Source organism: Chiloscyllium plagiosum, unplaced genomic scaffold (assembly GCF_037043375.1).
Source record: "Chiloscyllium plagiosum isolate Xiang-an unplaced genomic scaffold, Cpla_swu_hap1 HiC_scaffold_51, whole genome shotgun sequence".
Classification (NCBI taxonomy): Eukaryota; Metazoa; Chordata; class Chondrichthyes; order Orectolobiformes; family Hemiscylliidae; genus Chiloscyllium; species Chiloscyllium plagiosum.
This window is the reverse complement of record NW_028270189.1, coordinates 4426738-4498826: the sequence shown is the minus strand read 5'-3', so window position 1 is coordinate 4498826 and position 72089 is coordinate 4426738. Positions and strand designations below refer to the sequence as shown.

Genomic DNA, 72089 nt, shown 5'->3' with positions numbered 1-72089 from the left:
TGTTGGAGTAAACGATTCAGGCACAACAACTGCCATATCAGTGGACCCAATAGCACAGCCAAGAGTGGACACACCACAACTAAGACTACCCATTCCACGCACCACCACCACTGCCACAGCCACTGCCCCAGTCAAACATTGCTGGCCTGTCAGCAACGTCAAGAAAAGGAGGAAAAGGGAAAATGAAAGAAAATAAAAGATGACGAAAAGGAAAGAGAGAGAGAGAGATAGGAGAATGCATCTGGCATGGAACTGATGGGTTCAGGAGCCCGAACATGACCTACTGTGCTGGCTCTGCCATCTTGCAAAGTGGTCCTATCACCTCATACCCAATTCCGAAAGTCATAATGTATCCTTTCTTCTTACATCAATCGTAACTCAAACCATTTCATTTCCTTCTCATATTCATACAATTTCATTTGCAATTGACTTCTTGCCATTTCTAATCATTCCAATTGCATTTCCAGCCATTGCAAATGCTAAGCTGTTGATGCAGTTATCTCATATTTCCTCACAGACAAAGGCCAACTCAGCTCTAAATTGACTGTCAATTCCAAAATTGTTGCCGTACTCACCTTCTGTTTAACACCCCAGGAACACATTCCACCCAGAAAATTCTTGGTCACTGAAACAACCATTATTCCACAAGGCAGTCTCCAAGTAAACCAACGAAGTGCAACATCCACCAACGATCACAACTTACTGATTTTGAATCTAACAATCCTGAACCCAACCTGGAATTATAGATTTGGATTCGGACGAGTCTCCAATTTCTTGTGGGCCAGAGCACATCTGATTGAATTGAATTGAATTGAATTTATTGTCACGTGTACCGAGGCACAGTGAAAAGCGGATACAGGCAGATCACACAGTTAAATAGCACAGATAAGTAGATAACAGGTAAACGGCGGCAAAAAAACAAAAACACAGGTCCAGGCGAATGGTAAGAGTTTGTGAGTCCATTCGGTCGTCTAACAACAGTAGAGTTGAAACTGTTTCAAAACCGGCTGATGCGTGTTCAGGCTTCTGTACCTTCTCCCCGATGGTAGAGGTTGTAGAGAAACATTGCCAGGGTGGGATGGATCTTTGAGAATGCTGGCGGCCTTTCCTTGACAGCGGGCCTGGGAGATGGATTCTATAGATGGAAGGTTGGCCTTTGTGATTGTCTGGGCCGAGTTCACCACCTTCTGTAACTGTCCCCGAGCTTGAACGGTACAGTTGTCGTACCAGGTGGTGATGCACCCAGACAGAATGCTCTCGACGACGCACCTAAAAAAGTTGGCAAGGGTGTTCACAGTCACAGTTGCCTGAGCAAGAAGAGATGTTGTTGGGCCTTTGTAACCAGTGCATCCACATGAAGAGTCCAATAAAGCTTGTTGTTGATGACCGCTCCCAGAAGCTTGGCACTCTCCACTCGTTCCACCTTTGTGTAGTTAATATGATCAATGCACATCAAAGAGATATGCTTGGACCGTAAATTCTATCTTATTTCAGGGCAAGTATAAGGTGTGTCATTCCAGATGTAATTCAACTGATCAAACTAACCAATCAACGAGGTTGGAAGTCAAACATGCTTTCTTCTTCCACATAGTTAAAACACACACAGAAACACACGCGCGCACACACACACACACACACACACACTAAACTGGCACAACTTTACACAAAATATTTTATAAAATAATGTCCTTTTTTTCAAGCTTCTACTCATCAACGTGCAGCATCCCTTAAACACACCCTTGACAAAGGCAAATTCAGCAAAGCAGAGTTCGCTCAATCCTATCTCCATCAGTCCATGAGAACAACAACGGAAGGGATCTCGAAACAGAGAAAGAATTCAATCTTCTGCAACTGGGAGAAGACTACTGTGTGTAGCAATTTCAACTCCAAAACTCGAACATCAGCAACTGAAAGCAAAACTAAAATGTTGAGTCTGTGTGCATATGATTCCACACACTCATGTTTCTTCTGTCTAATTTTCTTATAGAAAAGCTATTTACTGTTTTCCTGGAGCAGTTGCTTCAAGACCATATTTGGAACATGTGCCTTCAAGAAAAATAAAACAGAACAAAGGCACACTTCATCACAATCTCCCACTTCTTCCTCTCTCCCACTCTCTCTGTCACTCTCTATCTTATACAAACAAACATGCACGTGCAATCACACATGCACACGCACACACACACACACACAAACACACACACACAGTCTGTACCACAAACTCTATCTATGTTTCGTTAACGAAGCCCTGCACAGGAGAAGATTGAGTAAAATTGAAAACCATGGGACTAGGTTAATATAGAGATGGATAGAAAATTGATCAGCAGAGAGGATACAGAGTTGAAATAAATTGGTCTTCTTTCCAAGAAAATACAGTGTCTTTTGGAAGCTCAAAGGGATCAGTCACAAGGTTTATAATATAATTTAATTATTTATTGAGGGAACCCAATGTAATATTACAAAATTTGTAGATATCACAAACCTGCGTTGGATGGACCTTCTATGAGGAGGAAGCAGTGCAATTTCTAAAGACTGAGTGGGTGGGCAAAAGCATGCAAGATGCAGATTAACATGGGTAAGTGATAGGTTATCATTTCTGTAGCAAAATAGGGAGACAGAGCATTATTTGATGAGCAGTACTTTGCTGGAGTGAAGGTGTCATGGTGGCTCAGTGGTTAGCACTGCAGTCCCACAGCGCCAGAGACCCGGGTTCAATTCCCGCCTCAGGCGACTGTCTGTGTGAAGATTGCACGTTCTCCCCGTGTCTGCATGGGTTTCCTCCGGGTGCTCCGGTTTCCTCCCACAGTCCAAAGATGTGCAGTTAGTTGAATTGGCCATGCCAAATTGTCCCATAAGTGGTAGGTGCATTAGTCAGGGATAACTGTAGGGGAATGGGTCTGAGTCACCTGCTCTTCCGCGGGTCAGTGTGGACTTGTTGGGCCGAAGGGCTTGTTTCCACATTAGAGGGAATCTAATCTAACGACCTTTCCTTTTGACTCAAATAGAGAAAACAGCTTGCAAGGTCTTGGGTCTTTTCTTTCACGTGGGAACAATGGATAAAAACTAAATGGGTGGGTCAAACTGATCAAGAGCCAGGTTGTCAGTTTTACCTTTTCACTCACAGTTGCTGGTCTCTTGAAGGTGGGTTTGGAAGCTGCCATATATCTTCCGCTGCTAGTATTCCTCGCGCTCTCAGAGTTTGCCCTTGATATTTCTCCTCTTGGACTTGAGAATTGTATGTGAGACGATCTATTTTACTGAATGTAGCTTGACCAAGGGTGTACTTGCAGAAAAATTATTGTTTAGTAGGTAAACAATTTATTGTTCTGTTTAGGTTTCCATCGAGCTAAGTTATTCTGATTTCGTGGGGTTTTTTTGTTTTATATTTTAACCACAGTCTAAGCATAAAGTGTGTTTTACTTGACGACTGGTACTTTGACCAGTCTAACTGCATCTGGAAAGCAACGCTTGGCACATGCCTTAAAATAAGAACATAACATAATCCAAACTAACCTCCAACTATATTCTGAAGGTGTTTGGTTTGGTCCGAAACACCTTGTCATTATCAGAACCTTTAATTCTGCATTGGGTTAAGGGTTGCTAAAGTTATAGGCAATGACTAGTGAGTTTTATTTATTTTAACTTTCGAGTTTAAACAGTGTGTGCCTTGGATAATAATCACTCTTTCAGTCATAGAGTCATAGAGATGTACAGCATGGAAACAGACCCATTGTTCCAACCCATCCATGCCGACCAGATATCCCAACCCAATCTAGTCCCACCTGCCAGCACCCAACCCATATCCCTCCAAACCCTTCCTATTCATATACCCATCCAAATGCCTCTTAAATGTTGCAATTGTAACTGCCTCCACCACTTTCTCTGGCAGCTCATTCCATACACATACCACCCCCTGCGCGAAAAAGTTGCCCTTAGGTCTCTTTTACATCATTTCCATCTTACCTTAAACCTATGCCCTCTAGTTCTGGCTCCCCCACCCCATGGAAAAGACTTTGTCTATTTATCCTATCCATGCCACGCATAATTTTGTAAACCGCTATAAGGTCATCCCTCAGTCTCTGACGCTCCAGGGAAAACAGCCCCAGCCTGTTCAGCTTCTCCCTATAGCTCACATCCTCCATCTTGGTAAATCTTTTCTGAACCCTTTCAAGTTTTACAATATTTTTGTGATAGGAAGGAAACCCGAATGAAGTGTTTCCCAAGGGTGGAAGTAGTTATGAAGGTTTAAAGTTTTACTGAACCTTTAAGAAAGTAGAAAGGCTAGCAGAACTACCTGACACAGCACAAAGTGCTCTGAACAAGGTAAAAATGTAACATTTGGTCGTACAACTAGCAGTAGCTGGGTTGATATGAGACAAAGACAGATTTCCAATTCGGCCAATCAGTTTAAATTATGTCCCAAGAGACAAAACTCCAATCAATTTAGTATTTTAGTAATATTAAAACCAATGAAACGATCCGATGTTTTGTGACATAAATATCAGACATTTTGAACAGTTAGGCAGAGCAGTAAAGAGCACTGACAAAAGCCCAACAGACGTATGTTGCTGGCAAGAGCGCTCTGAAAGGCACCTATCTGGAGAAGGAGCTTGCACAGAAAAAAAAACATTGAAACCGACCTGGAGAGAGAATCTACAGATAAAAGTCTGCAGAGGACACTCAGCAAAGCTGACTGGTTTTGAAAAGTGATCTTTTTTTTCTGTAAATCATACTCAGGATATTTATTGTACCAGTACTGTAGAGGGGAAGGTAAAGTATAGATTTAAGGGAAATGAGTTTTAAATAGCTGTTAGGTAATATTCTCTGTTAGACATAGAAAAAATAAAGTTGTTGATTTTTACTTAAATAGCAACTTGTGGGATAGTTCTTGGCCCCTCAAATTTGGAAAGATTACAGTTCGGGGTGAATTTTTTCTGTGTAGCTAGTTTAAGCTAGCAGAGAGGTTTATCCCGTGTCATAACAAAGTCGTCAGGTCGAATGTTTTGCATATGTGAGCAAAGTAAAGATTTTGGAATTGACAAGCAAGCTGCAGTTGGGGATGCCCTGTGTCTGTTCAGAAAGGGAGGCATCAGAATCTATGGAAATGGCGAATGTTGAATTGCAAATGAAGCGGCTTGAAATCGATGCAATGGCAAGGGATAAAGCAAAGGAAAGAATAACGCCGGGAGGAAATAAAGTGAAAAAAGGAGACGAATTATGATTGAAGGCTGAGGGAAAAATGAAAAGGATCAGGAAGAAGAAGGAGAAAGTGCGTAAAGAGAGGTAGAAGGATAGAGAAGAAAGGGAGAAGGACTGAGTTTTTGAACTTCCGAGGTTATGAAAACTCAAGTCCACTTAAAATTGCGGAGGAAAGGTGAAAATAGGAGTAGAGATGAAGACCGTGATGGGCAGCAATCCCATCGCAGCCAAAGGCCCTGCTTTGGATCAGTTTAAAAATGTCCAAGCATTGCCTAATTTGGACATGAAGAATGAAAATGCCTTTTTCATCTTATTTGAGAAAGTGGCTGAGCAAATGAATTGGTTGCTGAAAATCTGGGTATGGATGTCCAAACAGAGTTGGTAGGAGAGCCAGGAAGTCATTCGTGTCACGATTAGTTGAGGTGTCTGGGATCATTATGAGATGAAAAATGCTACTGTACATGCATATGGGTTCGTACGAAAAGCGCACTGATGTCTCAGCAATCTAACAAGGGAACCTGATCAAGCGTACATAGAGTTTGAAAGGATCAAACAAGGTAATTTTGACCAGTGGATAAGCGTATTGAAAATAGATCAAACATGCGACTTGCTGAGCGAGGCGATTATTTTGGAGGAGTTTGAAAATTCACTTCCTGAAATAGTGAGATGTGTGAAAGAGCAGAATGTTAAGACTGCAAGATTGGGATGGAAATGGCAGACGACAATGCGTTGATTCATAAATCAAAGTTTGGCTTCCAACATCAGTTTCAATCTGTGACGGATAAGCACTGGGAAAATAGAAATGCTCATGTGCTAAGTTTAAACAATTTCTCATTGACCACAATAAAGATAATTACCACAGGGTGAAAGGAAAATCGTGAGAGGGAAAGAGAAGCAGAAACGTTCAAGCGTGTACACTGTAATGAAGTAGGCCATATGAACTTGTAGTGCTGGTGGGTTAGAAAATGCTCTGAGTAGACAAATGTGAGAAAACAAAATTAGCCAGTGAGGTTTGTTGAAGTAGGAAAGGAAATACACTTAATGGTAAGGTCCTGGGGAGTGTTGCTGAACAAAGAGACCTCGGAGTGCAGGTTCGTAGCTCCTTGAAAGTGGAGTCGCAGGTAAATAGGATAGTGAAGGAGGCGTTTGGTATGCTTTCCTTTATTGGTCAGAGTATTGAGTACAGGAGTTGGGAGGTCATGTTGCGGCTGTACAGGACATTGGTTAGGCCACTGTTGGAATATTGCGTGCAATTCTGGTCTCCTTCCTATCGGGGAAAGATGTTGTGAAACTTGAAAGGGTTCAGAAAAGATTTACAAGGATGTTGCCAGGGTTGGAGGATCTGAGCTACAGGGAGAGGCTGAACAGGCTGGGGCTGTTTTCCCTGGAGCGTCAGAGGCTGAGGGGTGACCTTATAGAGGTTTACAAAATTATGAGGGGGGCATGGATAGGATAAATAGGCAAAGTCTTTTCCCTGGGGTCGGGGAGTCCAGAACTAGACGACATAGGTTTAGGATGAGAGGGGACAGATGTGGTAGAGGCTGGTACAATTGCAACATTTAAGAGGCATTTGGATGGGTATATGAATAGGAAGGTTTTGGAGGGATATGGGCCGGGTGCTGGCAGGTGGGACTAGATTGGGTTGGGATATCTGGTCGGAATGGACGGGTTGGACCGAAGGGTCTGTTTCCATGCTGGACATCTCTATGACTCTACGACTCTATGAAAGCACTGTGGGCAACAAAACGCTGCAAAATACTGTGCAACCAAATCAGAGGTTGATTGAGACAAAGTGCCAGATACTTTTAACCAATTTACTTGCATGACTAATATTTACTTTTGTATGCCTGGAGGAGCAGGCCAGTAAAGAAAAAAATATAAAAGTCTCAGAGATACCGGACAAGTCAGTCTTTGAAGGTGAGAGATGATGACGTACATAATTCAAAGGAAGCATTGCCAGAACAGAAGAAACGCTGACTGTCCTGTTCTATCAGCAATAATATGTCTGAGACAATTATATATCCTGATCAAAACCCCTTCAGGTTTCCGGACAAATTAAAGGATAAAACTTGCAGACTGCTTAGATGAGGCTTATTATGAAAATGATACACATGGAAGGACGAGAAAATGTAATTGACAGAGTATTGTAACAACTTTGATGAAGGAAGATGGAGGTGGAAAATCCAAACAAACTGAAATGACTGTAACAGTGAATGAGGTAAAAACAATGACTGCAGATGCTGGAAACCAGATTCTGGATCAGTGGTGCTGGAAGAGCACAGCAATTCAGGCAGCATCCGAGGACAGGCAAAATCGACGTTTCGGGCAAAAGCCCTTCATCAGGACAAGTGAATGCTCGAATTCTTAGATTCAACATAATGTATTGGTACTGTATCATACTAATAGCCTCAGGCAAAAGGGTTTTTTTTCCCCAAAGGAAGCCATTTTTAATGTTTTTTTAAGGGGTAAGTGTAATGATACTGTAGCTTTAAGAGATGCATTTAGTCATTTGTTTTTGAAGAAAGATTTTAAGACAGAGGTGAAAATCTGTCTGTTTGAATCCATTGTAGTAAACAGCTTGTGGGGCTTGGTTTATTTATCGAATTTGGAGCAATAGAAGCAAACTGATAGTTGGAAGCCTGTTCCCCTAAGACCAGGATTTTGGTTTTAGGTTTGCAGCGACAGTTGTTTTTTTTTATTAAAGCTGTGCTTGTAAGCTGCCGTACATCTCTCACTGCTTCTCTCTCCCCCTCATAGTTTTCCCTTGATGTTTTCCCTTTTTCCTGCTGGATTGGAGAATTGCCTGTGGGACTATCTATTTTACTGAGTTTGCCTTTGTCAAGCCTGTGTACTTGTGTTTGGAAGAGTTACTTGTCAGTCATTAAATAATCTACTATTCTGTCACGTTTTCCAATAAAGTTGAATTATCTCAATTCTTCCTTTCTTTCGTTTGCATTTTTTAATTCAACGTTGCAACGCAGCACAGGCCTTTGAACACTCGACTTTGCACTGACGATAGTATGCTTTAACTATGGTGCATGAAAATGGTGTGTTTTGCTTTAAAAACAGTAGTTTGACCAATTGCATCCAGAAAGCAATCCTGGCACTTGCCTTTAATGTAAGAAAAATTTAAGGGATAGGCTATCCTCTCGATATATTTAGAGGGGATATGGTCTGGTTCCTAATAGCGGGTATGGTGGTGATATGTTCGCTCTTGCTGGCACTCCAGACATTGACCCAGCAGTGGGACTATGTCTGCATCCAGCCCTGGCCACCAGGCTTAACGTCCCACAAGCCTCTTGATTTTAGCGACCCCGGGATGACTCTGCTCAGGTTCAGCTATTAACTGTATTTCCTCTGGATAATCACTTCTTCTTCTCTTTGTAATATGCCATCCTTCGTTGAGATCTGGTCTCTCTGTGTCCGAAGAGGTTTCAGTTCCTTGGCATGTTGTCCTTTCGTATTCCCCAGCTGTCTTAATTTTATGAGTACCGGCCCTTTCTGAATCAAAAGTGTCATATTAGATTAGATTAGATTACTTACAGTGTGGAAACAGGCCCTTCGGCCCAACAAGTCCACACCGACCCGCCGAAGCGCAACCCACCCATACCCCTACATTTACCCCAACACTACGGGCAATTTAGCACGGGCAATTTAGCACGGCCAATTCGCCTGACCCGCACATCTTTGTGACTGTGGGAGGAAACCGGAGCACCCGGAGGAAACCCACGCAGACACGGGGAGAATGTGCAAACTCCACACAGGCAGTCGCCTGAGTCGGGAATTGAACCCGGGTCTCTAGCGCTGTGAGGCAGCAGTGCTAACCACTGCGCCACCGTGCCGCCCACTAATTCTCAGCTGTGACCGGAAGAAAATTTAAAACCATGACGGACTCTTTCATTCCTTCATTCCTGACAAAGGGTTTTTGCCCGAAACGTCGATTGTTCTGTTCCCCGGATGCGGCCTGATCTGCTGTGCTTTTCCAGCACCACACTCTCGACTCTTTCAGTGGTGGCATGTCGGTGGTGCACCTGCCTAGAAGAGGTAGTTCAATCCATCTGCATTTGTTAGTTGACATGCCAGATGGTGCTCTATCTTGTGATGTTGTGCACTTAGAATTACTCTTCTCCACTTATTTCAGCTTGAAACCATGGGTAGCATTGCCGCATCTGCTGTACATTGTGGCCTGTTAAATTCTCATATGACGCTATTAGGGGCGGTGCGGTGGCTTAGTGGTTAGCATTGCTGCCTCATAGCACCGGGGGAACCTAGATTCGATGCTGGCCTCAGGCAGCTGTCTGTGTAGAATTTGCACATTCTCCCCGTGTCTGCGTGGGTTTCCTCTGAATGCTTTGGTTTCTTCCCGCAATCCAAAGATGTGCAGATCAGGTGAATTGGCCGGGCATAGTGTTAGGTGCATTAGACAGAGTGAAATGGGTCTGGGTGGGTTACTCTTGGGAGAGTCGGTGTGGGTTTGTTGGGCCGAAGAAAATCAAATTATGTGTGATAGAGTGAAGTTTGCAGAGGGATATTGATTGGTTCAGTGAGTGGGTAAGAGTTTGGCAGATGGTGTCTAATCTCAGTAAATGCAGTAGGTTGATTCCAAAATTGAGACGGTTGTCGTATAAGGAGAGATTGAGTAGACTGTGACTACATTCATTGCAATTCAGAAGAATGGGTTGGTGTCTTATAGAAACATATAAAATTATGATGGGAATAGGTAAGATTGAAGCGTGGAGGTTGTTTTCACTAGTGGGTGAAAGTAGAACTGGGGCATAGCCTCAAAATAAGGTGGAACAAATTTACGACTGAGTTGAGAAGGAACGTCTTCACCCAAAGGGTTGTGAATCTGTGGAATTCCATGCCCAATCAAGCAATTGAGGTTACCACGTTGAAAGCTTTATTTTTAAGATGAAGACAGACTTTTGAAATGGAAAGGAACTAAGAATTATGGTGAGCGGGGGTATGGGGGGAGGGGAGGTGAGTGGAGCTAAGTCCACGAACAGACTAGCTCTGGTCTTAATGAAAGGCGGATCAGGCTTGAAGGGTCTACCCCTAATCCTATTTCTTCTTTTATTATTCAGGAGCCGTTGTTGGACTGGGGTGGACAAAGTTAGAAAGAACAGAGAGGAAGGTATGGAATGGGGAAGTGTGGCATTGTTAGTCAAGGACAGTATTACCGTGGCAGAAAGGACATTTGAGGACTCGTCGAACGAAGGTAGTATGGGCTGAAGTTAGAAATAGGAAAGCAGAGGTCACCCCATTAAGAGATTTCGAGAGGCCTGCGAATACTTCCAGAGATGTAGAGGAAAGGATAGCAAAGACAATTCTGGATATGATGGAAAGTACCAGGTGAGCTGTGATGGGGGAGCTTTACCTTTCCAAATCTTGACTAGAAAATACTACAGTTCGAATTCTGTAGATGAGTCAGTTTTTGTGTAGGAGGTTTCCTGACACTTTATGTCGACAAGCCAACAAAGGGCGAGCCAAAATTGATTTGGTAGGGGGTAATGAACCTGGCCAGGTGTTAGACTTGGAGGTAGTTGAGCACTTTAGTGAGAGTGACCACAATTCGGTTATGTTTACTTTGGCGATGGAAAGGGATAGGTCCATACCACAGGGCAAGAATTATTGCGGGGGGAAAGACAAATATGATGCGATTAGGCAAGGTTTAGGATTCATAGGATGGGAAGGAAACGGCAGGAGATTGGTATAATTGGAATGTGGACCTTGTTCAAGGAGCAGCTACTGAATATCCTTGATAAGTGAAGTGGTCGAGCGAGGGAGCCATGGTTTCCAAAAGACGTTGAATTTCTTGTCAAGAGGAAGAAGAAGGCTTGTGTTAGGATGAGACATGAAGGCTCAGTGATGGCGCTTGAGAATTCCAGTTAATCAGGAAGGAGCTGAGGAGCGAGCTAAGAAGAGCCAGGAGAGGACATGAGAAGTCATTGGCAGATAGGATACAGGAAACCCCTAAGGTTTTCTTTACGTATATCAGGAATAAAAGAATGACTAGAGAAAGATTAGTCCAATCAAGGATAGTAGTTGGAAGTTGCACATGTAGTCTGAGGAAATAGGGGAATATAAATGAATATTTTCCTCAGTATTCGCACTGTACAGGCTACAAGACTAGACGAGATTGAGGTTCACAAAGAGGAGGTGTTAGCAATTCTGGGAAGTGTGAAAATAGATAAGCCCCCAGGCCAGCTGGGATTTATCCTAGGATTCTCCACGAAGCCAGGGAGGAGATTGCAGAGACTTTGGCTTTGATCGTCATTGTCTCCAGAATAGTGCCAGAAAATTGGAGGATAACAAATGCTGTTCCCATGTACAAGAAGGGGAGCAGAGACAACCCTGGTAATTATAGACAAGTGAGCCTTACTACAGGTCTGGGTAATGGTATGAAGGTAAGGGACACTGTACCTTTAAGAGAGTTGAAGGACCCAGCAAGCATACAGAATGCTGCAGAATTTAAAATGTTACATTTGGTCCAGCAGTGAGGGGTACCTGGTTGGTTATGAGACTAAAAACAAATTCAAATTCGGTCAGTCATTTTAAATTATGCCACAAAATGTCAAACTCCAATCAAGATTGAACTGAGTATTTTGACAATATTGAAACCAATGAAACAATCCGATACTTACAATCCAATGCTTTGCGGTATAAGACTGGGACAAATTGAGCAGTTGGAGGGAACTGCTAAGCCACCAACACATGTGGACTGCCTTCGAAATAACTCTCTTAAAGGTACCTTTATCTATCAACGACCTGTAAAAGAGAAACCATAGGAAGAAAAGAAGACAGAGGAAGATACAAGGAGAAGAGTCGACAGCTGGTTGGTTTAAAACTTGAATTTTTTGGTAAATATTATTCGAAAGTGTTATCAGACCAGTATTGTAGAGGGGAATATAAAAGATAGGTTAGAGAAAGGAATTGTAAATAGATATTAATTAATTATTCTCTGTTAGACTTTAAAAAGATGAAGTTGTCAATTTCTACTTTAAATCGTGACTTTTCAGATAGTTCTTGGCCAACTGGATTTTCACAGATTACTGTACGAGTTAAATCTTTTCTGTGTTGTGGGTTTAAATGAGCCAGTTGTTTTACCTCATTGGAATAGGTTGGAAAGGATAGGATTTATAATCGGCTTGAGAGGAATAAGTTGATTAGTGGTAGTCAACACGGTTTTCTTAAGGATCGGTCGTGCCTGACACACCTTATTGAGTTCAGATGGATGAGGGTAAAGCTGTAAAAGTGGTGCACATGGATTTCAGTAAGACGTTTAATAAGGTTTCCCACGGTAGACTATTGCACATAATAAGGAGGCATGGGATTGAGGGTGATTTAGCGTTTTGGGTCAGAGGTTTGCTAGCTGAAAGAACAGCTGAAATCTCTTAAAGTCTTCCTTAATATTACTGGCTACCTTACGCTCATATTTAGTCTTCTCCCTCCTTATTTCTTTTTTTGTTGCCTTCTGTTCGTCTTTGTAAGTTACCCAATCCTCTGGTTTCCCACTAACATTCGCCATGTTATATGGTTGCTCGATTCACTCAACCTATCCTGTCTATTCCTGGCATATGCTTCCTTCTTTTTCTTAATCACACCCTCAATTCTTTTAGTCCTCCAGCATTCCCTACACCTACCAGCCTTTCCTTTCACCCTAAAAGGAATATACTGTTCCTGGACTCTCGTTACCTCACTTCTGAAGGTATCCCGTTTTCAAACCGTCCCTTTACCTACAAACATCTGCCCCAACCAGCTTTGGAAAGTTTTTGCCTAATGCCATCAAAATTAGCCTTCCTCCAATTTAGAACTTCAATGTTTAGATCTCGGCTTTCCTTTTCCATCACTATTTTAAAACTAATATAATTATGGTCACTTGTCCCAAAGTGCACCTCCATTGGCACCTCAGTAATCTGCCCTCTCATATTTCCCATGAGTAGGTCAAGTTTTACACCTTCTATCTTAGGGACATCCACATACTGAATAATAAGATTTTCCTGTACACACTTAACTCATAACTTGTGCATTTTTTTCCAAATTAAATAACCAACAACTGCTCTTCCTTGAAACTGTCTCCACCACACATCCACTACCTGATGACAAGTTAAAGAAGCGAGTTCGAGTTTGCATAGTTTTAAAAGGCGGTGTGGCTTCTCTGTCACTGCAGAGAGAAGACTGGTGATGGCGTAAGCTGAGGATTCCCACATGGCAGGTCAGGCTGAGTAGGAGAAAATGTCATGGTCACCTCGGTCAGTTCGGCAAATGAACCCAAACTGGTGTCATCACTCCTCGCTGCAACCCAACTGCCAGCCAACTGAGCTAAACACTGTTCTACCGAGTGAAAATGTTGTTTGTCACAGAATCCTGGTTGAATTTACACATCACTTTCTGTTAACGCCCTCGTGAATCTTTCAATTGAACTCCCCCAACCCCACTTCCAGGCCGAGAATTCCAAACATGAACAATTAGCTGCAGTAATATTCACATCACATTTCCTTCATTATCAAATCATTTTAAAATGTGACATTTTATTATCTATTATTTTAAATGTGTGAGCACTCTCGCTATATATACCAGTCATGGTTTTCAAAGTTTCTATCTAATCTCCCATTTTCTTCTGCTCTCCAACCGAAACGGTTCTACTTCTTCCAATTCAATGATTTGGACGAATTTCACATCCCTTTTAAGCCATCCTAATCACACAATCGAATGTGTTCACATCCATTCAATGATGAGCCACACAGGACTAGAAAGAGTACTCCAGCTAAGTTATGAAACGTGTCTTATACACGCTGAGCATCACTTTCTTGCTCTTGCATTCTATAACCGGATTGACAACGCCCAGAATATTCCATGTGATCTATGTAACTTTGTCACTTTGCTCCTGAACACTTTGGCTCTTAATTCATATTTTCTGTTTGTGGTCTTCCCAAGATAATGAACACCTTTCACTTCATTGAGTAGAACTTCATCTGGTACCAGTCCACCACCTACTCAACTGACAGGGCCAATAAAGAATTCATTCTTTATGACATCTTTAAAACCACAACTACACAGAAGTTGTTAAACAAAAAACACAAACAACTGAGTGCATTTCACAACTCCTGGGGCTTGCCACAATGGTAGCTTGCAACAAAAACGTTAACTTGGGACATCAGAAAATAAGATGATGTCTGCAGACTGAAGGTGTCTTCACTGTAAATATCACCATCTGGAAGACACTAACACATATAATAATGAATGTTAAAAGATAAGTCATCATTGTTGAAAACGCATTTGATTTGAATGGGAGTGAGAGGTAAATTCTTCAGGGATGAGTGAGCTGGTATAGGTAAGATGGAAATTTTCGGAAATGCATTGTTTCTAATGGATAAGAATGATTCCCTTAAAGCTGAATAATAGGTTCTCCATTTGCCACATGGGCAGATTTAGCACTGGAGGGCAAAGAAATGAATCCTCTGCGTGAGATTCCATTCGGGCCAATATCTGCAAATACTTTCGTTGTACTGATGTACAATTGCTAGTGAATTCTTCACAAAAGGGTCCTTTAGAATTCCTACACCGTGGAAACAGGCCCTTCGGCCCAACCAGTCCACACTGACCCTCCGAAGAGTAACCCACCCAGCTCCATTCCCCTACATTTACCCCGAACTAAGATTCCTGAAGAAGGGCTAATGCCCGAAACGTCGATTCTCCTGTTCCCTAGATGCTGCCTGACCTGCTGCGCTTTTCCAGCAACACATTTCCATCCCCGAACTAATAGCCTACACTATGGGTAATTTACAATGGCCAACCCACTTAACCTAAACATCTTTGGATTGTGGGAGGAAATCAGAGCAATCCCACACAGACACGGGAAGAATGTGCCAACTCCACATGGACAGCCGCCTAAGACTGGAATCAAACACGGGTTCCTGCTGCTGTGAGACAGTAGCGCCAACCACTGAGCCACCCCTTTGCATGCACCGATCATGCTGAGGATCCTGTGGGATCTTCCATAGCAACTCTGAATGCGATTCACAAGAAGTGACCTCTCAAATTTGTTCAATAGTACCAGGATGTGCACGTCATAACATTCAAGGTTATGGGTGAAGTGCATGAAAACGGGTTTTTTTTTCAATAAGTTTCTGTCGACACGAGGGGCTGAAGGTCCACTTCAGTGTGATAAGATTAAATGACCAAGCAGTCTGCAGTTAATAAATGGAATTTAATCTGACTCATTTATTCTTGCGCAATTGTCAAATTAAGGACTCTATTATATTGCTGCATGCAAATGTGTTGGATTGAATGAAAGGTATGATACAACGTGGCAGTCTCTGTAGGCCAAACGTGTCACTGGAGAATTATCCTTCTTTCTAAATAAGGATGGCAAGGGTGTTGTCGTGGCAACTGCAACATCATCTCCGGCACCAACAGCGAGAGGAGAGAGGGAGACGAGAAACTGCAACCTGCAGACTGGAGATGGTAACATAGACCGCAGTTCGAGGATAGTCTACAGAAATAATTCAACAATGCTTCAGAATCTGACGACAATAGATTGGTCCGTTGCAAAACTGCACAGAGGTTTATCCTATTGGTTTCAGCTCATTTCTGTAGATTACTCGTGGATAACATTAATTGATCGAATTAAATATGCAATTTATATTATTCAGTACTTTTACTATCCTATTTTGGCTGCATTTGGGGTCTTAGGTAAGTATTGCTTTTCACTTTATTATTTGATCGACCATGGTGTATACTGTTCAGAGGAAGAGTAATCAGACTCGAAATGTTAACTTCATTTTCTTGCCACAGAGGCTTTCAGATCTGTTGTGATTCGCCAACAATTTCGTTTTTTTTTCCTTCTTCGTCTTTCTTTTGCTATTTCTTATGCTAAATCTCTACTTTATTATTTCTGTACGTCATGGGCAACAATATCAGTGAAACTTGTCATTCCCACTCTCTTCTAAACTTCTGGTAATGCTGTTTATACAAAGCTATGCTGTGTCACGCACGGTTTATTGCATCATCCTTGTAGTCATTTACGTTTGGGGAAATTGAAATCAATCCTCTTCAATTCAGAACACAAACTGCCTCCCCAAACCATCGGTTCCATTTCCACCTCTGACCAGTAACCGAGTGAGACTCAGACAGTGTGCAGTCTTTGCTCTGACCTGAGCTAAATTCCAAACGTTTGCCACTCCATCCACCTCGACAATCATCATGCAACACCATCAGTGTCACAGAGCTACAAAAGCCTAATCTTCTGTCCCTCTTTCACACTCAGACTCAAACATGCCAAACTCTTTCCAAGTTATTGTTTCAGTTGTATATATACAAAAACAACAAATCATCCAAATGTCTGCTCCCGATTTGCAAAACACACCTAAATTGTTCACACACTGTGCTTGCGTTTGCTCACCTACATTATAAATATACTTTTCAATTCGCAGCACCAATATTCTCACATCCTTGATGCTGTTATTGTATTCCTCACACACCTACATTTCTCCAATTAGTTGACATCACCACACTCATATGATTAGATGAAGCTGAGATGAACCATTCAGCTCCTTGGGCTTTCTTCTCCAATCAATAAAATCATAGCTGATTATATTGTAACCTCATATCTGCATTGCCGCCTGTCTTCATTAACACAGGTCACCTTTGCTTGACAAGAAACTATCTATTTATGCCTGAAACAAACTATTTAAAGTCTCTGTTTCCATCAATTTTCAGGAGAGAATTGCAAAATGTCAAACTCCTTGGGAGAGAGAGAGAAAAAAAGCTATAGTTTTTAAGTGGTTAGCTACTAACAATTTTTTTTCAAAAAGAGCACATTGACCTCAGCTCGCGATTCTTCAATCGGAAGAAATACTGCCTGCACACTGGCACTGTCAAGGCTGTTTATCTGATTCCATAAAACCACCACTTCCTCCTCTAAACTCTGGTGGATACAAACATAACCTCTTCAACATTGTCTCATCAGACAACACTAACTCCCCCGCCCCCACCTCACCCCCAAGCCGATTGCATTAAATGGTCAACCATGCTTATCTGGAATTTTCACCAACGCTGCATATGTGTCCCGCAATACTGTGCCCAAACTTGCGCATTTTCGTACAGATGAAGTTTTGTCAGTGTTCTGTTTCACTAAAGCTTAACGTCAGGTGTCAGGTCCTCTTGCGACAATGCAGAGCACTGTATTAACTTTCCCAATGACTTGCTGTCCCTTGTTTGAGTGAAACAACTCATGGTGTTATCATTCCATTACTTTACATGCTAGGTGCCATGCCTTTTTGATTTTGTTTTTTTTTGCTTCCTTTGTTCTGCCATTTAATGACTGTTAGGAAGTTTTACACAACTGTCAATATTTGATATTGGTTTCGGTGTGACATCACAAAATAATCTACGTGTTGAAGATGCACCAACTAAACAGTGTTATTGTTATAATATTTTCATGGTATATGGATATGGTGGCAATATTATGTGTCGATGAATTTATTATGTGCTAAATTAATAGATTGAGATGAATATCTACGTACATATTTATGTGTGTGTGTGTGTATACCACTGGGGACCCTGATCTCCAACGGCAGATCCGGAAATCCCTGTGTTCCTAGTGTGATCCTCAATGCCAGACCAAGACGAAAACCCTTAAAACTCCCTTCTAAATCTCAGGTTGCATGTTGTGTCATCATTTTTGGTGCTTCCAGTGCATTACCAGAATTCTGTTACGCTAGAACGGCATGCCTCTGTGTTATAGCTCTTCAAGAATGTCCGTACTGATACATTCGTACCATATGATTTCTTTTTCATTCAGAACAGGCGGTTTTTATATTACACCTGTTTTACAGTGCTTTTCCATTTTAATTTAATTGCTCATTGTCATGTCCGATTAATGCTTAGCAATGAACACTTGTAGTTTGAAAACATCACTTTTTTAAGCCTACCACGAGAGCAACTGTTAACAGTCACATTGTTTATTCATATGATGTGGGAGTCAGTGGTTGAGCCAGCATTTGCTACCCATTCTTGTTGTCTTTGTGAAGGTGTGAGAACTGGCTGCTCGCTGGCCTTCTTGATTTAGCGGTGGTGGACTACAACAGATTTCAACGGCAAGTCCAGCAACGCGGTAGTAATGGAGGTATACTTCCAAGCAAGGTTGTGGAGTTTGCAGAGAAATTTTCAGGTGTTGGTGTTTCTATGTAATTGATAGCCCTGTCCTTCTATGTGGTAATGATCTATGGTTACTGTGCAAGGAGCCTTAGTGAGGTTCGCACATTATTCAGACTGTCCTGTTTCATGCTCTAGTTTAGCAAGGGGCTCCAGCAGCTGTTATGGTTGACGTCGAAAATCAGTCTGTGCCTGTCCATCTGAAATGATACATCAGTCACCGTCGGCTGAACGTGTTTAGTAACTTGAAGAGCAAGGGAGTGGGTTTGGAATTTTAAGTTGAGTACAATGATCTTTGTAATTTCATTGTCGAAATTAACTGATGTGCTATGGGTTTTTTTTTTCTAGAGAATGTTTCATTAACTGCTTCATGTTCAGGGAGTTTAAATGCTTTGATTATGGATGAGAATAGAGGACTTTTTTTGTTTGTTTTGCATGAGCATCTCAGTCTTTAATGTGCTCAACAAATGTGCAAGAATCTGCTGATACTGGAATCTTTACAAAGATGGCGAAAGCTCTGTTCTATCATCAAGCCTTTTCCAAGAAAACTAAACCAAACCCAGGAGCAGAACGTGTAGCAACTCTAAATCATGAAAAAGTTCACAAAACACATTCGTCAACACAATATGGAACTTCAGACCTCAGGAGGTCAGCGTAGTCGGTGGTCGTTAAAGTGTCAAGAACGTCGATGGGAATGCAAATTTCCAGGCAGGGACAGGTAGATGATCTGTCATCTCCCAAGAAGCTCCCCTCGATGTACCCACTCAGTCAGGGATGGTACCGAAATTTTCTGCGGTGCACTTGTGCTGATTTGGGCGATGTGAATGCATTTAGATCGGGTGTGTTGTTGTCAAGAAAACTTGAGTAATGTCCAGCAGACATCCCAGGAGATTTACCAACAGCAATGCCATCATATCCCTTCAATCAACTGATAGCATATGCATGCCTTCAAAAGTGCCGTCTCACATTCAATACTCTCACTAGTAAAGCAGTGGTTATGCAGGAACAGCTATTGGGCACACCTGCTCTACACTTAGTCCTCCAATGGCGATTGATCACCGCTGGGGGTAGTGAAAACATTACAAGGGCATCCTGAACGCCTCTATAAACAAATGCAACACCCCACGCCGTCACATGGAAATTGCTTGCCCTTGCCCCCAAACTAGGGGAGATGCATTTGTGGGAAGGATAACCCGATCGAGCATGATTAAATGTTACAAGTGGAGGCCTAGCTTAAGCATCAGAAAGAACGTGCAGAATGCATGGTAGTGGCATGGTGGCTCAGCAGTTAGCACTGCTGCCTCACAGCACCAGTGTCCCAGGTTCAATTCCAGCCACGGTCTGTGTGGGGTTTGACACATTCGCCCTGTGTCTGCGTTGGCTTTTCTCCCACGGTCCAAAGATTTGCAGGTCAGGTGAATTGGCCATGCTAAATTGCCCATCGGCCAGTGTTAGGTGCATTAGTCAGAGGGGAAATGGGTCTGGGTGGGTTACTCTTCCGAGGGCTGGTGTGCACTAGTTGGGCCAATGGGCCTGTTTCCACATTGTAGCGAATCTAATCTGTAACACGCTAACCAACCAGCTCTTCTAACACTACCAGCCCCACCTGTGCCAGGGCCCATCGTTCACAATTGGGCCATTTAGCTACTTCAGAACTCGCGGAGAGTGGAAACAAATCATCTCGACCCAGAGGGACTGCCACAAGAGAGAGTTGCTGCCATTACAGAAGCAGGAGTTCCCTCACATCCTCCCTTCCAATGCGCACTCTGTGAGGTGTAACATAATGATTTTGCTTTTTATTAAGCAACAAACTATCGTGTCAGCAGCTGAAATGACTTAAACAGGGGTCATGACAATAGATAATTGCTATGATAAGCGAAAAGTCTTCATGGCTCATCTCGGAAAGGACAGTCAGGTATCAGCCCTCGATGATTTGCACACTGAGTGATCTGTAAAAGTCAAGGTTGCCATAATCTGTCCAATCCATAGGACTCGCAGCTCAGAGAGAGTTAAAAAAACAAGGTTAGAGATAAAAACAAAACTGCAGATGCTGGAACCAAAGTAGACAAACAGGAGACTGGACGAGCACAGCAAGCCAGGCAGCATCAGGAGGTGGAGAGGTCAACATTTCGGGTATAACCCTTCTTCAAGACGTTTCGAGTGTCACCCTTCTCCTGAAAAAGGGCGATACCTGAAACGTTGACTTCGCCATCTCCTGTTGCTGCTTGGTTTTGGTGTTTTCTTCCAGCTATTGTTTGTCTACTTTCAGGGAGAGATATCTGGTGATTGCCACCACGCCTCAGACACACAAAAGGGAACTCAGAATAGAGTAATTGGGGTAGGAATTGAATCTACAGGATTGGTGTCAATCTGCATTGTAGAGGCAGCTATAAAGGCAATTGAGCTTCCCAAACACCTCGCCCAAGTACAGGAATTGCAGATGATAGAAAGTTCTTCAACTGGTCTCTCAGGGTCCAATTCAGGCGAAATATGCAGAATGGAGCTCTTTAAGATTGGATTCCCTGCAGTGTGGAAACAGGCCCTTCGGCCCAACCATTCCACACGGACCCGCTGAAGAGTAACCCACCCAGACCCGTTTCCCGCTGACTAATGCACCTGACACTATGGGCAATTTACCATGGCCAAGTCATCTGGCCTGCATATTGTTGCAACTGTGGGTGGAAACCGGAACATCCAGAGGCATCCCACGCAAACAGGGGGAGAATGTGCAAACTTCACACAGACAATCAGCCCAGGCTGGAATCGAGCCTAGGACCCTGGTGCTATGTGGCAGCAGTTCTAACCACTGAGCCATCAGTCCGTTAACTGCGCCTTTGCTGGACAGGGGATACAAAGAACATAACTTCACACTAAACTATGTTTGATTAAAAACCAAAGTGTGCAAAACAAACTTCAGGTGCCAAACGATCCATGCATATCATATCCACGTGTCTCTAAGATGATACTTTGATATTAATCAATTGATGAAGATAGTGCACATTGTCAAAGTTGGACTTTGATCTGACTTGTTTCTGTGAATCCAACGTGGGAATGCACAACTCCAGGGTATGTTGTTCCTACGCCTCATTTAAAATGATCTCTTTGAATTCTGTATGTGCTGTGCTGGCGAAATCACACTCCCCCCCTACAGTGTTGGAAACAGTCATTTGTCCCGTTCGAGTCTGCACTGATCATCCGAAGGCCACCCCATCGGAACCACGCATCCCAAGTCTCGACTACATAATTTAAACATCCCTGAACACGAGGAGAATTCTACCATTTTTACCAGTTAATCTCTTTTTTCAGAAGTTGTTATTTACATTTTCATTGTTTATTAATATTTCAGATTTCCAAATGTGTTTGCAGCTACTCGTCAGCTGCAGAGGTCCCATGCATAACATCGACCAAAGCAACAGCGGTAGCAACACTGACCATTAACAATCCCTCTGTACACTTGTGAATGTACCATCAAGCACAGCTAAAATTGTAGTTAAATATCGAGAGGATGCAAGTAATATTTCCAGTTTCAATCTCTAATCCATAGCCCACAACTCGATCCAACTCACTGTCACCTGTCACATGTTGAGCCAAATACTTCACAGGCGTGGCGTGGGGTTTGGAGTCCAAAATTAGAGACGTCTTAATCTCCCTGTTTAGGTCGTTGATGGGGTTAAAACAGAAGTACGGTGTAACCGTTTTTGTCAGAGCATTTAATAAAGTAAAAGTGGTAACATTGAAAAGACTTTTAAAAAGGTTCATGATGCTTACTCACTGGAGAAAACCATTGTCTTAGAACTTTCACTCCCTATGGCTGATGAACTTTAGCTGTTCTCTGCTTCAGAAAACCTTGTCTCACTGTCTGCAGTCCTCACGAGTTTCAGACCGGACTGAAATTATTTCAAGATTGTGGAGTTTAATTTTCAAAACATCGGGGGCCTAATGGCTCTATTGAGCTTCCAAGGAAGAGGAGTTGAGACTTGAGACGAATCAGCCACAATACAACATGAAAGATAAATCTTCAAGACTGTTCCACAGTTCAATATGTCCATTGTTCATCTTCATTGCCATATGCCCCCAACTGCTCAATATACTCAAACTCGTAAATCTCTTTCTTGAATATATTCAATAACTTGATATCCTCAGACTTCTGTGGTACACAATTCCACAGGGTTAATGCATTTTGTGTAAAGGAATGTTCCCTCATAGAACTCCTAAATACTGTACGCCATATCCTAAAACTGCAAGTCCACAATCCAGAATCCTCAAACATCCCAACCTGCATCTCATTTGTCCAATTGTCTTCAATCTTTATGCCTTTCACACAAAGTAACTGTCATTCTTCTAACTTGCTCCACAATTGTGATGTCGTCATGAGCAATTGAATGGCCTCCTCACGCTCTTATTTCTTTTGTCATTATATATAATGTTTTCACTCTTTCACGAGACCACCTGTTTTCATCTTCAAACAATGGCCCAACTTTAGTATGGCCACAGATTATGCTCTTCAGGAAGATTTAACCATGCTCGTTCGATCATTTTAAAAGATTTTAAAACTGAAAGAAATGCAGATGCAGTAAATCAGAAACGAAAATAGAAAATGCTGAAGAAGCTCAGCAGTCCTGGCAGCATCTGTGAAGATAAATCAAACTTAAGTTTTCAGATCCAGTGACGCTTCCTCAGAAGTATAGTGATGATTCCATATTAACGTAAATGAGTTCTGAGCAAGGGTCACTGGACCCGAAATGTTAATGCTCATTTCTCTTTACAGATGCTGTCAAACCTGCTGACTTTTTCCAAAAACTTCTGTTTTTGTCAAAAGATTTCACATCTTGCTTATGTTGTCATTGTGATATAATTAACTAACTTCATCACTGATTTCTTTATAAATGTGGATTTGTATCTGTATAAGAACTAAATTGGAGTGAACGCGATGTGCTCAATTTGACACATTATCTCATTGCCATTTCTGTTTCTTTACAGTTAACATAGCAACAATTGTGATCCTGTGTCGCAGAGAATGTGGTCTGTCGAAATGTGTCACCAATTATCTTGTAGCTATGGCAACAGCGGATCTACTGGTCATTGTTTTTGACTTGATATTGAGACATATTCCGATTGTTTATTGGGAACAGTTTGAATTCCTGGAGAACATCCCTATATGTAATTTCCATGCTGTCATTCTTTATGCAGTAACTGACTGTTCTGTTTGGTTCACCGTCACTTTCACAATTGATCGATTTATGGCCATATGTTGCCAGAAGCTGAAGAGTAAATACTGCACTGAAAAAACTGCAGCCATAGTTTTTGGAATAGTTATCATGCTCAGCTGTTTAAAGAATATTTTCTGGTATTTCATGGTGACCAATAAGTATTGGTTGGGGAATGACCCCTGGTTTTGTGATTACATATTGGCTATTGTGCATTCTCCAGTATGGACAACAATCGAGTTTCTCCATCACATTTTCACTCCATGTGTCCCATTCGTTTTAATTCTGGTGCTGAATATTTTCACAATCAGACACATTTTAGTGACCAGCAGAGCTCGCAAGAGACTCTGGGCTCAACATAGTGGGGAGAATACGAAAGATCCAGAGATGCAGAGTCGAAGAAAATCAATAACTTTGCTTTTTCTTATCTCAGCTAATTTCATCGTGCTATGGTCAGTGCTCATGGTTTATTCTATCTGGAACCGAATGTGGAATTTGGGCTATCAGTCGATCTGGATTGATCAGTTTGTTCAGGAATTGGGTTTCTGCCTGCAGTTACTCAGTTCCTGCACAAACAGTGTGATTTATGCTGTCACCCAGAGTAAGTTCAGACAGCATTTGAAAAATATGCTAAAATATCCCTTTATTCAGATTAATAAGTTATTCAACTTATTACCTTGGAGTGCAGGTCCATAGCTCCTTGAAAGGCGAGACTCAGATAGATAGGATAGTGAATAAGGCTTTCCTTTATTGTCCAGAGTATTGAGTACGGGAGTTGGGAAGTCATGTTGCAGCTGTCCAGGACATTGCTTGGGCCACTTTTACAATACTATGTGCAACTCTGGTCTCCTTCCCATCGGAAGGATGTTGTGAAACTTGAAAGGGTTCCGAAAATATTTACAAGGATGTTGCCAGAGTTGGAGGATTTGAGCTATAGGAGATGATGAATAGGCTGGGGCTGTTTTCTCTGGGGTGTCATGAGCTGAAGGGTGATCTTATAGAGGCTTATAAAATCATGGGGGGCATGGATAACGTAAATAGACAATGTGGGCTGGTGCAGTCCAGAACTAAAGGGCATAGGTTTAGGGTGAGAGGGGGAAAATATAAGAGGCCTAATGGGCAACGTTTTCACGCAGAGTTTGGTAATGTAGGAATTAGCTGCCAGAGAAAGTGGAGGAGGCTGGTACAATGTCAATATCCAACAGGTATCTGGATGGGCATATGAATAGAAAGGGTTTGGAGGGAAATGTACCAGGTGCTGGCAGGTGGGATAAGATTGGGTTGGGATATCTGGTCGGCTTGGAGTGGTTGGACCGAAGGGTCTGTTTCTGTGCTGTACATCACTCTGACTCTGTGACTCCATGACTCCATAAATAGCTAATTAATTAGTCATGAATCATTCTAGCGTGTTTCCATGTTTCAGAATTTCCAACTGGTGCAAATATGAAGCAGGACCTGGATGCTGGGCGAAAACCCTGTTGTTGGGAGAACAAATTGTTTGAGTAGTGTGGCTCAGCAGAGGGAAGGAGTGAGCTAACATCAAAATCATGACGTCCTATACAAGATTCCATGTCATGGGGACAGGTATTGACACATGGAGGGAGAATGAGGACAGAGTCGGGTACAACACAATCATTTGGAGAGACAGAGCAGCAATGAATAAGAATCAGGTACAAATACAAATAGACAGGCAGATAGACAAGGGATAAAGTTAGTGAATAGAGACAAGGGAAGAAAGAGACAGAGCTCAACAGAAAAAGAGGAATCGATAGAGGCAGAGAAAAGACGATAGACGGGCCAAACAGGGACTGAAATCTACCAAGAAAGAGAAATATAGAAATAAGATCGAAAGATAAAGAAGGGGAGACAAATAAATGTTCAGACAGAGAATAATGAAGAGTGGGGCAGGGAGAAACAGTGGCAAATGATCTTTTTTGAAGATATTCATTTTGTAGGATATGAGCATCGCTGGGTGGTCAGCATTTATTACCCGTTCCCTAGTTGCCATTGAGATGGTGGTGGTGAGCTGCGTTCTTGAACTGCTACAATCTACCTACTTTGCGTTCACTCACAATGCTATGAGGGAGGCAATTCGAGTATTTTGACCCAACAACAGTTAAGGAATATTTTGATGTCAGGATGGTGAGTGGTTTGGAGGTGAACTTGAAGTTGTGTTGTTCCCAAGTACGTGCTGCCCTTATCCTTCCAGATGGAAGTGGTCGTGCATTTGAAAAGTGCTGCCTAGGGATCTTTCGTTAATGTTTGCAGGTGGTACACACTGTTGCATCAGTGGTAGAGGGAGTGGATACTTCTGGATGGAGTGCCAATCTCGCGGGCTGCTTTGTCTTGGGTGGTGTTAAATTGTAGGTTCAGCATTCATCCAGGCAAGTGGGAATATTTCAGTACACTCCGGACCTCTGGCTTGTAGATGGTGGACAGTCTGTGTGGAGTCAAGAGGTGAGTTACTTGTCGCAATTTTCAGAACCTCTGAAAATGTTCTTGTACCTAATGCATTTATGGAGTGAGTCCAACTGAGTTTTTCATCAATGATAACTTCCAGGATGCTGACAATGTTGGAATTTAGTGATGGCAACACCTTTGAATGTTAAGAGACGGTGGTTCGATGGTCTCTTATTAGTGATGGTCACAGCCTGACATTTAAATGGCACGAATGCAACTTGCCATGCGTCAGCCCAAGTCTTGGTATTGTCCACATCTTGTTGCACTTGGACACAGATTGCTTCAATGTCTGAGGAGTCGTGAATCGTGCTGAACACTGTGCAATCATCGATGAACATCGCTCCTTCAGACATTGTAATGTAGGGAATGTGACTGATGAAGCAGCTGAAGATGGTTGGGGCTAGAACACTACCTTGAACAACTCCTGCAAAAATGTCCTGAAGCTGACATGCCTGACCTCCAACAACCACGACCATCCTTCTACGTGTCAAGTACGACTCTAAACACCAGAGACGTTCAGAGACACAGCATCAGAGGCTGTAAGATTGTTGTCAAAGAGAGGGATGCAAATGAAATGAGTGAAACGAAGAAACAACTGAAGCGAAAGAGAGATATAGATACATTGAAGATAGGAGCAGGATTGGCCCATTGGCACAGTTGAGCCAGCTCCTCCGTTCAATAAGTTCATGAAGCTCATTATCTGTTGCAGGCAGTGTGATCCATGTCCCTAAAACTCTCTGAGTAATGAAACTACCTCTGACACCTGTCCTATATCTATCACCTTTCCATTTGAAGCTATGAACTCTCGTGCTAGCCATCACCATCCGAGGAAAAAGCCTCTCACTGTCCATCCTCTCTAACCCTCTGATTATCTTATATGTCTCAATTAGGTCACCTCTCAAATAAAAACAGCCTCAAGTCCCTCAGCCTTTCCTCATAAGATCTTCCCTCCATGCCAGGCAACACCCCAGTGAAGCTCCTCTGCAGCCTTCCCAAAGCTTCCACTTCCTTCCATGAGCATGGTGACCAGAACTCCAAGTGTGAGGCTGCAGAGTTTTGTACTGCAGCTGCCTGACCTTGCTGCTCTAAAACCGAATCCCTCTCCCAATACAAGCTAACACACCATATATCTTCTTAACAATTCTATCAACCTTGGTGGCAACGTTCAGGGATCTGTGTAAATGGACACCGAGTTCTCTCTGCTCATCGACACTACCAAGAATCTTACTATTAGCCCAGTAATCTGCATTCCTGTTGCTCCTTCCAAAGTGAATCACCTCGCACTTTTCTACATTAAGCTCCTTTTACTACCTCTCAGCCAAGCTCTGCAGCTTATCTATGCCCCTCTGTAACCTGCAATATCCTTCAGCACTATCCACAACTCCACCGACCTTAGTGTCATCCGCAAATTTACTAACCCATCCTTCTACACCCTCATCCAGGTCATTTATAAAAATGACAAACAGCAGTGGACCCAGAACAGATCCTTGCAGTACCCCACCGGTAACTGAACTCCAGGATGAACATTTCCCATCAACCACCACCTCCTGCCTTCTTTCAGCTAGCCATTTTCTGATCCAAGCCGCTAAATCACGCTCAATCCCATGCCTCTGTATTATGTGCAATAGTCTACCGTTTGGAACCTTATCAAATGCCTTATTGAAATCCATATACACCACATGAACAGCTTTAACCTCATCCACCTGTTTGATCACCATCTCAAAGAACTCAATAAACTTTGCGAGGCACGACCTACCCTTTAAAAAACCATGTTGACTATCCCTAAACAATTTATTCCTTTCTAGGTGATTGTAAACCCTACCATTTATCACCTTTTCTAACACTTAATCCACAAACTGGTCTATAATCACCAACATTGCCTCTACTCCCTTTCTTGAACTAGGGAACCACATTTGCTATCCCCCTGTCTTCTGAAACTATTGTTGTAAACAGTGACGACATACAGACCAGAGCCAAAGGCTATGCAATCTCCTCACTGGCTTCCCTCAGAATCCTAGGATAAATCACATCCTGCCCAGGGACTTATCTACTTTCACACTTTCCAGAATTTCTAACACCTCCTCCTTGCAAGCATTGATCCCGTCGAGTCTAGCAACCTGTATCTCCGTTTTCTACTCACAACATTGTCTTTTACCAGTGTGAATAATGACGGAAAATATTCATTTAGTGCCCCCCTTATCTCCTTGGACTCCACACACAATATTTCACTACTGTCCTTGAAAGGCCGTCATCTTTCTTTCGTCATTCTTTTATTCCTGATATACCTGTAGCAAGCTTTCAGGTTTTCCTTGATCCTACATGCCAACGCCTTCTCATGTCCCCTCCTCCCCCTTGTTAGAAATCTGCTTATGTCTTTCCTGGCTAGTATGTAACTCTCAAGTGCCCTAACAGAGCTTTACATCTCATCCCAAAATATGCATTCTTCATACTCTTGAGAAGAGATTCAACTTCTTATATCAATCACGCTCAACCACTTCCTCCCTGCCTGACCACTACATACTTATCTAGGACACACAGTAGTTATTCTTTGAATAAGCTGCACTTTTCAATTGTGCCCAACTTCTGCAGTTTCCTTCCCCATCTTATGCATCCTACATCTTGCCTAATTGCATCATAATTGTCTTTCCCCCAGCAATATCGCCTGCCCTGTGTTATATTCCTGTCCCTTTCCATCGCTAAAGTAAATGTCATCGAATGCTGGTCACTATCACCAAAGTGCTCACCAACCTGCAAATCTAACACCCGTCCGGGTTCATTACCCAGTACCAAATCCAATATGGCATCGCTCCTTGTTGACCTGTCTACATATTGTGTCAGGAAACCATCCTGCACATATTGGACAAAAAACTGACCCGTTTAAAGTACTCGAACGATAATGTTCCAATCAATATTTGGGAAATTAAAGTCCAACATAACAACTACCCTGGCAATCTCGCTCCTATCCAGGATCATCTTTGCTATCCTTTCCACTACATCTCTGGAATTATTTGGAGGCCTATGGAAAACTCCCAAGAGGGTGACCTCCCCTTTCCTATTTCTAACCTCAGCCCATACTACCTCAGTAGACGAGTCCTCAAACGTCATTTCTGCTACTGTAATATTGTCCTTGACTAACAATGCCTCACCTCCCCCTCTTTTACCATCATCTCTGTTCTTACTGAAACATCTGAACCCCAGAGCTTGCAACGACCATTCCTGTCCCTACTCTATCCACGTCCCTGAAATGACCACAACTTTGAAGTCCCAGGTACCAACCCACGCTATAAGTTCACCCACCTAATTCTGGATGCTCCTGGCGTTGAAGAAGACACACTTCAAACCAAATCCCCGCTGGCTGGTGAACTCTTGCAACCTTGAAACCATATTTCTGACCTCACTACTCTCAATCTTCTGGACACTGGAACGACAATCTAGGTTCCCATTCTCCTGCTGAATTAGTTTAAACACTTCAGTATAGCATTAGCAAACTTAACCCACATCCACTCTTCTCCCGTTGCCCCCCCCCCCCCCCCCCCCTTACAGGATATTGGTACCCCTCTGGTTCAGGTATAGGGCATCGTGTTTGTTAGAGGTCCCACCTACACAGAATAAGCCCCAATTATCCAGGTATCCAAAACCATCCCTCCTGCACTACCCCTGTAGCCACGTCTTCAACTTCTCTCATTCCCTGTTCTTCACCTCACTAGCACGCAGCATTGGCATCGAACTCTTTTTGGTCACAACTCTGTTTGTTCCCGCACTAAGCATCCAATGCCCCTCCCTGAATTTCTGCCTTCAATCCCCATCCCTTGTCCTACCTCTATCATGGTACCTATCGTGAACCATGATATGGGGCTGCTCCCCTTCCTCTTAAAGGATCCCGAAAATATGTTTCGAGACATCATGAACACTGGAACCTGGGAGGCAACACACCAAACGTGAGTCTCTCTCGTTCCTACGAAAACTAACTATGCAGTCCCCAATGACTAATGCTCTGCTCATGTCTCCCCCGTTCCCTTCTGAGCAAGAGTGACATAGTCTGTGCCACATACCTGTACCCAATGGCTATTTCCCTGTTCAGGTGGCACCCCCACCCACCAATTGTATCCAAAACGGTACACATGTTGTTGAGGAGAACAACCACAGGGATTCCCTGCTCTACCTACTCGTTCCCTTTCCATCCCCTGACAGTAACCTATCTTTCTGTTTCTTGTATCTGAGATGTGACTACCTCTCAGTAACTCCTCTGTGCAAGCTCCTCCGCCTCCTGAATGATCTGAAGTTCATCCAGCTCCAGCTCCTGTTCCCTAAAGCCATTTTTGAAGAACTGGTGTTGGGTGAGCTTCCCGCAGATTAAATCAGCAGGGACACTAGTGGTGACTTTCACAATGTTGTTCCTTTCCTAAACGATACTGTGTTCTTGATTCTTTTTTGCAGAGTAGTCATAAAACACTCTGGGCTCCTAACCAGCTGGTTTAGGTACAGAGATAAAACGGTGTTCAGATTCCTTTTTGGTTATACATTATCAGATGAGACGTTAGGCCAAAGCTTTTATGTTTTTAGAAGTAACCTGCATACGACAACAGGGCAAGGCCAGCTCTCTCACTGGATTATTGGTGCTGGAAGAGCACAGCAGTTCAGGCAGCATCCGAGGAGCAGTAAAATCGACGTTTCGGGCAAAATCCCTTCATCAGGAATAAAGATGGTGCACTGACCTCTACACCGCTGAAGCCAAACGCCAACTCAAGGACACCTCTTCCTAACGCCCCCTCGACCATGACCCCACCCCCCCCCCATCACCAAACCATCATCTCCCAGACCATACAGAATCTCATCACCTCAGGAGATCTCCCACCCACAGCTTCCAATCTCATAGTCCGGGAACCCCGCACTGCCCGGTTCTACCTCCTTCCCAAGATCCACAAGCCTGACCACCCTGGCCGACCCATTGTCTCAGCATGCTCCTGCCCCACTGAACTCATCTCTACCTACCTCGACACTGTCCTATTCCCCCCTAGTCCAGGAACTCCCCACATATGTTCGAGACACCACCCACGCCCTCTACCTCCTCCAAGACTTCCGTTTCCCCGAATCCCAATGCCTCATCTTCACCATGGATATCCAATCCCTCTACACCTCCATCCGCCATGACCAGGGCCTCCAAGCCCTCCGTTTTTTCCTCTCCAGACGTCCCCAACAGTACCCTTCCACTGACACTCTCATTCGTTTGGCCGAACTGGTCCTCACCCTTAACAATTTCTCCTTCGAATCTTCCCACTTCCTCCATGGTAGGAAGTAGCCATGGGCACAGGTATGTGTCCCAGCTATGCCTGTCTCTTTGTTGGTTACGTAGAACAGTCTATCTTCCGTAATTACACCGGCACCACTCCCCACCTCTTCCTCCGCTACATTGAATTCTGCATTGGCACCACCTCGTGCTCCCGCGAGGAGGTTGAGCAATTCATTAACTTCACCAATATATTCCACCCTGACCTTAAATTTACTTGGACCATCTCTGACACCTCCCTCCCGTTCCTGGACCTCTCCATCTCCATTAATAACGACCGACTTGCCACTGACATTTTTTACAAACCCACCGACTCCCACAGCTACCTGGATTACACCTCTTCCCACCCTAACTCCTGCAAAAATGCCATCCCGTATTCCCAATTCCTCCGCCTCCGCCGTATCAGCTCCCAGGAGGACCAGTTCCACCACAGAACACACCAGATGGCCTCCTTCTTTAGAGACGGCAATTTCCCTTCCCACGTGGTTAAAGATGCCCTACAACGCATCTCGTCCACATCCCGCACCTCTGCCCTCAGACCCCACCCCTCCAACCGTAACAAGGACAGAACACCCCTGGTGCTCACCTTCCATCCTACCAACCTTCGCATTAACCAAATCATCTGCCGACATTTCCGCCACCTCCAAAAAGTCCCCACCACCAGGGACATATTTCCCTCCCCACCACTTTCCACCTTCCGCAAAGACCGTTCCCTCCATGACTACCTGGTCAGGTCCTGGCACCTTCCCCTGCCACCGTAGGAACTGCAAAACCTGCGCCCACACCTCCTCCCTCACCTCCATCCAAGGTCCTAAAGGAACCTTCCACATCCATCAAAGTTTTACCTGCACATCCACTAATATCATTTATTGTATCCGTTGCTCCCGATGCGGTCTCCACTATATTAGGGAGACTGGGGGCCTCCTAGCAGAGCGCTTTAGGGAACATCTCCAAGACACCCGCACCAATCAACCACACCGCCCTGTGGCCCAATATTTCAACTCCCCCTCCCACACTGCCAAGGACATGGAGGTCCTAGGCCTCCTTCATCGCCGCTCCCTCACCACCCAACGCCTGGAGGAAGAACGCCTCATCTTCTGCCTCGGAACACTTCAACCCCAGGGCATCAATGTGGACCTCAACAGTTTCCTCATTCTTCCTTCCCCCACCTCACCCTAGTTCCAAACTTCCAGCTCAGCACTGTTCCCCATGACTTGTCCTACCTGCCTATCTTCTTTTCCACCTATTCACTGCCCCTTCCCCCACCCCCGACCTATCACCTTCATCCCCTCCCCCACTCACCTATTGTACTCTATGCTACTTTCTCCCCACCCCCACCCTCCTCTAGCTTATCTCTCCACACTCCAGGCTCACTGCCTTTATTCCTGATGAAGGGCTTTTGCCCGAAACTTCGATTTTACTGCACCTCAGATGCTGCCTGAACTACTGTGCTCTTCCAGCACCACTAATCCAAAATCTGGTTTCCAGCATCTGCAGTTATTGTTTACACCTAGCTCTCTCACTGAGCAGTTCAGTCTAGAACTAGTCGGAATTCAGCTGTGGCCCATGTGAAGAAAGGCTGCGAAACTCTCTCTCCTTCTGCACTTCTAATTTTGACCTGCGAACCTTTGTTTCATTTTTACTGTGTTTAAGGGATTTGCTTATTGGGACTGTTTTGCATATTCGGAAAAGCATCAATAAGTCTTGTTTTGATCGACTGAGTTCTGTAGCGTTTCTTTTTTCTATTCTTTATATTTCATTGTGTAATTTTCTGATTAAAATTTTGCCTGCTTTAAAACCTGATAGTCAACCTTGCTAACTTAGAGGAGAAAGTGAGGTCTGCAGATGCTGGAGATCAGAGCTGAAAATGTGTTGCTGGAAAAACGCAGCAGGTCAGGCAGCATCCAGGGAACAGGGGATTCCTGAAGAAGGGCTTATGCCCGAAACGTCGATTCTCCTGTTCCCTGGATGCTGCCTGACCTGCTGCGCTTTTCCAGCAACACATTTTCAGCTCAACCTTGCTAACTTACTCTGGGTAATTTTCGCTGTACACTTACCAAAACAAATTGCAAAGTTATGGTCTGCGCTGCCTACTTAAGAATGCTTTGAGTGGTCTGGCCTAGTCCATAACATGACGTTTACCTCCCACATGCTGCAGGAGGAGCATTCAACTGCCCTAACCACCAACTCCACTGTTCTAACTTCCGAAAGAGACGATAGAAAAGTAAAGAATTTTTAAAAACTAGTTACCTTACCACTCCGGCGCACAGGACCTTTTTTTTTGTTAGAGGAGGAGGATGGGTGAGGGACATTACCTAAGTCGTGTTTCGGATAACACAACCACCCAAACATATTACGTCACTTACTCAGCAGTCCCGTGCCCGCTCCTGTGCAGCATGCGCTTTGGCTAATCACGAGGTAAGTCGTGGCTGGCATTCCGCCCACTACTGCTGCCCCTGGAAAATTCAGCCGTGGAGGGCAGATGACAAGAGCAGCGTTAGTTGTATTGTTCATTCTGCGCGCTGGCTCTGAGGGCTTGGGATCACTTTCAAGCACTCGCCATGTGTAAACAAAGGGTGACTTGGTGATGGGGTGCCACCATCTACAGAGCTATTTTGGTGACAATGAGAGAAAAACCCACTCTGGAAGGACTGGACTCGCGAATGTCTTCATTAAGGTTGAGTAAGTATTTCTGGCATCATGCTGTTATTTAATAAGCCTGACTCCCTTCGATCCTGCTGTCAAATACTGGGCCTAGTATGTGGAAAGAGCACTTGTTTTTTTTTCCTGACAAATGATATTGGACAAACTAAAAATAAACTGTTCATTTTCCTGAGACTTTGGGAATATGCCTATTTTCCGATTATTCCCTGAGGCGCCAGATCTGAAAACCTCTCAAAACTTGATGCTTTTAGTTCAGTAATAATCCAAGCCCAGGAATTCTCTAATTCTGAGACGTTATCAGTTTTACTGAACCAGGGGAATCTGTATTGGGATTTTTTTGACGAGCGTAAGACAACTGGCAGAAGCATTTGATTTTGGTTTAGCTCTTCATGAGATGACGAGGTGCTTTTTGGTTTGTGGGATTAATAACGTAACCATGCAGAAGTGCAAATAGTTGAAGCCCACTGGACTTTAAACAGGCACTACAATTGGGAAATGCAGCAAGTAGCAGGGCATTTCGAAAGATATGGACATCCTCTCCAAGCTGACTCAGCCTGTGGCCCGAAGTCGATTGAAAAATTCTGATAGATGCTACAGATGTTCCTTCCATGTGAGACCAAATATCACGAGATCGTCAATGTAAACATCACAAGATTTTGTAACTGAATTAACTTTATAGTAGTCTACATAGTATCATTCAGTATGATCTGGTTATGGCACGATTACTATGAGGGAGCTCTTTTTACTGCAACTCACTTCAATTATTTTGTCTCGAAGCACACGTGCAATCTCGTTTTGAACCTGTGCCAACTTTAGAGGGTTATATCTTTAAGAATTTTCCTTAATTGGAACAGATTTTCTTATCACTACATCATGCATAATTACATGTGTATGTCCAAGCTCATGTCCAGGTATCTACCCATATAGAGTCATAGAGATGTACAGCACGGAAACGGACCCTTCGATCCAACCCGTCCATTCGGACCAGATATTCCACCCCAATCTAGTCCCACCTGCCAGCACCCGGCCCATATCCCTCCAAACCCTTCCTATTCATATACCCATCCAAATGCCTCTTAAATGCTGTGATCGTACCAGCCTCCATCACATCCTCTGGCAGCTCATTCCATACATGTACCCCCTCTGTGTGAAAAGGTTGCCCATTAGGTCTCTTTTGTATCTTTTCCCACTCACCCTAAGCCCACACCCTCTACTTCTGGAATCCCCCACCACAAGGAAGGGACTTTGTCCATTTATCCTATCCATGCTCCTCATGATTTTCAATAAGATCACCCCTCAGCCTCTGACGCTCCAGGGAAAACCTATAGCCTGTTCAAGCTCTCCCTATAGCTTAAATCCTCCAGCCCTGGCAACGTGCTTGAACCTTTTTGAGATTCTTTCAAGTTTCACAACATCCTTCCAACAGGCAGGAGACCAGAATTGCACACAATATTCCAAAAGTGGCCTAACCAATGTTCTGTACAGCCGCGACGTGATCTCCCAACTCCTGTACTCAATACCCTGACCAAGAAAGGAATGATTGCAATAGCTCTTTCAAGTCATTTTGATCGTGCCCTGGAAGGCAACTAAATAATTTTACAGAAGTTTCTCACTGTCCCATTTAATTTGAGGAATGCCCAATTCAGCTTCATCTGAATCTGGGTTTTCACGCTGTGTTTTAAACAATAATACATTTGCCTTTTCCTTTCCTTCCCTATCAAAATATATTTTGAGCACATTCACGTGACGCACTGTGAAAATTCCTTCCATTTGGCGTTCTTATAAAATAGTAAATTTCACTTAATTGCCTTTTGATTTGATACAGCCCACTAAATGTTGCCTTTAAAGGTTTCACCTAACACTTAAAGTCACACTAACACTCCATTTCTCCTACGAAAATTGTGATTTTTTTTTATTACTTTCTGTGGGCGTCCTATTATCATCACATGCTTTTCGGTTTTTACACTCAGTTGCCAGAACTTTCACTGGCGTTTCAAAAAAAAAAAACTGCAGGTGCTGGTATCCAACGTAGGCAAGCAGGAGTCTGGAAGAACACAGCAGGCCAGGCAGCATAAAGAGGTGGAGAACACATGTTTCAGTTGTAACCTTTCTTCAGGCCTGAGGGTGGGTGTAAGGGGTGGGCTTCAGATAAAGGGCTTAGTGGGGAAAGGATAGTAAAGTGTGGATAGATGAAGATAAGCAGACGGGCAATGGTTGGTCAATGGGAGGAGTGGCAGGGAGAGGGAGGGGCTGGGACTGAAGTCGGTTATTTGAAATTGGAGAACTCAATGTTGAGTCTTCCAGACTGTCGACTGGCAAAGTAGAAGATGGGGGGGGGGGGTGTTTCTCAAATTTGTGATTTGGTTCACTGTGGCAACGCAGGATACTAAGGATGGTCATGTTGGAAAGGGATTATGGAGGGGAATTAATATGGGCAGTAACTGGGAGGCCTGGTCAATCCCTGCGGTCCCTGCTGAGGTGGCCAGAGAACCTTAGTTCCCTTAGTTTACACTGGGAGCACCTGATGCGATAAACTAGGTTGGAGGAGAGGCTACAGTAGGCATCACCTGTGATCCAGCTATATTATTTCCAGGGATTAATTATACTCCTGGCATTCAGAATTTCTCTATTTCTCCGAGCACCACTTCATCACTTTTCAGTAAACTCTCCAATCTCACCGTTTCAAGTGCAACACTGCTCATTTCACCACGAATTCCATATATTCCTATATGATATGGCAATGCTTCTTCTTGTCTGCATATTTTCTCACCTCTCACCATGACAGGCTCACTTGATCCCGTATCTCTAAACCATTAGTATTTTTGATTTACTTGCTACTCCCACGTAGAGGAGTAAACCTCAGGCCTGCAACCAAATTCTGTAAAAGAGGCCGAGCACTTTGTTTTCAAGCAAGGTCTGATCAGATTGCACATTCTTTTGCAGATTTTTGTCTTCAACTGTGCTTTCCTTACCACTTCAACAAAACTCACAGGTTAAAGTTGGTTTCTCAGTGGATTTTCTAACGCACCAACATTGCGACTTCATGTGGCCTGCGTTATTATAAAAAATGTGCCTGAACGTTTCTGCTTCTCTATCACGCTCATGAGTTTCCTCTTGACCCTACGACAAGCTATGTTTTACGAATTCTCCTTACTCCTTACCACTCGAGGTTTTCTATTTTGCATTTTTTCCCCTCATGGATTGAAATTGATGTCAGAAGCTAAACTTTGATTCTTGAATCAGTTAATCTGCTATTTCCACTCCAACCTTACAGTTTTAATGTAGTGCGCTTTCACATGAGTTGTCAGTACCTCAGGAAGTGAATTTTCCAGGTGCAATTAGATTGTTTAACTACCAATCTTGAACTAAAACATACGCTATTCATACACCATATTTAAAATACAAAGATAAAATGAAATTGTAACAAATTAACACAAAGGAATACTCAAAAGAAAAGCAGATGATTTAACTACTAATCAGTAACTGCTCCAACACAGTCCTCTCCCATAAACTCGCCCTTGGCAATGTCACATTCAGTAAAATAGATTGTCTCACAAACAATTATCCAGTCCAGGAGGGTCAACACACAGAGAAAACTCTGCGAGAGACAGAGTAGCAGAGAGAGACGGAATGCAGCTTCCAAACCAACCCTCAAGCCACCAGTAACTGTCACTGAGAAACTAAACCAATCATCCTTGACCCCAAGCATTTACGATGCTTCTATTGTGCCAACTTAAAACAATAGACCCAAGACCTCACAAGCTGTTTTCTCTGTTCGACAATATTAGATTACCTACAGTGTGAAAATGGGCCCTTTGGCCCAACCAGTCCACACCGGCCCACTGAAGAGTAACCCACCCAGACCCATTTCCCTCTGACTAATGCACCCAACACTATGGGCAATTTACCATGTCCAATTCACCCGACCTGCACATTTTTAGTCTGTGGGAGGAAACCAGAGCACCCGGAGGAAACCCACGCAGACATGGGAAAATGTGCAAACTCCACACAGACAGTCGCCTGAGGCTGGAATCAAATGTGGGATCCTGGTGCTGTGAGGCCTCAGTGCTAACCACTGAGCCACAAATTCGAACGGTATTCGATAAATGAAGACAGCTCCATGTCATTCATCACCCAATGGTCTGGAGAAAGAGTAGTCCAAAAATTGAAGGCAGTCTTAAAGAAACATCCTATAGTTTCAATCGATACCAAACTGTGCCAGATTCTATTTGATTCGAGGACTACTCCTCATGCAACGAGATGGATGTTTCCAGCAGAGTTGCTAGCGGGGAGAAGACAGGGTTTTTTCTTATCCTTAAAATACATCCCCTGTCTCTGGACTCCTCAAATATTGCAGAAATCTTTGCTGTATCTAACCTGTTGGATTATTGCATTCCCTATATTGTCACGTGCACTCAATTGAGTCCAGTGAATAGTTTGCAATGTCACTGCTTTGGCACAATTTTAGGTACAGGATACTGAGGCACAGATGCTCAATTATGCGATACAGACTTGAAGGATAATAAATAAACGTCAGCAATAGAATGAAAAAGTTCGTTTATGACTCGAATTTTCACCAAGTTTGTTCCAGCACTTGAACCTTCCAGATCACCTGGGCCACGTCTGTGAACAACACTGGGCTTCAAACCTCAAGGTCTCGTTTCCATTCCATCAGTCCCTTGCCTCCACGCCTGGACTAGCTCACCCCTCGCAGGACTGACTGCCCCTTAGCCAACCTCTGCCACGCGACTTCTTTTCCCCAGAGCCGCCCTCGAGTCCGGGATTCACTCACCTTATGCCAGCCTCTGCTGCAGGGCTGACCACCCCCATGTCAGCCTCCAATCTCCGGCTCGCCAACCCCGCGCCAAATTTGCAGCGCTGGCCTCCGCTCTGGATCTTGCTTCCGCCATGCTGGTCTGATCTGGGGGTCACCTTCGGGACTCACCAACGACAGCCTTCGCTTCTCCAGTTCCCCTTCAGGTAAGATTAAACTAAAGTTCGGGAGGGAATAAACTGCTGAAAGAGAGAATGGAAAGCGGAAAATAAGTAAAGGAATGGCCAGAGCAGATGTTAATGGGTTTCTCTGGATGCACATCCACCTCGCCCCCCACCCACCCCCCAACAGCCCAAGTGAATCCAATCATAATCAACTCAATAACTCCCATACCTCAGTCATTCCATCTCAAAAAAGCATTGTTTTAAACTTTTGTTGCACTCACTCGAAAGCTATAGAAAACCTCCTGACAGGCAGACACCAAAACTGCACGCAATATTCCAAGTGTAGTCTCACTAATCCCATGCATGAGTGCAGCAAGACATCACTATTCCTGGACTCGAATTCTGTCGCTATGAAGGCCAACAGACAGTTTGATTTGGAGATGCCCCATGTAAGACTCAGTTAGCTCATTTTTAGATTAGAATCAGTTGAAATATTATGGCACACACAACAGAACAGAGGGGGCTAACACCTTTAACAGTTTATCTGCGCTGACACCAATTGTTCCAGTTAACCTGAGAATGTAATTTTTAAAAAATGTTTCGCAATTTATATGTGAAAGAAGTGAAATTAACATGGTCATTCTAATAGATGAGAGACTTGACAATCAAGGTATTTTTCAATGTATAATTTCAGTTACATCACACTGTAAACTTTGCTATAAATTCGGTATCATGCAATTGTGTACTCCACAATCACCTGCTGAAGGAGCAGTGCTCCGAAAGCCAGTGCTTCCAATTAAACCTGTTGTTTAAACTAGTGCTGTGTGACTTTTAACTTTGTAAAACAGACAGCTTGCTTTCTTTGCTGTATCTCCACGCTTCCTTTCAGCGACTGGCACGTGAGGGCGCCCAAGTCTCATTGAAAATCCCCCCTATCGAATGACTGCTCTTCAATTAATCATGTCTCTCCCTATCCTTGCTTTGCAAGTGATAATCTGAAACTTACCCACATTAATTCGCATCTTCTGCGCGTTTGCCCACTCACTCAGTCTTTAGACATCACACTGCAATGTCTCTGCATCTGCCTCACGGTGGGTACATCCACCCAGGTTTGCGATATCTGCAAATTTTTCAACGTTTTCTCAGCTAAACCAGGAACTTATATTGTGAATAAGCTAAACCTTCGTACTGATCCCTGTGGTATCCCATTAGACCTGGCTTTCCATTGGAAAAAAAATCTACTTATCCTCTATTTTCTGTTGACCAATTTTCTATGCATCTCAATATATTAGTCCCACACCCATATTTTTCATTTTTGTGTATTATATTCGTGTGTGGGACTTTGTCGAAGATACATATGATATAATTTGTAACACCGATTGCGTGAGCAAGTATGTGTTGTGTGTGTGTGATTGCACATGCGTGTGAAAGATAGGAAGAGATAAAGAGTTAGAAAGAGGAATGATGCGGGACAGTGTGATGACATGTGCCTTTTTTCTGTTTCACTTGAAGACGTGCTGTAAACTTGTACCAGAAAGGCTCCTCCAGGGAATGTTGAGTCAATAAAGTTTTATGAAAAAAAGACAAAGGAAAGATGAGTGGTTGAAGTCATGTTCACACAGACCCAAGGTTCTATTTTTCTTTTCAGTTGTTGATGTTCGAGTTCTGAAGTTAAATTTTCCAGACACAGCAATCTCCCTGATGCTGGAAGAGCTTGAGCACTCTGTCTCCTTGTGTTGCCTCTCCTGGACTGATGGAGATAAGATTGATGGAAATCTGTTTTGGTGAAATTGCCTTTGCCAAGGGTGTGTTCATGGGATCCCACTAGATTGGAAGAGTCAATGATTCAGCTTAAGGTTGCACCAGTTTGCGTGTGTGTGTGCCTGTGTGAGAGAGAGAGTGAGAGTATATGTGTGTGTGCGCACGTGCATGTGCACGTGTGTGTGTCGGGGGGGGGGGGGGCGTAGAGAGAAAGAGAGATTTAAATATAGTGTAAGAACAAGGCATTTCTTTCTTCATGCCAGTAGTTCGATCAGTCAAATTGCAGCTGTATCGTGGCATCTTATACTTCCCTTGAGAAGAAAGACAGAAGTTTGGGATCCTTTACACGTTTTGATGGGATTTGGCCAGATCCATAACAAAGTGGAGGCTCATACTTATCCAAGTCTATAATTCCAGGTCGGGTTTAGAATTATTGGATTTAACGACAGTGAGTGATGAATTCAGGTATTCCATTTCAGGTATTCCATTTGGTTGGGTTGCATAGATAGTGTCTTGTGCAACAATGGCTGTTTCCATTGGTACGTGTTTCCTTCATGTGGAATATGTAACTTGGGGTAGTTCACAGAAGGTGAAAAGCGCAAAGTTGTCAGAATTGGCAGACAAGCTGGAGCTGGGTTTACCTTTGTCAGTGAGGAAATAGGAGGTTAATGCAGCGACAGCTCAGCATTTACAATCGCCAGAAATGCAATAGGAATCATTAGAAATGGTAGAAATTCAATTCCAAATATAACAGCTTTGACACGAAAAGGAAATGAAACAGTTTGAGTTATGATTGGTAACAGAGAGAAGGGACAAAGGGAGAACTTTTGAACTGTGAAATTGAGACTGAAAAGTGAAATTCGAGTGAAAATGGCATGGAGTGAGGACTGCAGATGCTGCAGATCAGAGTCGAGAGTGTAGTGCTGGAAAGGCACAGCAGGTCAGGCCGCATCTGAGGAGCAGGAGAATTGACGGATCGGGCATAAGCCCTTCATCAGGACTAAAAATGGCATGGCTCGAGTTGAAGAATGGAAGTAATGATGAGAACAGTGATGGAAGTCAAATCGATCAGAGCGCACTGACTTTTTGGGGGTGTGTTTAAACATTTCCAGCGTCGCCCATTTTGGCAAGAAACATAAAATACTTCTTCATTTCAATTGAGAAAGTTGGTAAGCAAATGAGATGGTCAACAACGATGTGGTCATTGTTGAATCAAGTTGGTCAATAGATCTCAGGAGATATTTGTACCATGATCAGAGAAGGTGAATATGGTGAAAAATATCATAAATGCTCACGGACGAGTTCCAGACGCCTACAGACAGCATTTAAGGAATCTAAGAAGGGAACCTGGTCAAGTGTGCATAGAGTTTGAAAGTCTCAAACAAACTTACTGTGGAAAAGGGCATTGATGATTGATGCTCTTCGTGAGTCCGTTGTTTTTGGAGGATTACAAAAATGCAATTGCTGAAGTTGCCACGGGTTAAAACGGAAACCATCAGGAGGTGGGGTGGGGGTTGGGAAGGGAGAGAAGTAACAGACGTAGAACATAGAACGCTCCAACGCAGTATAGGCCTTTCAGCACTCGTTGTTGCGCCGAACTGTGAACTTAATCATGGGATCCTGCTAAATAGGAAGAGTTGATGAGTAAAAGTTAAAAACAAAAACCTAAAACCTGAGTTGATTCATCGCAATGAAGTAGGACACGTGAAATAGCAGTATCAGGGGTTTTATACGAAAACACGATGAGGAAGGATGCCAGGATAAGCCAGTGACTTTTGTTAAAGTGGAAAAGGAAAGCTCAAGGGAAGCAAGAAATAAAATATGCAAATGCATGCACAACCTGGTCAGGGTTTGGTTGAGAAGAAAGCGCCAGATTTTTTTGAAGAGCACTTTACTCGTGTGTGCCAGGAGGAGCAGGCAAAGAAATTAAGATTTAAGTGATAGTCAATCTTTGATGGTGAGCGATGAGGAAATATGCAGACCAGCAGGAGTCTTGGTCGATTAGGTGCTAATATGTGGAATTCATGGTGAGAAGAGCAGTGTTCCAATATACGAAGTGAAGTTGAGAGTCCAGTGAAAAGTGCTGAATTGGTGATGCTGTTCCAAATACACGCAACAATCCCCGTAAACACCCTTTGGAATCAAAAGGTGAAATCAAACACAGGGTCCTGCAGGAGAGGTGTCAGGGAGAGAGGGGAACCAGCACGGATCTGATTCTTTGGGTTCTGCAGATTCCACCCTGCCTGACTGCTTTCAGAGAAAAGCTAAGCCAAAACCAAACCAGAGAGAAGGTGACCTGGGAGAACTGGGCACTCCCCTTTCATAGAACATAGAACATAGAAGAATACAGCGCAGTGCAGGCCCTTCGGCCCTCGATGTTGCGCCGATCCAAGCCCACCTAACCTACACTAGCCCACTATCCTCCATATGCCTATCCAATGCCCGCTTAAATGTCCATAATGAGGGAGAGTCCACCACTGCTACTGGCAGGGCATTCCATGAACCCACGACTCGCTGAGTAAAGAACCTACCCCAAACATCTGTCCTATACCTACCCCCCCTTAATTTAAAGCTATGCCCCCTTGTAATAGCTGACTCCATACGTGGAAAAAGATTCTCACTGTCGACCCTATCTAAACCCCTAATCATCTTGTACACCTCTATCAAGTCACCCCTAAACCTTCTTTTCTCCAATGAAAACAACCCCACGTGCCTCCGCCTTTCCTCATACAATCTTCCTACCATACCAGGCAACATCCTGGTAAACCTCCTATAGTATGGCGACCAAAACTGCACACAATACTCCAGATGTGGCCGCACCAGAGTGTTATACAACTGCAACATGACCTCAGGACTCCGGAACTCTATTCCTCTACCAATAAAAGCCAGTACGCCATATGCCTTCCTCACCGCACTATTTACCTGGGTGGCAACTTTCAAAGATCTGTGTACATGGACACCAAGATCCCTCTGCTCATCCACACTACCAAGTATCCGATCATTAGCCCAGTACCCCAGCTTTTTGTTACTCTTACCAAAGTGAATCACCTCACACTTAGCTACATTGAACTCCATTTGCCACCTTTCTGCCCAGTTCTGCAGCTTATCTATATCCCGCTGTAACCTGCCACATACTTCCTCACTGTCTACAACTCCTCCGACTTTCGTATCATCCGCAAACTTGCTCACCCAACCTTCTAACCCCTCCTCCAGGTCATTTATAAAAATGACAAACAGAAATGGTCCCAAAACAGATCCTTGCGGAACACCGCTAGTGACGGCACTCCAAGATGAACCTATGCCATCACCTACTACCCTCTGTCTTCTTCCAGCCAGCCAACTCCTAATCCAAACCTCCAACTCACCCTCAATGCCATACCTCCGTATTTTTTGCAGTAGTCTACCATGGGGAACCTTATCAAACGCCTTACTAAAATCCATATACACCACATCTATCGCTTTCCCCTCGTCCACCTCCTTTCTCAAAGAATTCAATAAGGTTTGTGAGGCACGACCTGCCCTTCACAAAACCATGCTAACTATCCTTGATCACATTATTCCTATCCAGCTGTTCATAAATCCTATCCCTTACAATTCTCTCTAAGATTTTGCCCACAACAGAAGTGAGACTCACCGTCCTATAGTTACTAGGGTTATCCCTACTCCCCTTCTTGAACAAGGGAACCACATTTGCTAGCCTCCAATCTTCTGGCACTACTCCTGTCGACAACGAGGACATAAAAATCAAGGCCAATGGCTCTGCAATCTCCTCCCTTGCTTCCCAGAGAATCCTAGGATAAATGCCATCAGGCCCAGGGGACTTATCTATTTTCACTCTTTCCAGAATTTACAACACCTCTTCTCTACATACCTCAAAGCCATCCATTCTACTTAATTGTGACTCAGTATTCACATTGACAACAATGTCCTGTTCCTGAGTGAATACTGGCGAAAAGTATTCATTCAGTGTCTCCCCAATCTCTTCAGCCTCCACACGCAACTTCCCACTACTATCCTTGACTGGACCTATTCCTACCCTAGTCATTCTTTTATTCCTGACATACCTATAGAAAGCCTTAGGGTTTCCCCTAATCATACCAACTAAGGAAAGTTCATGTCCCATCCTTGCTGCTCTTAGCTCTCTCTTCAGGTCCTTCCTGGCTACCTTATAACTCTCAATCGCCCCAATTGAACCTTCACGCCTCATCTTTACATAGGCCGCCCTCTTCCATTTAACAAGGGATTCCAATTCCTTGTTAAACCACGGCTCCCTCACACGACTCTTTCCTCCCTGCCTGACGGGTACATACTTATCAAGGACACTCAATAGTTGCTCCTTGAACAAGCTCCACATATCATTTACACTCATGCCTTGAAGCTTACTTTTCCAAGCCACACATCCTAAGTCATGCCTCACCGCATCATAATTTCCCTGCCCCCAGCTATAGCTCTTGCCCTGTAGTACACACTTATCCCTCTCCATCACTAGAGTAAAAGTCACCGAATTGTGGTGACTGTCCCCAAAGTGCTCACCTACCTCTAATTCTAACACCTGGCCTGGTTCGTTACCCAGAACCAAATCCAATATGGCCTCACCTCTTGTTGGCCTATCTACATATTGTGTCAGGAAACCCTCCTGCACATATTGGACAAACACTGACCCATCTAACGAACTTGAGCTATAGCTTTCCCAATCAATATCAGGAATGTTAAAGTCCCCCATAACAACGACCCTATTACTTTCACTCTTCTCTTGAATCATCCTCGCAATCCTTTCTTCTACGTTTCTAGGACTATTAGGAGGCCTGTAAAAAACTCCTAACAGGGTGAGCTCACCTTTCCTATTCCTAACCGCAGCCCAAACTACCTCAGATGGCGAGTCTTCATCCATCGTCCTTTCCACAGCTGTAATACTATCTTTGACAAGCAATGCCACACCTCCCCCTCTTTTACCCCCACCTCTGACCCTTCTAAAACATTTAAACCCTGGGACCTGCAACCGCCAATCCTGTCCCTGTTCTACCCATGTCTCCGTAATAGCCACAACAACGAAATCTCAGGTACCAACCCACGCTGCACGTTCACCTACCTCATTTCGTATACTTCTTGCATTGAAGTATACACACTTCAAGCCACTTTCCTGTTTACAGGCACCCCCCTTTGAAATTGATGCCATGTTCCTAACCTCCCTCCACTCCAGGTCCTGCACCCTAAAGCTACAGTCTGGGTTCCCATGCCCTTGCAGAGTTAGTTTAAACCACCCCCAAGAGCACTAGCAAACCTTCCACCAAGGATACTGGTGCCCCTCAGGTTCAGGTGCAGACCATCCTGTTTATAGAGGTCCCACCTTCCCCAGAAAGAATCCCAGTTATCCAAATACCGGAATCCCTCCCTCCTGCACCATCCTGCACCATTTCAATGCACTGTTTTTCATTTAAAAGCTTTTTGCCGAAGAAAGCATCTGTTAGGTATAATCAAATTGACCCTAAATCCATTTAATCCTTTTAAACCCAGTTTTCTTGGGATCTGTATCGTTTATGACCTCTCTGAAAAAGAAATCCAGGAAGACATTACTTTATTAATGGAGCAGCATCGTCACAATATAATCTCGTTCAAAAAAATCCCAGTAATAATTCGTTTGGTTCTCGAATTGCCACGCAAAAAACTGATAGCGTCTTAGAAATAAGAGAGTGTTGGTGTTCTGATATTCTGCAGCTAAAACGGCCAACCTTTCAAAGGTTTCATATCTGGTGCCTCAGGGAAGTTAGGCTTCTTTTCACCAAAAAAGCTACGGGTTCACGGGCAGTCAGAAGAATTACTAGTTGCTTTTTATCTGCCCCAATGTCATTTGCCCAGGAAAAAAAAATGCACAATGCATCCTTTTTGTCTATCAGGCAGTATTCAATGGTAAAATTGAAGGAGTCAAGCTTACCAAACAACCTGATGATATCAGAAATGGTCATCCAACTCAATACTGACTGTTGCAAGTGAAATTGTTTGGCTGCATGTCTCGTCGCCACACATGACAGCGGCATTGAGGCGGCACGGTGGCACAGTGGTTAGCACTGCTGCCTCACAGCGCCAGAGACCCGGGTTCAATTCCCGCCTCAGGCGACTGACTGTGTGGAGTTTGTGCATTCTCCCCGTGTCTGCGTGGGTTTCCTCCGGGTGCTCCGGTTTCCTCCCACAGTCCAAAGATGTGCAGGTCAGGCGAATTGGCCATGCTCAATTGCCTGTAGTGTTAGGTAAGGGGTAAATGTAGGTGTATGGTTGGGTTACGCTTCGGCGGGTCGGTGTGGACTTGTTGGGCCAAAGGGCCTGTTTCCACACTGTATAGTAATCTAATCTAATCTACCCCGTCACTAAGTCACTCTTTATTTACACGTGTAGAGTCATTGACACTGGTCCCACTCCCTCGGAACCTCGGAAAGAACAGCATGCTTGACATTCCGATACTTGTCTGTCTGCCAGGGTTCCCTAATTGGGCCATATTTACAGCCCCAATCAGGAACTCATATTCTATGAGGTTTACCAGGCCATCCTCTTTGCGATAACGCCAATGTTTTTTTACGTAGAGACGTGATCCTGCGAAATTCAGTCGCAGAGCAATTGGGTCCAAACCTTTATGCCGTTCAAAGAAAGGCTTAGATGTTGCTCTTGTGACTAAAGGGATGAAGGGGCCACAAGGACAGGGCAGAATTAGGGTGTTGAGCTTCATGATCAGCTACAATATTCTTTAATGGCCGAGGAATGCTTCACTGGCCTACACCTATTTCTACCATCAATGCTTCTATCTCTCTGCCTTTCTCTCTATCTCTCTCTCTCTCTCTCTCTCTCCCTCTCTCCCTCCCCTCTCTCTCTCTCTCTCTCTTTCTGACACCGGCTTTAGCTCTTTGCCCACTTCATTCAAATTAACTGCATCTCACTCCGGCTCCACTTGGTTCCATATCTCTCAATATTTTACCTGACATTATTTCCCTCTTTGTTCCTCTAGGTTATTGCATTTATTTGTCTCTCTTTCTGTTTCGCTGCCCTTCTGATTTATGCACTCCTTTCTCTTTGTGAATTTCTGTCCCTGTTCGGCCTCGCTAACCCTTTTTCCTTTTCTTACTCTCTCTCTCTATTTCTTTTTCTCTGTCTGTCACTTTCTTTTGCCTCTGTTTCTCTCTCTGTCTCTACCCACCAGCACTGTGTTTGCGTATTTGTTTGTATTTTTACTTGATTCTCCCTCTTTACTGCTCCTTTTCCCCAAATGACTCAACAGTTCTCTCTTCATTCTTTCTCCATGTTCCAATGTCTGTCCTCAGGATGTGAAGACTTCTTTTGGACTTCATAGAACATAGAACATCGAACATAAGACAATACTGCGCAGTAGAGGCCCTTCGGCCCTCGGTGTTGTACCGACCTGTGAAACCAATCTGAAGTCAGTCTAACCTACACTGTTCCATTATCACCCATGTGTTTATCCAATGAATATTTAAATGTCCTTACAGTTACCGAGTCTACTACTGCTAGAGGCAGGACAAACCACGCTCTCACTGCTCTCTGAGATAAGGACATCTGTCTGATAACGATCACCTCTCAATTTAAAGGACAAATGTTCGGCACAACATCGTGGGCCGAAGGGCCTGTTCTGTGCTGTATTGTTCTATGTTCTATGTTCTTAAAGCTATGTCTCCTCTTGCTAGCCATGACCATCAGAGGAAAAAAGGCTTTCACTCTCCACCCTATATAAATCTCTGATCATCTTAATGTCTCCATTAGGTCACCTCTTAACTTCCTCCTCCCTGACGAGAGATTTGTACAGCTGCAACATGACCTCATAGCTGCGAATTGCAATCGGGCTACTAATGAAACCTTACACACTGTGTGCCTTCTTCACAAGACGATTAAGCTGGTTGGCAACTTGCAAGGCTCTATGCACATGGACACCGAGATCTCTCTGTTCATTCACACTACCATGATTCTTACCATTAGCACAGTACTCTGCATTCCTGTTACTCTTGCCAAAGTGAATCACCTCACACTTTTTTTGCATTAAACTCCATTTGCCACCTCTCAACCCAGCTCTACAGCTCATCTATGTCACTCTGTAACCTACATTATCCTTCAGCACTATCCACAGCTCCACCAACTTTAGTGTCATCCGAAAATTTATGAACCCATCCTTCTACATGCTCATCCAGATCATTTATAAAAATGGCAAACAGTAGTCGTCCCAAAACATATCCTTGCGGTACACCACTAATAATTGAACCCGAGATGGACATTTCCCATCACCTGCCACCCTCTGTCTTCTTTAAGCTAGCCAGTTTCGGATCCAAACTGTTAAATCATCCTCAATCCCATCCCTCCACATTTTCTGCAATAGTCTACCATGGGGAACCTTATCAAATGCTTTAATCAAACCGTATACACCACATCGACCGCTTCACCCTCATCCTGCTGTTTGATCACCTTCTGAAAGAACTCAGTAAGGTTTGTGAGGCACGACCTACCCCTCACAATACCGCGTTGACTATCCCTAATCAATTTATTCCTCTCCAGATGATTAAAAATTTTACGTTTTATGATTCTTTCTGATAATTTACCACAACCAAAGTAAGGCTCACTGGCTTTTAATTACTAGGGCTGTTTCTATTCCCCTTCTTGAACAAGGGGACAACATTTGCTATCCTCCAGTCTTCTGGCACTGTTCCTGTAGACAATGATGACATCAAGAGCCAAGGCAACAATTCTGCAAACTCCTCTCCAGCTTCCCAGAGAATCCCAAGATGCATCCCATCCATCCCAGGCGATTTATCTATTTTCACACTTTCCACAATTGCTAAGATTTCCTCCTTATGAACCTTAAATCCATCTTGTCTAATCATCTGTATCCCAGTATTCTCCTCGACAACATTGTCTTCTTGTGTGAATACTGACGAAAAATATTCATTTGTAGAATCCCTACAGTGTCAACACAGACCATTTGGCCCAAAAAGTCCACACTGATCCTCTGAAGAGTATCCCAACTAGCCCCTTTCCCCTACCTTATTACTCTATGTTTCCCATGACTGTTGCATCTAACCTACAGATCCCTGAACACTATGGGATTTTAGCATGGCCAATTCACCCACCCTGCACATCTGTGGACTATGGGAGGAAACCGACGCACCTGGAGGAAACCCAAGCAAACACGGGGAATGTTTAGTAAGCTCCACACACACAGTCGCCCAAGGCTAGAATTGAACCCGAGTCCTAGCGCTGGGAGGCATTAGTGCTGTCCAGTGAGCCTCTTCTATCTCTTTGAACACCACACGCACCTTTCAACTATGCTCCTTGAAAGGTTCTAATCTTACTCTAGTCATTCTTTTATTCCTGACACACCTATCAAAAGCTTTAGGGTTTTCCTTGATCCTGCCTGCCAAAGACTTCTCGTGTCCCCTCCTGGCTCTTCTTAGCCGTCTCTTGCGGCCCTTCCTCACTGACTTGTAAATCTCAAATGCCCGAACTGAGCCTTCACGTCCCATCTTTACGCAAGCCTCCAACTTCGTCTTGACAAGCTACTTAACTTCTTTAGAGTCGTGAGTGTGGTGTTGGAAAAGCACAGCAGGTCAGGCAGCATCCAAGGAGCAGGAAAATCGACATTTTGGGCAAAAATCTTTCAGCAGGAAAGTCCTTCATTCAACTTCTTTCGTCAACCATGGTTCCCTTGCTAGACCACTTCCTCCCTGTCCGGCGGTAATGTACTTATCAAGGACACGCAGTAGCTATTCCTTGAATAAGTTCCACATTTCAATTGTGCCCATCCCCTACAGCTTCTACCCCCAACCTATGCATCCTAAATCTGGCTTAATCACATCATAATTGCGTTTCCCCTCCCACCCATCTCCCAGCTATAACTCTTGCCCTGTAGCATACAGGGCGGCACGGTGGCACAGTGGTTAGCACTGCTGCCTCACAGCGTCAGAGACCCGGGTTCAATTCCCGCCTCAGGCGACTGACTGTGTGGAGTTTGCACGTTCTCCCCGTGTCTGCGTGGGTTTCCTCCGGGTGCTCCGGTTTCCTCCCACAGTCCAAAGATGTGCAGGTCAAGTGAATTGGCCATGCTAAATTGCCCGTAGTGTTAGGTAAGGGGTAAATGTAGGGGTATGGGTGGGTTGCGCTTCGGCGGGGCGGTGTGGACTTGTTGGGCCGAAGGGCCTGTTTCTACACTGTAAGTAATCTAATCTAATCTAATCATACACCTATCCCTTTCCATCGCTAAAGCAATCATAACCCAATTGTGGTCACAGTCATCAAAGTGCTCACCTACCTCCAAATCTAACACCTGGCCAGGTTCATTACTCAGCACCAAATCCAATGTGACCTCGCCCCTTGTTGGCCTGTCTACATACCGTGTCAGGAAACCCTACTGCACACATTGAATAAAAACTGACCCATCTAAAGTACTCGAACTATAGAATTTCCAGCCAGCATTTGGAAATTTGAAGTCCCCTAGAACAACTACCCTGTTACTCTCGCTCCTATCCAGAATTATCTTTGCTATCCTCTCCTCTACGTCTCTTGAACCTTTTGGAAGCCTATAGAAAACTCACAACAGGGCGACCTCTCCATTCCTATTTCTAACCTCAGCCCAAACTACCTCAGCAGACGAGTCGTCAAACGTCCTTTCTGCCCACATAATACTGTCCTTAAATGACAAGGCCACGCCTCCCTCTGTTTTACCATCTTCTCTGTTCTTACTGAAACAACTAACTTCCTGAACCTGCAACAACCACTCCTGTCGCTGATGTATCCATGTCTCCGAAATGGCCACAACATTGAAGTCTGAGGTGCCAACCCATGCTGCAGGTTCACCCACCTCATTCCGAATGCTAGTGGCAATGAAATAGTCACACTTCAAATGACCTGCCTGTGAACTCGTGCGACCTTAGAACTTCATTGCTGACCTGACTAATCTCAACCTCCTGGACACTGGAACTACAATTTTAGTTCCCATCACCCTGCTGAATTTGTTTAAACCCTCCTGAAGAGCATGAGCAAATCCCCCCAACCCCCCCCCCCCCCCCCCCCCACCGCCCCCACCCCCAGGATACCCCTCTGGTTCAGTTGTAGACCATCTTGTTTGTAGAAGTCCCATCTATCCCAGAATGAACCCCAATTATCCACATATCCGAAACCCTCTCTCCTGCGTGTTCCACTCCCCTCTCTCTCTCTCTATTCCTCAACACGCTAGTACGTGGCATGGGCAACAAACCAAACTCTTGCACTTGCACTAAGCTTCCACCCTAATTCCCTGAACTTCTACCTGACATCCCAATCCGTTCTCCTACCTATTTCGTCAGTACCTAATTGGACCACGACTTGGGGCTACTCACCACCCCCACTCAAGGCAACACACTAACCATAAGTCTGTCTCGGTCCCACAGAACCTCCTACCTGTTGTAGACTATTTCGGGGTGAGGCGAGGAAACATTTATTTACATAAGGGACATTGACCTTGCGGAAAACGGTACCACAGAAGTCTGAGAATAGCAAGTCACTTAAAATATTCAAGAAAGAAATCGATGTACTTTATCATTCTAAAGGCATCAGGGAGGATGGGAATTTGGCATTCCAGATGAACCACAGACATATTGAATGGTTGAACAGGCAGGAAGATACTTTTTAAGTTGCATTGCAGTTGATTCTTCTTAAGTCTCCATTCCTTTTTCATAGAAGCTCTTCAGAGCCATTAGATCCCCAGTTTTTTGGTAATCTATCTTCCGAATCTTGAAATGCTTTCAGTGACAATTAAGTTAGTGAGGACTGAATGTACTGAGAAACAAATTTCTGCAGTAAAGAACACCAAACACTCAGCAATCTCTGGGGAGGAGAAATCTATTTGTATCTTATTTTTAACTCACTGAACCCTTACCTGAAGTTACTAATTGTAAGTATGCCCCCGCTCAAATCTCCACCACTTACGGAAACATTGTCTCAACATCCCTCCTATAATGCCCGCTCAGAATCTTGTATGTTTCAATGGGATCACTCTGATCCCTCTAAACGCCAGTGAATTAAGCATTCGTCTGCCAGCCTGTCTTCAAAAATCAAAAGTTTTCTCCAGTGAACTAGTCCAATGAATCTATCTTCAAGTGGTTTGAATGTTAATACCTCATTTATATAACTTGTGGACCAAAATTATACAGAGTATTCTAATACTGACCTTCTCAACGACATGTACAGTTGGAGGAAGATCTACCTAATTCGAACTCCAAGCCCCATGACATGCTTTTGGAATATCTGACTCATGCTGTGACTGGTGATATTGAGTGGGATAGGATTATGGGCTGTCGGTCAGAGATTGGTGCTGGGACTGAAAATACTGCCTCCATCCTCCCAAAATGAATTGTAATGTTCGGTGTGTTGTTCATATATACAGCCAAGTGTACAGAGGGACTGGGAATGATCATCGTTGCTACCATTACTGTTTTTGACTCATATTATACACAGGGTAGCTGCAGATGATGACTAACTGCAGACAAGTTCAAAACTCAGAAATATTATTAAACAGCGAGAATAAAAATATCAGATGCCTGAAGAAATGAGGGCAATGAGTAAAGTGGGCAGACCTCTCCCAATGTTCAGGGATGTGTAAAGTCCGTTGATGTGCCATGGGATAGGTGGATATGCTCTTCACAGCCTCAGTGCAGATTTGATGGGCCAAAAGGCCACTTGACACACTGTAGGGGTTCCGTGATTTCACCAAGACAGAAGTTGGAAGTTCACAGAAAAGTTAGTAAGGCTATTGTAAATGAGGCTCAGTAACAATGTCATCTAGAATGTTGAACTCACACGAGTAAATCTGATCAGCATCCAAGTTTGGCAATGTGCATTACCCTCACCAGTGGATTTACATAGATATAGAATCCCTACAGTGTGGAAACAGGCCCTTTGGCCGAACAAATCCACACCAATCCTCCAAAGAGTAACCCACCCACACCCATTCCCCTTTGTTCTACATTGAGCCCAGATTAATACACCTAACCTGCACATCCCTGAGCACTATGGGCAATTTAGAATGGCCAATTCACCAAGCCTGCACATCTTTGGATTAAGGGAGGAAACCGGAGCACCCGGAGGAAACCCACAAGACATGGGGGAAGAATGTGTAAACTCCACACAGACCATAGCACTGTGGCAGGGATTGAGCCCGGGTCCCTGGCGTTGAGGCAACAGTGCTAACCACTAAGCCACCGTGATTTGTATCGAATTATCATTTCTAGAGAGATATGGATATGATATGCATGGGTAGAATGACACACAAATTTTACTTTGAGTCCTCTAGTTTTAAAATAAATGTCATTTTGTGCATAGTTATATTCTGCGTATCCTGTATCCAACAGAGGAACAGAGACGAGCTCCATTCAATATGCTACGCCTGACTTGGACACCAAGAGATCCCTTGAAGGAAAATCTAACATCTGTGCCATTGGTACTTGGGTGAAGTGGTCAGTTGTGTAAGTATCCCTCAAAACCCTGGAACATCAAGCAACCATTCCCACCCCCTGTGAAACCCACATCTCCGTTATGGCCACAACGTCATAGTCCCAAGTACAAATCCATGCTCTAAGTTCAACACTCTTATTTCTGACACTCCTTCCGTGAAAGACGACGCAGTTTAACCAATCCCTTTGTTTCATCACGTGAAAATCACTACATCCTGTTACTGCACGATCTGCAACTATCCCCCTCTCAGATATGTGGCTCTGATTCCCACTCCTCCCCTCCAACACCCCCCCCCCCGCCCCACTGCCAAGCTAGCAAGCTAGTTTAAACCCTCCTGAACCACACGAACAAACCTCCTACCCAGGACATTTGTGCCCCTCCAGTTCAGGTGCAACCCGTCCTTCATGTACAGGTCTCACCTTACCCAGAAGGCATCCCAATGGTCTAAGTATTTGAAGTCTTCCCTCCTGCGCCAGCCTCGCAGCCACATGTTAAGTCTGTAACCCTTCTTCAGGACGGGGTGGGTGTGGAGGAGCTGCAGATAAAGGGGTGGCGGGGACAGGGTGGTAATGTTGGTGAAGACAGGTGGAGGGTACAACCTGGTTGGTCAGTGGGAGGCATGAATCCGAATGTTGGCGGGGAGCAGTGGAAGGGAGGGGAAGGGGCTGGGATGGGAGTCTGGGAATGGGTAGGGTGGTTATCTGAAATTGGAAAACTAACGTTGAGTCCTCCGGGCGGTAGGCTGCCCAGACAGATAATGGGGTGCTGTTGCTCCAGTTTGCACTGTGGTTGATACTCCTTCATTGCCAAAACGAACCAATTTCAAATCGACTCCCTCTTCCCATCCCTCGGCTAAATTCCCAGCCCCTTCCCCCTCCCTGCCACTGCTCCCTGCCACCTCCCAGATCCATTCCTCCCATTGACCAACCAGGGTCGTATCCTCCACCTGTCTTCACCTATCCCCACTTCGCCACCCTGCCCCCGCCATTCCCTTTATCTGCAGCTACCTCCCACACCCCCATCAGACCTGAAGAAGCTTTATACACAAAACGTTGACTTCTCCACCTCTTGATTCTGCCTGACCTATTGTGTTCTTCCAGCCTCCTGCTTGCTTTTCCTAATAAAGTCAGCTCTTTTTGTGGCAGTACCTCGGGGTGTCCACTGATTTGTGTCAACTCCACCTTGATTCAGGTTTCTTTTCCTGAACTGTCTAATTGGAAGGTTTTGACACTGGCGTATGTGGGGCTGATAGTGTTTGAAGGGGTGGATGGGTAAGCTGTTACGCATCCTGCACTTTCATTCTCATATACATGCTTGGCCTCCACCTGCTCCACTCAGTGATGCTCGAAGTTGTAGTTGTTTCTGCAAATGTTTTTTTTATCCCTAGTTTGGGGTGAACAGCAGGCAATATGACGGGGAAAGCTGTCGCAATTGTTCAGAGAAGCATTCAGGATGTCCTTGTCACCTTTTCCCTGGCACCAACCATCCCCCTCCCCCACCTCTCTCTCTCTCTCGGTCTCTCATACACACACACACACACACACACACACACACACACACACACACACACACACACACACACACACACACACACACACACACACACACACACACACACACACACACACACACACACACACACACACACACACACACACACCCCGATGATCACTTGCCATTGCAGATCTCAGCGTAGACCAGGTGTGCCTGGCATCAAGACATTGTGGCCAGCCCATTGCAGCTGGTCATACATAACCAGTGTCTCCTTATTGGGGGGCATTGACCTGGGAGAGGGCACTTGTGTAAGTATGCCTATCCTGTTTGAGGGATGTTGTGAAGGCAGTTCTGCTGATAAATTCTCTGGGTATAATGTTTTACATGACGCAAGGTTTCATGACAGCAACACACTCAATCTGCGTGCATTCCCATTGTCCAAATCAGGATGAATTCACCTCAGAAAATCTAGGTGGCCTCCCTAACTGAGCGGACATATCAACGGGAGCTTTTTGGTGGATGATGGGTAATCTATCCATTCCTTCCCGAAAATTTGCAGTCACACAGCTACTCAAATCATTTCTAACCTGAATGGCCACAGACTGTACGGATCTCCTGACATCTGAAGTTCCAATTCATTTTCAATAAGGTGGCACAGCTCTGTGGACGTTTTCGTGATTTAGAGCTGCTTCACGTTCTGCTCCTGGGTTAGTTTACGATGTTGAAGCATTCTTGGAAAAGGCCTTTAGAGGAAATGCCTTCCCTTTATTTGTAAGCTTTCCATTCACTGCAGTGTCTTATATATTTTAGATTAGATTAGATTAGATTACTTACAGTGTGGAAACAGGCCCTTCGGCCCAACAAGTCCACACCGCCCCGCCGAAGCGCAACCCACCCATACCCCTACATTTACCCCTTACCTAACACTAGGGGCAATTTAGTATGGTCAATTTACCTAACCTGCACATCTTTGGACTGTGGGAGGAAACCGGAGCACCCGGAGGGTGTTGGGCACTTTGGAGACCAGGATGCTACTGCAAATAAAATGTTCTCAAAACTCTGGATCACAGCTATTCTCAATATTTCAATAATGCTGATGAGAGACTTGAATGAGATATCTGAAAGTTTTGCACATATCACAAAGCTGGGTGGAAGGGCCCGCCCTGAGCAGAATGCAGAGATAGAGTCTTGCAATACAGAAAGTGACCCTTTGACCAAATTCAATACTGCTGATATTCTCAACTGATCTCGTACCATGTGCCAGCTTTTGGTCCGTATCTCTCTAAATCTTTTCTGTTCATGTACTCATCCAGAAGCCTTTTAAATGTTGCAATTGTACCCATTTACACTTCCTGTAGCAGCTTGTTCTAGAATCAGGCCACTCTCTGCATAGAAGGGTTGCCCCTCGGCTCCCATTTAAGTCTTTACTGTGTCACTTTAAACTCTCTAGGTTTCGAATTTCAGAATCTAGGGAAAAATAAAACCTTCTCTATTCACCATATCCATGCCCTTCATGATTTTATAAACCTCTATACGTTAACCCTTCAGCCTCCAACGGTCAAGGTAAAATAACCACAGCCCATTCAGTCTCTCTCCATGGCTCAAACCATCCAATGCTGGCAACGTCTTTATGAATGTTTGCTTCACCTTTTCAAATTTGACAACACCCTTCCCATAGAAATGCGACCATAAGGTATGAAGTATTCTAAATGTAGCCTCACCAATGTTTGATACAACCTGAAAACGATGCCCTGACCCTTATACTCAATGCACTGACCAATGAAGACAAGCGTGCCAAATGCCTTCTTCTGTCTATCTGTGACTCCACTTGAAACGAATTATGCCCACACCTCAAGAACTCCTTGTTTGTCAACACTCTCCAGGGAACAATCATTAACTGTAAATGTCCTGTCCTACCAACATGCATCGCCTCATATTTATCTCAACTAAACTCCATCTGCCACTCCTCAGTCCCTTGTCCCTTGTGATCAAATTCCTGTTGTATTCGAGGGTTAAGTTCTTCATTGTCCACTACTTTGTAGGATGATTGGGATAATTTGAATGGATGGGCAGATGCAGTATAATGCAGATAAGTGGGAGCAAAAGTAATGAAGCAGATTCTGATTTGAATAGATGTAAATTGAGAGCGGTATATTTTAGCCGAGACAGGGATGTCCTCCTGTTCCAATCACTGAAGGTGAGTTTGGAGATGTAGCAGACAGAAAAGAAAGTAAAATGTAGGCCGACCTTCATGGTGAGGGGATTCGCGTCGAAGAATAAGGATGTCCTGCTGAAATTTTATCAGGCATTAGTGAGGACCCACCTGCAAAATGGTGTGCAGTTACCGTCTCCTTATGTGAGGAAGGTTTTCTAACTCTGAATGGAGTGAAGTGAATATTTTAAAAAGTAATTCTTGGAATGGAATGGTATGATGACTGACTGAGCTGGGAATGTTAGCCTTCACTATAGTTTACAAGAATGAGGCGGGACCTAAAAGAAGACTTATAAAATTCTCATTAGCTAAGCAGGTTGGTTTTCTGCCTCCCACTTGCATTTGCCCACGCCTTGTTCCATCTTTACACGTCAATGTACGACAAAGTGATGTCACTTCCTCTGAAGGATGTTATTTTTTCAATGTAAGCTCATGACCAACCTGACCATTCAATATTTTTTTCTCACAGTCACGTGTTAACACGCTGGAATGATTTGTGAATGATTATTTAATTAACTTGAATAATTGACCAATTCGAAAAAAGGGATATCTTAGCATTGTTTTCAAATGCTCTCTGAAATGACTCTGGGCAATGGCATCTATGGCGCAGTTTGTGCAGCAACTCGTTAACTGTAGGCTAAAGCCAATTTCTTGAATAAAGGTCCTCATATACACAGACTGATAGCCCAAATTATACATCCGGTTCCAGATCGAATATACCATGAGCAATGACCATAAGATGATGAAATTGACCGAGAGAACAAATAAGAAAATTATTGATCTCCTTCGACTCTGCATCTCTGGGTCTTTTAGGGTCTCTGCTGTGAGTCCGGAGTCTCTTACGGGCTCTGCTGGTCACGAAAATGTGCCTGACGGTGATAATATTCAGCAACAGAATCAAGACAAATGGGACACATGGAGTGAGAATGTGATGGAGAAACTCGATTGTGGTCCAGACTAGAGACCGGACAATCGCCACTATGCTTTCGCAAAACCAGGGGTCGTTCCCCAGCCAGTACCGATTGGAAACCATAAAATACCAGAAAATGTTCTTTAAATAGCTGAGCGTAGTCACGGTTCCCAAAACCACAGCTGCAGTTTTCTCAGTTCAATATGTACTTTTCAGTTTCTGGAAACAAATGGCCACAAATCGATCAAAAGTGAACGCGACAGTGAACCAAACAGAACAGTCAGTCACTGCATAAAGAATGACGGCATGAATGTTACACGTAGGGACATTAAACAGGAAAACAAACTGTTCCCAAAAGATAATCGGAAGATGTCTCAGTATTAGGTCAAAGACAATGACCAGTAGATCCGCTGTTGCCATGGCTACCAAGTAATGGGTGATGCATTTTGACAGACCACAGTTTTTGCGACACAGGATGAAAATTGTTGCTGTGTTAACTTAAGGAAAGAAAGAGAACAATGAGATCTTTTGTCAAATGGATGGCAAAGTTATCATTTTCATTTCGATCTTATTTGGAGTTTTCTGTATGTTTATATAAAAGGCCACACCATTGGAATTATTAGGAAACTGCAATATAAGGAACAAACAGAAAAGTTTGGAATATTTTGAAATGTCAGAAATAAAAATGCGTGGATGAATGTTCAAGGAGATTATGAGCTTTGACATTAGTAAAGTTACTTAATCCAGAAGGAAGAAGGTGGTCGAAGTCAAAGCGTGAAAATATGATAAATAAGGACATAAGAAATTGGTGCAGGTTGAAGCCAGTCAACCACTGGTGACCACAATACAGTTGTTGGGTTCCCATGATTGAGGAGTCTCAAGTCGTGGGCACAATCTTAGATTACAGTGTAGACTGTTTAAGAATCGTATTAGGGTTATTTGCTTTTAACGAAGGATAGCGACACTGTAGAATACATTATCACAGAAGACTGAGGAGGCAGAGTCACTGACTATATTCAAGAACGACATGGATGCATTTTCTGATTTTCAAGGGTACAATGAGTATGGGGAGCAAGCGAAGAAAACATTGAGGAGGGTCAGAAACATATTGAATGGTGGAATTCCCACAAAGGGCTTTATGTTTCTGTGTTGCATTATGCTTGATTTGCCTCAGTTTTTTTTAGATTAGATTAGATTACTTACAGTGTGGAAACAGGCCCTTCGGCCCAACAAGTCCACACTGCCCCGACGAAGCGCAACCCACCCATACCCCCACATCTACCCTTTACCTAACACTACAGGCAATTTAGCATGGCCAATTCACCTGACCTGCACATCTTTGGACTGTGGGAGGAAACCGGAGCACCTGGAGGATCTTCACTCCTCTCTGGTGAAATCTCATCCGAGCCATCAGCTCACCAATGTTTTGAAAATCTATCTCCTATCCCTGACAAAGTCCGAGATAGCACAGGAAATAGAACAATATAGAACAGCAACGGGCCCTGCAGCCCATGACATTGTGGGGAACATGGTACTCAATCAAACTTATATACTCAGCATGCATTTGGTACATATCCTCCCATTCGCTGTAATATTCATGTGCTGCTTGTACCTGCCTCCACCAGCATGCCTGATGGTGTAATCCAGACTCCGACCACTTTCTGTGTAAAATGTTTTGCCCCTCACACCTTCTTTAACATTTCCCCCTCACAGTAAATGCATGCCTGCCAGTTTAGTATTTCAACTCTGAGACAAAAAAAGATTTTGACTGTCAACACTATCCATGCATCTTATAAGTTTACAGACTTCGATCAAGTCTCCGCTGCTCCAGAGAAATCAATACGAGGGCTTCTAACCTCTCATTGTAGCTCATCCTCTCTAATCCAGGCAATCTCCTGATGAACAGCTTTTGCACATCCTCAAAAGCCTCCACATCCTTCCTCTGACAGAATTACCAAACATTGTCCAGCATCAGCCAATAGAAATGCCTGTGCAGCTCGATTTTAACTGAATATGCATTTACTCTGTAACTATGTTTCCATAGTTCAACCTCCCCCACCCGTCGGAATATCTCCTCCACATCTCACCGATCAGATCAGCTCAGAATCTTCACTTAGCTAACCCACATCTCGCTAAACTGTAATGGACAAGTCATAAGCTGTTTGGACTCTCTTGATAAGAGAACGCCATCAAAACATCTCAGCGTTTTCAGTGTAATGACACTCTGTCAATTAAACTAGACACCCAGAAAAGTTTGCCGCGCCTGGTACTCTGTTAAAATAAGATTGACATAGGACTTCCAAATTCCGCGAAAAAAAAACATCAATTTATTCTTTAATTCTAAAAGTGAGCATTGAAACAATAACTTTTCACAATTCTAAGCCCCCCCCCCCTTCTCTTATCTGCTCATTATCATCCTCTAAATCATGCTACTCCAGTAAGACACTGATTAAAATTAAGTAACTTAATTTCAAAGCACACAGCTGCTGTCTTCTTCCGCGTCGTCCTTCTTCCGGCTACAGATCTCCCTGGGTCGTCTTCTTTCATATCACAGTGAGTATGTTTCATAAGAAAAGGTACCTTTGAGAGAGCATGGTTTCTAATTTCATTGAGAGCAAGATGTTAAATGGGCAATTAGCTTTACATGAGTTTCTCTGTCCACAGCAGTTTCTCGTTAACCAATTTCCAATGTTTCTGCATTTTATACCCTGCCCATTCACCAGCTCCCCAACATTGCGTCATCTCATTGGTTCGATGTGGGGAAAACAATAAATTCAAACTCGATTTGGGTTTTCGTATCCTTGGGCAATGGTTGGTCAAATACGAATTGTTGTCAAAACAGCAACCAAAACTCAGGCATCCATTTCAGAGCCAAATGTTACATATTTTCAACTTTCCAATACTCTCCGGGACTGCCACATACACAAGTGCTTGGAAGCTCTCAGTTCAGAACAGCATTCTCTCTTACTCTGGAAAGTACAGTACGTGCCTTTAAATTCTTAATGGCATCTTTTATTTAAAAACACGTACTTTAAGTACACAAGATACTCCAAACCCAACTTCACCAACGACACAAACAGTTGAAACAATTTTGATCCCGAAAATTATGCAATGTTTATGAAGGATCTGGTTCATCCTGCGACGGATGTTAGTAAGTGGGCTGTGGATCGGAGTTTGGTGCTGCTATTTCAAGTTTAACTTTGGTTGTTCCAGTGCTTAGTTACCTGTATTCTGTGATGCATTTGAAAGTATTCTTAAGGACTGTGGATGGTCATTGTTGGTGACACTATTGTTTTGATTCATGCTATGCACAGGAGTTCTGCACATAATGAGTCATTCAAAGAAACACGAAATTCAAGAAGTTTCAATACACAGTCGGAATGACAATATCAGACTTTTCAATAAAAGTGACTGACTGGTAAAATGGACAGATTTCTGAAAAAGCAATGTGATGCACAATAATGGAAACAGTCACAGAATCCACAACATCTCACCCAACCACCTCCTCCAGCACCAACATCCCCATTCAGATTCAATGGCTCCAGGATTGCATTACTCAGGTCCCACACGTGGAGTGGAAGCATACTGTCCATGACCCTGAGAAACCGCTAAGAAACAGCGATGTCATTGCAGCAGCCGGAATCTTACCCTATGTGCTCTAGCAGAGCTGTGTGAGCTCAAACACAATGCTTTTTTTTTCAAAAAAGAGTTTAGATGTGAAAAACAAATTATCTTGGCAACAGCTCGACAGAGCTCAGAATAGATTGACGGAGTGAAATGAGATTGGACTTTGGCTCAGGGTGCTAGCACCTATCGGGGAGAGATTGCACTAAAGACAATTTGTGCTCTCAATTGAAGGGGATCGATTGCAATTGTCCAGCTCTGAAATGACATCAAGTGTGATCCAGTGAACCTGGCTGACAGAGCGAGGAGATTCATTAGCAGCATTGCCAGAAGGATTGAGGAGAGTTTCAATGGCAATGCTCACTCGTGTAGCTGACTGTGACATTCAGACATACAAGTGCAGAGAAACAGCAGCAAAACTTCTCAAAGGAAGTAACAAGAGAAAATGAAAGTGCTGGTGATTCTCAGCAGTTCTGGTCACGGGAAGAAAGCGGAATTAACTTTTCTAATCAGGAACAGTTTAACCTGGTGAACTGAATAAAAAGATGAATGATGATACTTACCCAATTACAGCCAAACTTGGAAAATAACAGGATTGAAAAACGTAAAATGCATATTCAATCCGATGATTTAATGTTATCCACGAATGATCCGCAGAGACCATGCCAATCCAATGGGATAAAGCTCTGTGCAGTTTTGGAACAGGCCAATTCATTGCAGTCAAATTCTGAATCATTGTTGGAATATTCCACGAGATGGTCCTTGAATTCTGATCTAATATTGCAGCGATATCATCTCCTGTCCACAAACTGCAGCCTTCCTCTCCTTCTCTCCTCTCACTCTTGCTCCCAGGAGATGATGCTCCAGTTAACGCGATGGGATATGACAATAAAACCTTCCCACTCCTTATTAATAGAACAGGAGAACGCTCCAGAGATACATTTGTCCCACAGAGACCTCAATGCGCTGTTAACCCTTTTCTGTCAATCCAAAATAATTAAATGCAACAACATAACAGACATTTAATTTGATTATTGCACAAGCACAGGCACAAATTAAGTTAGATGAATTCACCGCAGCCTGCTTGGTCATTGAGTTCGATGTCATGGAAGGTGCCCGTTATCCCATCGTGTCTATGTCACATATCAACGGGGATCCCAGTTCCAAGTATCTGAATAATATAATAATTTCAAATGCATATACCAGTTCCGTTTTTGAAAAGCTGCAAGGTCACATACAATGAATTGCATTGAAAGTTGATGTAGAATATCTCGAGAGGGAGCTACCGAAATACCATCGGCACATCTCCTGTCCCACCAGGAGGTTGACAACCTTTGACCATCGCTAAAGAACAATCAAAGTGCCAACCGCTCCATACCCCACCTGCTTTTTGGAAATTCACATCCCAACGCTTTGTTTCGCCTCCCAGATTACAAACAGAAGTTGAGACATGAGGACTCATCAGAGAAAGTAATGCAGTGCTGGTCTAATCCAATAGAAGACCGTCTTTGGGACCGTGTGCAAGCGGTAGACTGGTCCAGATTCAAGAATTCACCAGCCAACGGAGGCCAGTATGCCAATATCAACACAGACTTCATTAACAAGTTTGGAGAGGACTGGGTGCCAAAGAAGTCAAGTCTTATGTTTCCCAATTGTAAATCATGGATGAATGCAGAATCCATTCTGACTGAAGGTCAGCTGTACTGCCGTTGACTCAGACAACCCAGCCCAATACAGGAAATCCAGGTATGACCTCCATCAGGCATTGCAGATACCAGAAGGCAAGACCAAGTTTATTTAAGAGACCCAAAATAACCACCATCTGTAACAGGGCCTACACGACATAGCGGGCTACAGACTGAAGCGGAAAAGATTAGTGGAGACATGTACCATTTTATACTCGGTTCAAACAGAAGGTTGACAAAATGGTGCCAACTGCTTTGACACCAGCCGATGCATCTGTCCCCTCAGTCAAAGCCTCAGATGTCACACTGGCCTTCTTCACAGTGAACCCAAATGAGTCCACCCGGATGGATTCCCAGGCCGTGCACTGAGATCCTATGCAGACCAGCCCAACGGGAGGATTCGCCGACATCTTTTCTCCGCCTGCTTCAAAGAAACTGCCATCATCCTGACACAAAGAAAGCACATACACCTTGTCTCAATGATAACACCCCGTGGCTCTGACCTCCATAATTATGGAATGTTTCAAGACGTTAGTCATGGCTCATGTCAACTCTAATTTCCCAGCCTGCTTTGATCCCTTGCAACTTATCGATCAGTGCAGCAGGTCCACAGCAGCTACTTTCTCCCTAACCTTGCAGTCACCTCTGGAAAATCTGGTCAATAAGGATACCTAAGTCAGTCGTATTCACTGCAGTTCACGCCTTCAGCACTATTATCCCAACAAAACTAATCTTTAAACTCCAAGACCTTGGTCTCAGCTTCTGTCTCTGCAACTGCTTTCTGAACTTCCTGACCAACAGATCCCAATAAGTGAGGATAGGCTTCAGCATCTGTTCTATGACAAGCCACAAACACACGAAGGATGAGTACACAGCCCTTTCTGTACTCCCTGTGCACGCATGACTGTGTGACCAAATTTTGTCAGAACCCATTGACAAGCTCACTGGGTGAGGCCACTACCGCAGGTTGGCTAGCAAACAAGGACGAGACAAAATACAGGAAAGAAATAGAGTGTTCGGCATTGTGGTGGAAAGAGAATAATCTCTCCTTCAACATCAGCGAAGCTAAAGATCTGATCATCGACTTTAGGAAGAAAGGAGGGTGGTGACACTTGCAGTGATCAGACTTGTCATCAGAACGCACTTTATTTTCTATTGGTTCAAGTCAACTCTGAGGTTTGAAAAATATCATTGTGTCAAACTCCAGGCACTAAGTTGCTTTTTGCACAATTTCTGCGGACGTTTGGTCATAGTGAAGCCGGAATAGAAGAGATCCTTTACAGTTCATGTCATTTGAAGAAGCAGTCGACAGGTACAAGATGCATGCAAAGGGTATTTACCCGAACCATCGATTTTCCTGCTCCTCGGATGCTGCCTGATCTGCTGTGCTTTTCTAGCACCACTCTAATCTAGACTCTGATTTCCAGTATCTGCAGGCCTCACTTTTGCCTCCAAGATGTAGTTCAATGCAAACAAGCAGAAAGCCTTGCATTATCTTGGGATCACCATAAAAAGAAAGTATGGATTAAGAGATAGAGTAGTAGAGGGAATTCGGGAGCAATGGGACCAAGGTTTATCGATCGCAAAAGGTGGCAGGGCAGGTGGAAAGAATCGTAAAGAAAGACACGGAATTTTAAAAGGGGCATTGACGACCAAAGCAAGGGCGTGGTTCTGAGCTTGTGCAAGACACCTTTTATACCTCAGCTGGAGCACTGCGTACAATCATGGACGCCACATTGTATGAAGGATGTGAGCGTATTCGAGAGTCCGGGAGGATGACTCAAAAGGGGGGCGAAGCTCAATCAATCGAATGCATTTGAAAAACTGGAACAGGGTTCTTTAGTTAGAAGAAGAAGACCATGGGAGATTGGAGAGAAGTTTGGAACAGCATGTTTGGGCTAGATATGGAGAAAGTCTTCATGCAAGAAAAAAGATAGACAATGAAAGGCCACACGTTTAAAGTGATTCGCAAAAGAAGCAAATGGAAAGCGCGTTTTCTGAAAGGTAAGTGTGCTGGATGGAGTTCAGTTCAGAAAGTCAAGAGGGTATCAATTCAAAGTGATGCAAAAATTAAGTGTGGATGATACGACAAACTCTAGTTTCACTTGGTCTATGGTGCCTATCTCAGTTGGCTGACGGTAGGGTCACAGCGAAGAATGATGACGCCATGTTGTGTTCATTTCCCTTCTTGGCTGAAGTGACTGAAGGCTTTGCTTTCTCTACCCCGCCTGTCCTGTATTGACCCGAAGGTGAAACCACCACCAGTCACCCCTCCCAAAGCATACCCTCTAGTAAGACTATTGAAACATCAACTTACTTTTTAAAACATTAGTCACGAAACTGCCTGAAGCAGATTGGGAGCAGTTTGAGGTTTGCTCGAAAAGGCGTGATACAGTAGCAATGACATCAATAACATCACGAAACAGGTCGGGAGCTGACTGAAAAGGAGTCATCAGGAGCGAAATACTAAGTCTGCTTTCTCCCCACATATTATGCCTGCCCTCCTGAAATTCTCCAGTAGTTTCTGCTTTAACATTACACGAAGCACACCCTATTTAAACCAATGGAATGCAGGGAAAGAGAATACCAACACTCACCGCGCACTTCTTTTGAAACTTGGAACTAAAGTTTTTGATGCAGGACAGGGCCCGATTTTGTTATGGCACAGAACAAACTGTCTCAGATAATATCAAGATGGTAGCTTCAACCCCAACTATTACCTTAATTAAAGACAACGGTCAGGCACTGTACTCCAGATATGATTCAATTTGTCAACTTAAGCAAAATACATTTTATGTCTACATCACAGTCCATATACAAACAACAAAAAAGAATTAGCATAACTTTGTCGGAATACTTAATGAAATACTATATTATTTAGGTATTGCTTATCAACTACTGCCACATCCCGTAAATATACCTTTGGCAAAGGCAAATTCAGCAACAGACATTTCCATCATTTGCACTGTCCTCCAGTCTAGGATAAAGGAAAGACCAAAAGCATGAATCTAGTAGCAGAGACAGAACTCAAGATATTTGCTGCAGTAGCAGCAGAAAGCCTTATGTAGCACTTTCAACTCCAAAGACTTCTACTTCAATGACTGGTTGTACAGCCACGTGTATGTCTGAGTCTTACAACACCCATTCATGCTTCTTTTGTTGAACTTAAAATTGAATTGGATTGAATTGAATTGAAATGAATTTATTGTCACGTGTACCGAGGCACAGTGAAAAGCTTTGTCTTGCGAGCAATACTGGCAGATCACATATTTAAATAGCAGGAGTGTGGCAGCAGGCCATTCTGCTTATTGAATCCACACTAACCCTCCAAACAACATCACACCAATACTCACCCACCATCCTATGTTTCCGACATAAACTGCACATCCCTGGACATTATGGGCAATTTAACATTCTTGTAAATTGCGCATCTTTTGACTGTGGGATAGAACCGACACAGACACAGGGAGAATGTGCAAACTCCACATTGGCAGTCACCCGAGTGTGGAACCAAACCTGGGTCCTTGATGCTATGAGGACGCAGTGCAAACTACAAATCCACTGTTTCACCCTGCTTGTCTCGATTTTTTTACAGCTGAGAGATCACTGCGCCAGGCTGGGTGTGGTCATCAGAGGCAGGGAATCATCACTGGACGCCAGGAATCGTTGTTCGTCTCAGGCCAGGAATTGTCGCCAGAGGGTGCCAATTGTTGCACGCCAGAGACCAAGGATCGTTGGTCACCAGAGGCTGGGCATCATCGCTCGCTGCATTATCACAACTCACTGGATGTGACCAGAGACCTGGAGTCATCATCAAAGTGCAGGAGTTGTTATAAAGTGGCGGTGAACCCATCTGTTAATGAAACTGAACACCCAGCAAAGCTCACCTCTCGACAAGATAAAAATGTTTAGAGTTATGGATAGCTTAGATGCTTGTCAAAGGGTCCAGTGGGAAAACGATCGGTTGCTGATTTGGATGGAGAATTGTTATGAAGTTGAAAGCATGTACTGTACCTACAGAGAGAGAGAAAGTTGAAAAACTGGTAAGTACTGGTCAGTGACCAACCAGCAGGCACAACATGTGCTGGGCAATTTGAAGATGTAATATTTTGACTGCAACATAGATATCTCATTGTTTTTGCAGCAGTTGCAATTTAACCAATCAGTTTAAATTATGCCCCAAGATACTAAAACCCAACCAAGTTTGAATTTTACTCTTTTGACAACATCTAACCAATGAGACGATTCGATGTTTGTGGGTATAAAATGTCGACATTTTGGACAGTTAGCCAGAAAAAGAGCACCTTCTGCCATCGACACACTCTCTGAAAGGTTCCTTTTTCATTAGAAAAAATCTGTGCAGCAGAAGACTGAAGACGACCCATGGTGATCTGCAAACAGAGGAAGGTCAACACGGCCTGGTTTTCAAACTGGAGTTGCTGTAAATTTAATAAGGGTTTTAATTGGATCAGTATGTTGTTATAGAGTGGGAGGTAGATAACAAACTTTTAAGAGAAAGGAGGCTTAGATTTTTTAAAATAGTTTTTGAATGTTCATTTTAGATTTGAAGAATGACATTGTTATTATTTGTTTACATGGTGAAATTTGGGTAGTTCTCTGTCACTCATACTTTAACAGATTATGAGGTGAGGTGAGTTTTTCTGTGGGTTTGGCTGAATTAGCAGAAGGGTTTACTGCTGTGTTGTTACTTAACTGTGAGGTGCTGCAAATGTGAAGGAAACGCATACAGTTAATGACAAGACTCTGAAAGGCACTGTTGTACAGGGTGATTTTGTGGTTCAAGTCCATAGCTTCCTAGAATTGGCCAAGGTGGTAAAGCAGGCGTATGGCATGCTTGCTGTAATTGGTTGGAGAATTCATTTCAGGACTCAGGATGTCATGGTGCAGCTTAATACGACTTTGGTTCGGCCACACTTTGAGTATTGTGTCCAATTCTGATTGCTAAATTATAGGAAGCATGTGGAGGCTTTGGAAAGGTGAGAATAGAGGTTGAGTAGAATGCTTCCTTGACTGCATGATATGAGCTTTAAGGCAAAGTGAGAAAACCTCATGTTGTTTCTTCTGGAGTAGCCAACAAAGCAGTGAGACTTAAAATCTCTGAATCATAGAGATGTACAGCACGAAACTAAACCCTTCGGTCAAACCTGTCCATGCCGACCAGATATCCTAACCTAATCTAGTCCCATTTGCCAGCATTTGGCCCAAATCCCTCTGAACCCTTCCTATTCATATGCCTATCAAGAGTAAATGCCGAAATTATACCAGCTTCCACTATAACCTCTGGGGGGTCATTCAATACACGCACTACCCTCTGTCTGAAAACGTTTCCCATTAGGTACCTTTTATATCTTTCCCCTCTCACCTGAAACCTATGCCTCTCTAGTTCTGGATTCCCGCAACCCAGGGAAGTGCCATTGTCTATTTTATCCTATCCGTGCCCCTCTGTCCATAAAGTTATGAGATGTCCAGATAAGGATGATGCTCAGGATCTTTTTTTTGCCAGAGTTGAAATACCTAATGCTAGGAGACATCCATTTCAGGTGAGGGGATAAATTTGAAAAGAGACACGAATAGCAAGTTTTTTTGGCAAGAGACAGTGATTGGAGTTTCGAACTCCCTGCCGGGGGTATTGGTGAAGGCAGATACAATAGGGGCATTTCAGGAACTTTTACATGAACATATGCAAGGAATGGAGGGACATGCACCAAGGACGGGCAGAAGGGAGTAGTTTAATTTGGTGTCACGTTGGGCACAACATCATGGACTGAAGTGCCATTTCCTTTGTGTTAAGTTCTATGTTCTATGTGAAGGATAGATAGGGTCTAGTCAACTCAAGAAAACAATTAGGAGAGAAAATTGGGATCTGAGAATATCCTGGCAGGTTAGATTACGCCAAGTCCCAAAATCTTCGACAAGTATACTGAGTGAATAGAATGACCAGTGAAAGAGTAAGGCCTATTAGAGACCAAGGGTACTCTGTGAAACTCGACGACATTGCCAGACTGTTCAATGAGTACTTCGCACTTGTCTTATCTCTGGAGAAGGAAAGTTTAAGGACACAAATCGAGAAAATGGACTGTGAAGTTCGTGAGCACGTTCCTTTTTCTCTATCTAGCTCTAACTGCTCTCTGCCCCTAAATGACTCTGCTGATTACGTTAATACCTCATTCTCTCCATGTGTCAATGACTGTCCTCATGACGTGAAATCTTCCATAGGACTTCATTATTTTGATGCCATCCGACTAGGCGCCCCGCTGGCACATAGAGACAAAGTGTGGTGGTAGACGGACAGTATTCAGCTCGATGACCAGTGGTGTTATGCAGGGATCAGTTCTGGGAGCTTTGCTCTTCATGATTTTTTTGAATGACTTGGAGATGGATGTGGAAGGGTGGTTTAGTTCGTTTGCTGATGACACAAAAGTCTGTGGAGTTGCGGATAGTGTGGAGGCCTGTTTTTGGTTGCATCGTGACATTCACAGAATGTAGAGCTGGGCTGATAAGTTGCAAATGGAGTTCAGCCTGGACAAGTCCGAAATCATTCCCTTTGGAAGGTTGAATCTGGGTTAAAGGTAGGATTCTTGGCAGTGTGGAGCAACAGAGGGATCGTGGGATCCATGTCTATAGATCCCGAAAAGTTGCCACCCAGATTAGTAGGGTTGTCGAGAAGGTGTATGGTGTGTTCACTTTCATTAGCAGGGAGATTGAGTTTCAGAGACTCAAGGTTATGCTGCAGCTTTGTCGAATCCTGGTTAGACCACAATCGGAATATTGTGTTCAGATCTGATCGCCTCGTTATCAGAATGATGTGGAAGCTTTCAAAAGGGTGCAGTGGGGATTTATCAGGATGTTGCCTGAAGTGGAGGCTTGTCTTATGAAAAACATTTGAGGGATCTCGGTTTTTCTGATTGGAGCAAAGGAGGATGAGAGGTGCTGTAATTTATGTGCACAAGATTATGATCCAGTGGGTAACCAAAGACTTTTTCCCATCCCGGAAATGCCTATCAGGAGGGGTCATAATTTTAAGGAATGTGAAAGAATGTTTAGGAGTGATGTCAGAGGTAGAGTTCTTTATCCAAAGCTGGTAGGTGCGTGGAATGCACTGCCAGCAGTGGTAGTAAAGTCAGATTACTCAGGGTATGCCAGCAACTCTTGGACAGGCACATGGAAGTTAGTACAATGAAGGGTATGTGAGTTAGTCCTACCTGAGAGCAGGATAGATAGCAGACACAACATCGAGGGCTGAATGGCCTATACTGTGCTGTACTGTTCAATGTTCTATTCTCTATCTTCAATGGCCAGAAATCGATCAAAGCTGAATGTGATAATGAACCAAACAGAACAGTCACTGACTGCATGAAGAATGACGTCTTATAGCAATTCAAACTGTTCCCAATGAACAATAGGAACATGTCTCAATATCGCATCAAAACAACGATCAGCAGATCGGCTGTTGCTGTCGTTACAAGATAATGGGTTAATCGTACACCTTCTCGACAAACCCTACTAATCTGGGTGGCAACTTTTCGGGATCTATAGACATGGATCCCACGATCCCTCTGTTGCTCCACACTGCCAAGAATCCTACCTTTAACCCAGATTCATTAACCCAGATTCTTAGAGACACATTATCTGCGATACAAGTTCAAAGTCCTTGCTCCATTTACTGTCGAGACACAAAGAGAGTAATGAAATCACGTGTCAAGCTGAAGGCAATGTCACTTTAATTTAGTTCTTATCCGGGTTTTTCAGCCATAATTGAACTACAACCAGTTCATTAAGAACAAGGATTTAAAAGCTTTTGAAACCGTCGAAAGGAGATGGATGAATGTTTCAGAAGTCATTGAGGTTGCAGCTGAGCCAGTGTATCATGCTGCAAGAAGGTTGTCTGAATCACGGTGTGAAAAAACGAAATCGGTAAACATCCGAAATAAGAATAGGGAAAGGCCATTCAAACACTTGTGACTGCAACACAATCGCTCAACAAAGAAGGATA

The 72089-nt window shown here is 43.7% G+C and overlaps 1 protein-coding gene across 1 annotated transcript; it reads left to right on the top strand.

The window, feature by feature from the left end:
• Positions 1-15713: 15713 nt before the first annotated feature.
• Positions 15714-24260, top strand: LOC148134948 (putative G protein-coupled receptor 139). The gene is made up of 2 exons (XM_087985236.1): positions 15714-15894; positions 23338-24260. Exons 1-2 carry the CDS (start codon positions 15714-15716, stop codon positions 24258-24260), a joined length of 1104 nt encoding a protein of 367 aa, XP_087841362.1.
• The last annotated feature ends 47829 nt before the right edge of the window (positions 24261-72089 follow it).

Coding starts and splice junctions, on each gene's coding strand:
- LOC148134948 (XM_087985236.1), top strand. CDS start 15,714: ATGCTTCAGAATCTGACGACAATAGATTGGTCCGTTGCAAAACTGCAC. Junction 15,895..23,337: donor GGCTGCATTTGGGGTCTTAG/GTAAGTATTGCT, acceptor GTTTCTTTACAG/TTAACATAGCAACAATTGTG.